The 72,089-nt window shown below is 38.9% G+C and overlaps 2 protein-coding genes across 3 annotated transcripts; both read left to right on the top strand.

Moving 5' to 3' along the window:
• Positions 1–18,056: 18,056 nt before the first annotated feature.
• LOC108601619 (Nlg1) lies at positions 18,057–61,036 on the top strand. 2 transcript variants are annotated; one of them, XM_033293930.1, is made up of 12 exons: positions 18,057–18,619; positions 25,466–26,486; positions 30,920–31,117; positions 31,181–31,336; positions 31,406–31,594; positions 31,649–31,811; positions 37,205–37,336; positions 39,186–39,353; positions 49,315–49,504; positions 54,557–54,708; positions 56,267–56,382; positions 56,472–61,036. In XM_033293930.1, exons 2-12 carry the CDS (start codon positions 25,817–25,819, stop codon positions 58,670–58,672), a joined length of 4,335 nt encoding a protein of 1,444 aa, XP_033149821.1. In that variant the 5' UTR covers positions 18,057–18,619; positions 25,466–25,816; the 3' UTR covers positions 58,673–61,036. The 2 variants fall into 2 exon arrangements, with proteins under 2 accessions (XP_033149821.1, XP_033149822.1); XM_033293931.1 differs by lacking the exon at positions 18,057–18,619 and having other exon boundaries at positions 25,411–26,486.
• A 6,317-nt stretch (positions 61,037–67,353) lies between these two features.
• On the top strand, positions 67,354–68,677 carry LOC108602274 (solute carrier family 25 member 40). Its single transcript, XM_017990331.2, has one exon. It carries the CDS (start codon positions 67,404–67,406, stop codon positions 68,610–68,612), a length of 1,209 nt encoding a protein of 402 aa, XP_017845820.1. The 5' UTR covers positions 67,354–67,403; the 3' UTR covers positions 68,613–68,677.
• Positions 68,678–72,089: the final 3,412 nt, after the last annotated feature.

The following is a 72,089-nucleotide window of genomic DNA, read 5'->3' as shown; positions in this document are numbered from 1 at the left end:
CATCTATTTCGCTTACTTCAAGTATACTAATTTCCTCAGGAAATGTTGATATGAATGGAATTTCGATATTACCTAACAGTTTAATTATTTTGTTTGTAATATCAATATATTTTACGTTTCTATGGATGAAGTCCATACCTAATAAAAAATCATATGATTTATCTAGGTACTTTTGGTGAATATTGAAATTCACTCGGTGCTTTAGTCATAACCAAATAATTATTGGTTACGAATTTTGTGTTTATAATATAAATCTGTGTCCATCAATTGTTAATTCTAATAATATTTTCTTTCATCCTACTGGGATACTGGGTAAAAAACTCTTGCGGATTTTCATCTATTACGCTTTTATTGTCTTCGTCTGTTATGTTATCTACACTCATTGGTTGTGGATGGGAATATTGTTGGGTGTTGTTATACTGTCGTGTATTTTTGTTTTGGATATACAAATTAGCTTTTTGGTTTTGTTGTTGATTGTAAGAATTATTTGTCTGTCTTGTATTTTGGCTTTTTTGTATTTGGTTCTTTTGTTCAGTATTTGGTATACCAGATTTGTTATAAAAATTGTTTCGGATTAGCAATTTTGTGTTTAAATTTCCAAAACTTAAACCAAAATATTTTGATACTTCTTCTCTTACTGCTGACATAGTAGTAAGAGGCATTAATGCAACTGCCATAGGCCCTGACGCTATTTCTTAAATTGTTTGGATAAATAATGAACTTAATATATTTGCGAGTTGTTCGTAATTTTCGAAAACCGCGAAATCTATAATTTCTTCTATAATATATCTTACTTTGGTATCTAGGTCTCTAATGCTGCTTACTTTGAGGTTGTTTATTTTCCTGGTGAGTCCCATCTGCTCTGTCCTGGGTCTGTAATTGTGTCGTAATTTTTCTATGCACTGCTGCCACGCTGTCAGGGTGTTCACATTTAGGACAGTTCTTGCATGTCCTTGAATCTTTGTGTTTAATATAACACTAAAGACTTGGTTCGAATCTTCTCCATATCCTTCCATAATTTGGTCCACCGCTGCTATAAATCCGTGTAACTTTCCATCTTCTCAAGAAAATATAGGCAAATATCGAGTTTCCTTCTTAATAATGGGTTGGCTTTGGCATTGTTAGCTTGTTGATAAACAAGTATTTCGGTCAGTGCTTGAATGCACCTTTGCATATCACTGTCTTTTGCCATTTTTTATTTTTTTTTTTTGTATATTGTTTTATTTTGTTGTTACTTTGTTCACACTTTTGCACTTTGTAAGTCTTTTTATGTCTTTAACCGCTTAGATATTCTCTATTTAGTGTGTGTAATTGTTAGGTTGTTACGTCCGGATCCGCCAATTTAGTAAGTTGAACCTACACTTGAGTTAAAACACTTTATCACTTCGAGAACTCTTGCCTTTATTTCGGAATGCTTAGTTTGAGTGTCGGATTAAGACTGAGAACTTAATTGTACATGGTTGATTCTTATATCGAGGTTCGTTTACAATATTGAATGTATAGAACCAATCTTCGTTGGTCCACCTATGATTATGTTTACGTTATTTGGATATTATATTATTAATGTTTACATTACTTTGGTCCAATCTTGAATATGTTTATGTTATCTGTGGATATCATTAAACAATGATATTTAAATGAAATTTAAACTAAGCTTAAGAAACTAATAATTGCTGATCAATGGATCTTTGCTTAATTATGTTTATGCTTACAGTTTCATTAATGTTTGCATTATAGAACTGTGGATTGAAGGCCAAGCTTCTTTGTTTTTGTTGCAGGTACTGGGGAAGGGGTAATTGTAAGTGGTGACAAATGTATAACTCGCGCACGCGTAGAGCAACGAACACCTTGCAGTGGCGGGTGTGTCGGGTTAAGGCGAAAGTTCCGGTGGGCCCCACGTGTTTGTCCGGCCGTTAGTTAAATAGTTTACAGAATCCCTCCAAAGAGGACAACCACTACCCGTTAGTCACTCAAAATAAAAGAAATATCCTGGACAGACTGTGAGTTGTACCTTGGCTAAAAAGCTTCCTTACAGAATTTTAATTAATTTTTATTAATAAATTACAACATTATTTCTATCTATATTATATCAAATATTTTATTTAAAATTTTTATTTTTATTTATTTTAGGGAAGAGAAAAAAGAAAAATATAAAAGATGAACGATGAACAAGTGGACAGGTTAAAGTTGGGCGCCACCAACATTATCCGTTTGACTGAGGGTATGCAGCAAAACACGATGCACTCACAAACAGCCAACGCGTCACAGATCGCAGAGCGTCGTTTTTCGCTGTTAGCGTCAGCAGCGACGTCGCCGCTGCGTCGCAGCGTCGTTTGTATGCGCGTCGAGCACGTGCACCCCGCTGTCTGTATTGAAAATTGAAATGTAATAATTCCTAGTAATTTATTCGATTCTTTTAAATTTCCAAATACGGTCGAAACATGACTAGGCAATTTTGTGATTTATTTCAGATTTTTAAAGGATTTTGTACTGCCCTATATATATCGTTTTTTTCGATTTGCGGGGGACGGGGGAGGAAATAAAAAATAAAAAAATAAAAGCGTTCGGATTTGGATATAGGAGCACCTATATACCAAATTTGGTTGTCTAGATTTATGTTGCTGGAGAAACAGTTGCTCAAAACATTCAGACGGACGACGGCAGACGGACAGACGACAGGCTATATCGACTCAGCTCGTCGAGTTGAAGAATATATATATACTTTATGGTGTCTGCCCGCCTCCTTCTCTCTGTTACATACATTTGAGCAACTTCATAATATCTTTTTTCCATTTTTTACAAAAATGTCAAAGTGTATAAAAATATTTTATTTAGCGAAAAAAAACATAATATACCTTATTGAAGTAAGTATAAATAAATAAGTATATAAAAGCTCACAAGTCAAAATAATTATTTATTTATTTATTATTTATTTTATGCATACATCATTAATATGTTTATTTATTTATTGTTCATATTTTGCACATATCTTCGCAACTTGTGCAATGCCCCAGACAAACATATGTGTACAGATGTACGTATGTTTGGGTAAGTTAAAATCAATAAAAAATGGAGTATGAATACATATGTATTTTGCAAATATTTATATTTTGAGGTATTATACTAAGTATATATTAAACATTCATCACTAATTATTGAAAAATTATATAAAACAAAAAGATTTCGGCGTTCAACGCATAATCGGACAGGACCTGTCTGGATCAAAAATATGAAAGAAATAGAAAAATGTATATATGGATTGAAATCGCATTGGTACCGATTTTACTACGGTATGGCAAGCTTGCGGCTGGATTGAGTTCCAGACTTCGACCAATCCTATTTTCGTTTGTTATATTTGTTCCTGTACACTATCCTGTCAAAATTTTTCCCAGAGACGTTCCATAACATTGGGGTCCATCCTCTGGAAGGTGTTTTAATAAGTCTTGGGCAGTTGCGGATCAACCAGAGGTTTTCTAAGCCTATAGTATGTTTGTGATCGCTATCTTGATAAGACGAAAAGTTGCAGCGATCCTTAATTTCTCGGCTCTTTGCTTAATATTCTGCTTTAAAGATCAAGGTAGTCAAATTTATATGTTTTGTCATGCATATGTATGAGTTTTTCGGAAGAGTAGCCAGAAACAAAGCCTTTATAGGCCCTATGAAAAAAAAATAACAGTGCGATTTGCAAAGAAATACTTGCTGAAAGTACCAGATTTTTTGAGTCATGTATTTAACTAAATACGTGTATACAATCAACTTTTATTAACATTATGCAATATTAATAAAAGTTGATTTTATAAACATATTCTTTAAATTATATTCTCTGCATTTGCCGCATCTGCAAATGAAAAATTAATAAAGTAATCTATAGGTATAATTTCAAAGTAAAGCTTTTTGTGCTTCATTAGTTTTACGTCGATAACATCAGCGCAATACCACGGATAAAATTTTTCGCGTTCCATAGACTCGTCTTCTTCATCCAGTTGCAAGCTGGATGGCGCAGTTACTTCGATTGCGTCTTCTTCATCCAGTTGCAAGATGAATGCCACAGCAGCCTGCATTGTGTTTTCTTTATCTAGTTGCAAGATGGATGCCTCAGCAGCTTCCCTTGCGTGATTTATTCGCAAGTTCGCCAACTCGCAACGATAGTCCGGCTGCACTAGTTCTAAAACATTTTGAATTGGCAATCTCCTCGAGCTTTTTGGCCATGGTCAGTTGCTGCTGTTGTAATTGTTGTTGTTGTTGTTCATCGATTATCTCTTACTTTTGCCGCTGGATTGCTTTTGAAAGGCGAAGAAGGTCCATTAATTTTATAATATCCTCTTGGAGATGCGCCACGTAGTCCTTACTGAAATAGTATTAATAATATATTTAAATAGTTTGTTTAATGCTATGTTCATATAATGGAAGCAAATCACTTACCCTACCTTGGGGGGTTGCCGTTTTGTATTTCCCTTTAGTGTTTACGCCTAAATCTTTAAAAATAAGGTGGTGTATGTGATTATAAAATAACTTAAAGAAAATCTAGAGTATTTTTTAAGCTTTTTTAAAACGATGTTTGAATTTTTGGCCTTTCTTGCTAATCTAGGGTTTTTGTGCAAATTATGGTCATTGTTTATCCAGACAGAAGCTGAATGATATATATTGCACGAAGCAGTTTTTTACACCCCTTGCTATAAGTGAGCTTTGTCCGCAGCAACCAGCTTGTATTTGATAGCTGAAAGAACTTTTTGCCTACTAATAGCTTTCCATTGTTTACAAAGTTTATTTATAAATCTCAATAGATGGCGTAAAATATAAAGATATTTGGCATATTCATATATGCGAAATATGACTGCTAACGAATAATGTTTATGTATATATAGAGACACATGAGTTGTATTTAAATTCGCAGAATCGAGAGAGAGAGAGAAGCTTTCTCGTGAAATTGGTTGTGATCAATTTTTTATTGTCTCTTGATTTTATTGGCAGGGCTGCCACAAGTTAAGTGAGCATGATAGCCTTTAAGGACTATATTCTCCATTCCAGCTGAGAGTAGGGAAGTAACTTGATAACTTACAACATTAGTACCTTTCTATAATTTATGAGCTCATAACTTTAAGGGTTCTTTAACAATATTTTGCTTTGCAGTTTTCTTAACGTTTGCCTGGGTATTAACAATAGTGTATCTATGCATTTAAGCTTCATAGGTTTTTGCTTACAACAAGGTGTTTTTAACAGAGATACTGAATACGATTGTAAGAAGGAGCATGCAGTTCACCTCCAGCTAAAAGCATAAAGTAATTCAATTCAATTTAAGATTTGTGCCAGCAATTTCTCTGCAGCTTCAATAGGGAGTAAAACGGAAAGGAGATTGTACCAGCCCGCCGGCAAAACGAGGTCAATGGCCAGAAACAATAAAAGAAATTGGCCAAACAGCATCCGCAGTACAAAAGCTGAAGGCGAGAGCAGAACTGATTTGATGCGTTGTGTCTGCCTGTGTGTGTGTGTGTGTGTGTGCCTCAGTGCGTGTAACTGTAAGTGCAACTGGCTGGTAACCTTATAAATCATAATTTCCAGCAAATAAATCCTTCACGGACAATTTAACCTCTGCAGTAGCCCTGGCAAAACCAAACTGCAACAGTCGCAACTTGGAGAATGCAATGATTTTGAATCTGATTTTAACTGCCTTACAATGATGATGCCTGGCCCAGATACTGGTATCTAGAGGCTGGCCTCTAGATTATTTTTTCTGTCTGCTGCCAAGGACACAAAGTCAGTAAATATGTATGTATGCAAAGAATTATATCGGATGTAGAGTATGGATGTTCGTTTCATTGTTTGCAGACTCGTAGGCGATGAATTTTATTCCAAATTACGTGTATGAGTGTGTGTGTGTGTGTGTATTTGTGTTTGTGTGGGATTGAGATAGGCCAGCCAAAATAGTAGAATGAAACTAGAATAAGAATTGAGTAGCTTTCATCTGCATTGGCTGCCTGCTGTTGTCCAATCAATAACTAATTTATGCACAAGCTTCTCATTCGTATACAAACCAAAAATATTTTGATTAATGCATTTCTATCAAGCTATCTCAAAAATTTCTCTGAATGCTGCTGCTTTTCATGCACAATTCAAACCCAAAAACCAATGAAATGCATTTTACTATTAAGCCTATCTAACCTGCTTGCCCTGCTACTTCTAAGCGTACTAACTTCTATATGTCCCATCTGTTTGCGGTAAGGCCTACAGCTGTAAATAGAAAATCAGCAGTTGTTAGACCAACTAACCAAAAGATTGTCTAACCCACGCACCTTAGTAATTTGCACAGATACGATATCAATATCCTATTCTATTCTATTGGATGCACTCAACGTGTTAATACACTTTATCTTACATACATACATACTAAGTCACAGTAAGTTTTTTTTTGTTCAGCGCCACCTAGTGCTAGCTATCGTGTACTCTTTAAAAAAAATTTAAGCTTAGATATATCCAAAGTAATTTATCCGACCATACAGAAATTTTCGGCGCCGGTGGGTGGGAGTGGTCGAATCAACTTTTGTGCTACAATTTGTACAGCTTCAAAAAATCGTATTAAATGATAATAAGATTAAAAAATTTGCATTAGCACTAGAGCTAGCATTTTGAGTAATTGTTTAATTTAGTTACGTTTCTTTGAGCTATTTAAATTATCGTTATTTAAAACAAATGTCATGCGTATTTAGATTAATGTTTGGCTTATTTGCAATGCTTGATGGTTTGGTAAATATGTTGTTGTTGACTGTGTGTGTAATTGTGAACTTGGCATTTGTGGAATTGTGTTTGATTTGTGGCACAGTTGCACTTGCAGCTGCGGCAATAGCAATTTCAAATAATCAACATTTGCGAACCCATTTCAACAAAGCAGCAACAATCTGCAAACGTCTAAACATAAATACAACTTGCCACTGTTGCACTAGGCGGACAACTTAAGTAAACACACCGTGTGTGCTTGGCACATTACTTGCTCACGAGATGCATTTGACATGTGCAACCAAACAAAATACACACGCCCCTTGCCTGTTTGCCCCTATACTTGTCCGCCGGTCCACCGATAATCGTGCGCTCCCTGCAGCCATCTCAGAGCTAATTAAAGAGCGCACGCGTGTGATATACCCAGCCAGATGTTGGCGTGTAAATGTCTCTTACAGCATGTAAGATGGGGTGTGTGTCTTCAGTTTTCAGTCCCCTTGTCGCTTAGTCGCAGTCACAGTCGCAGTCGCAGTCGCAGTCGCAGTTATAGCTCCGATATGAAACATACACGCGCTCACAACACACGCGCCCTGTCTTTATTCTAATCTCAGCCGCGACATGCTTTAAATTTAGCATAACATCGAGCAGGCAGGCAGGCAGGCGGGCTCTGGGGGAAGCCAGGCTATGCTATAAGGTCGCACCAGCAGCTCCTTTGGAGTGTTTGAACTAAGCGCACAGCTCGTGTTTTGATTTCATTTTGTCGCCGCCAATGCCGCGAAAGGTAAACAAATTTATTTTTTCTTTTAGCTTTTTGCCTGTCTTTGCGGCTTCATGCTATAGGCGCGTATCCCTATAAAAAATTATATTTGAATACTTTTTCCCATGCAAGTCTTAATATGAAGATACTTTCTTTATTTCCATAGCCTACAATAAAATCATTCTTATTTTAGGCAGAGCATACAAAGTGCGTTGCATAATTTCTTGATTGGTGCATATTTGTTGTTCACCCTTCTGTTTATGCGCAAATTTGCATTTTATATTTAGCCCCGGGGACTGCGCACTTATTTGTAATGATTTTTAATAATTTTTAATAAATGCAATCGCTACAAATTGCACGCTCTTCTGGCATGGATTCTAAATAAACTACTCGAGCACTCGAGAATTTTTACAGCGGTTTTTTACAAACTTATTTCAATGCGGAGCATGTTAAAAATGCTATAATTTTCAATCGTATCAATCGGGCTGTAAACATAACATTTTAATACTCAAGGAAATATTGAAAGAAAGAAATATAATAAAGCAAGATATAAGAACATATTTATTTCCATTAATAATATATGTACTTTTTACGAATCGAAAAGCAATTTCCAATGTAAACACTTTGGGTAACACATTAGAAATTCAAAAATAAATTCCTAATCCTTTTGTGCCCAACAGGGCATCATAGAGCCATGCTAATCCTGCACGTAAACAATTGCTGATGCTTCGCGCTTTTGTTAACAAAGTTTCAGCCTGCCCTTATTGTCGAACAATTTAAGGCTCACCAGCGGCATGCAATAACAAAGCATTTCACAATATAGTATATGAAAAAAGTTGTTACCATCAAATTGCATATAAAATGTGTGTATTTTTCGCAAGCATAACAAAATGCGTTGAATAAAAATTTAAAATTGTGTAGCATACATGCAATGGGGGCTTGGAACAGAGGAAATTCCGGCGTAGCAAGAGTTTGAAAGACAAAATTGATCGGACCAAAAAAATTTTTTAGAAGGGAGTGAGGAAACAATAATTCTTACTGTTTCAGTAATATGATTCGGAATTGCATTGTAAGCCTTTTAAATATTATTATCTAATAAGTTGCTTTAAAACTCCTTTTCTAGGTTCCAAAAAGGGTATAGTTAAAAATAAAGTAAATCAACACAAAAAGTGACGCAAAACGCTTATTTTATATAACTTTCTGTTGTTTTTTGTTTTAGTGCTTGCGCCTGCACAAATGTTTCATTTAAATCTCGATTATTCTTTGTTGTTGTTTTTTTTGTGGAAGCTGGTAAATAAATTGCAATTCAAAGTAGAGGAAAAATAGTTAAGTGATTGATTTAGAGCTGCCTGTTGACCCGTGGGGATCCACATTGTCCCAGCCTCGCTTTGCAGTGGCAACAGAAATTGATTTTAGCTCTGCAAGAGTTAAGCCAACAATTGTTGAATTTTACCTCAATGGGGCACGAATTTTGTGTGCATACATTTTTGGCAGAACAATTTATTATCCACGCGATGCACACTGAAATGCAACTGTTGCCATTGAGCATGAGCTGGAGTAAAAATTGAAGTAGCAAATACATACATATATGTACGAATGTTGCTTGAGGGTTGAAATGATTTTTGGTTGCAGCCCATTCGTGTCTGGATGAATTGCTGTGAAGGATGTTCTCGTGACTCGCAATCAACAACTGGCGGCAAATGTTGATTGCTGATAGCTGCAAGTGCAAATCAAAGACGCGCAGCTGCGCTTCATCAATTATTAATTCACCACAGGCAGATGCTGCCACTTCAAGCAACTACAAAATGCGTATCTCGTAAATTGCCAACTCAAATATATCGCATATATGCGCCGTCCACTACCTTTCTCCAAAGCCATTGACCAATATTTGCATCCACCGCGGCGACGACAAGAAGTGCATAAAATATTTTCAAGCTAACTGGCAGGAGCAAGAAGACCTCGCCCTCCCCAGCTGTCCCCACCTCCCGTATTACCAACCATACTTAAGCCGCAAAGCAGCCATTAGGCGACTACAACAACAACTACAGCAACAACAAATGCGATGGCTGTCACTTGACTAAATGGCGCTGATGCAAACACAACTACATAGACAGCTACACACACACACACACACACACACAGTGGCAAAAGGAAACGTAGAGCAGCATGAGACATTTGCGCGCAACAGTGAAAAGGCTGAGCTATCTAACTAACAGTATGCAAACTGTCTTGCCACTCAAGCGTGGCAGCATCTGAGGCAGCCACTTGAGTTATGCAGCGGTATTAAGATACCAGTGCGCTGTCTCACTGTCACAATGACATAAAGCCAGTGAGTTGCGAGTTTGTAATCGCTGAAAAGTAGGAAAGAGCTTTGGCGTTTGCGCATCATTTATATTTAGTTAACTCAGTCAACTTATAGTAGTAAAAAATATAAGCTCTGCATACTTCCGATAACTTGCTCATTTGCCAGCCTAATGAAATTATATGCAATTTGCTGGCAGTTGAGCAGCCCAGCGTGCAAGACTCAAAAGTCCCTGCCATGCTTGCTGGCACGCCATTTTTAATCACATGAAAATTGCGTTAAATCATTTTCTAATTGCCTCCTGCAGCTAAATGTCGCTACGACACGTACACACAAATTCTAACTCCCACACAACTCATGCACATACAAGCCGAGTCGACATGCACACACATGGGTGGTGCAAACTAAACACGTCGACATCTTTTACTCTTAAATAACTTCACACATTCATCCTAAGCCTGCTTCTGTCTGCCCGAGGACGTGTCACCAAATCTGTTTGCCAGTCAGTCTACTTTACGCTAAGCATATACATATACATATGTATATGTGTGTGTTATGAATGTGTGTGTACATACCTAGTCTGGCATCTGTTGAGCCACATACTCGTTAGATCCATTCACTAAGCGCATGAAGCGTATTCAAGATGCCAAGTTGATTGCGCCAACTACTTTTAAAATTTATTTTTCCAATTCTAATAAATATTATATCATTTCTCACAAATATAGTACCTTATTTATTTGTATTCGATTCTTTAGTTCATAATTGGCACTGCTAAAGTTTCATTTGTACGTATGTACATGTCTTGACGCCTGCAGCCTAACTGCTAATAATGGCAAAATATTGTCATATGAGGCTGCCTGTTATTGCCTGGCCTCGTATCCTCTTGTGCGTTGAGCCAAATATATTTGCTATAATAATGTTCTTGCCTGGCCCATAAATGTTTGGTAAGGCTTGTGGCTGTGGCAGCTTCTATTAGTCATTAGCATCAAATTAGTGGCTGTTAATTTGCCATTTATAGAAAGCCTACATGTATGTCCTGAACATATTTCAGAGATGACAAAGGATTTATTCGAAAATGTTATTATTACGGCTAGATTACAAGCACAATTGAAGATGGTCCAATAAATAAGCCACGTCGGCTGCTCTGCAAAATTATTTAGTTTCGGCTCAATAGGGATATGAGGAAAGCTTTTGGCGAATTTTCTTCAACCATCAACTTAAGAGCAAGAACGTCAGCCAGTCCTCTTACTTACCATACATCTAAATTGTTTCACATGCGGTTGTTCTGTCAGGTCCTTGCCACAGACTCCATCCCCGCTCTAGCCCAAGACGTAGCTCATCTGCGCGCACTTTGTTTGCTTATTGTGAGGGAGAGAATGCGCTCGTGGCAAGTGCAGCTAAAGCGCGTAAATGTGGCATGCTCGCTGAGGCACGTAGCCCCCCCTCGGGCTAAAGCCAAAGACAAGACACTCTATACTGAAGTGCTGAAGTCAGCGACGAGGCCAAAGGGTTGTGCACTTGTTGTCGTCATCATCATCTTCTGGCACACAACGCTTCACTGTAAAAATAACAACACAGTGTAGAGCAAGCCGCCATATGTAGCGACTTGGGGCAGGTTTAACGACAACATTGTTGCTGCTTGTTGCTTGCTTGACTGGCTGGCTGGCTGGCTGGCTGGCTGGCTGACTGACTGACTGACTGACTAGAAGAAGCAACAAATTTGCTATAAACGACCCAGCAACAGCTTGAGGCTAACTAAAATGCCCAGATTGACTGGCAAACACTTGATAGTTTTGGTAAAATGCCACTTCAAGGCATGATTTATGCAAGTCTTACCTGCATTTCCTGCATTGATTCTACTTTCGTTCTCCGTGCCAAACCTAGCAAATTATGTAAATGACCACACAATTTATTATTGCTGCCACAGCTCATGTATATTTTATGCAGAAGAGCTTTATGTATTTTAGACCCAACAACTTTCTATAGCTACACTCTCCTTTTCCCCAACAGTCTCTTTGGACTGTTGCTGGTGCTTGTTGAAAAATTGCGTTTTAATTAAAAACGCTCAAGTGCACTTAAATGTGCGTTTGCCAGTCACGTCAACAATCACAGGCAGCAAAGCGCACACCTACAAGTACAGCAGCAACAACAGCCAGAACAGCAACAACAATTGGAAGCAGACAGAGCCGAGCTACAACAAGAACAATTAGGAAAACAGTCCTCCAATGTATAAAAGGCACATCGGCTGCCATGAAAAACAAAATAAGAGTTTTAATCCTAAATGGTCGCCATCTATATACACTACAGTCTGTGTTTGATTAACCTTTATGTATGAATGAGTATTCTTTAGAATTCATAATCGTTTGCAAGCGTAGTTTGCGCTAGCAAATTACAGTTAATCGGGTAATTAAGTTTGCAGTAGACTTGCATGAATCCCAGGTGAGTGAATCTTTAGCATTCGCATTCGCCTTTTAATTATGTTTAACAATACACGTTCATTCGATCCTGTGGGCACATCCGACTCCAAAGGGGCACGATGCGGACTGTTGTCTTGCTTTCTTTATCCGACGTCACGAATATTGCATTCCATATATAACCAAAGAAGGTTGTTTGTTGTTTTACATAAAGAACAGGAGCACAAATAGACCATGGAGCGCATTTCCTCTGTTGTAGCGAAACGCTCTTGATAAGCCGAGAATATTTTCTCTTACCCTCTCTGTCTCGCCCCTCTGTGTGTGTGTTTGTATGTGAGTGCAGGAAGCAGGATATGACATATTTAATGTGGAACAGATGCCCGTATTTCTGATGCTACTTTTGCACTTACTGCTGCTGACTTTGCAATGTTTAACATTTTACTGTAGCTGCTGCAACTGGAATAGCTACTGTCTTATACAGCTGGCAAGGTCTTTATAATGCACACGCCTCACAAGTTAAAAGTAATTGGAATTTCAACATTATGAATAATCGCAAAGTGATTAATAAAATGCAAAGTTGCCAAGGATTTTGCGACAGTAATATGCTAATAGTGACAAAACTTCTTTGTTGTATTCACATCATATTAACCTGACTTTGCTTCGACTTATTTTATACAGCGGTGCTACCGAAATCTCTCTCTTAGTTGCTGCCATTCATAAAAATTGGTTTTTAATGTACCTATTGTCTTTATCTGCGCCGTTTCAAAGTAGCTTTGACTTGTCTTTAGGTTGATTCCAATTCTGTGGCACCGCAGATTTAACAAAGACATCCACCGTAACAAATATCACTTTCGTGAATAAAAATTACATTTAACGATCATTTTCGATTTTTATACACTTTGACATTTTTATAAAAAAATGGAAAAACGGTATTATGAAGTTGCATGTAACAGGGAGAAGGAGGCGTGGCAAACCCCATAAAGTATAATATTCTTGATCAAGCTCAACGAAGTTGAGTCGATATAACATCTCCGTCTGTCCACTTTCGTCCGTCGCTGCAATGAAGTGCGTGTTCTATCAGCAAAACTAGAGCAAACCAAATTTGGTATGTAGGTGCGGTACCCTATATCCAGCGACAATAACCCACTGTTTATTTTTCATATACACCCAGCCCTTAACCCATAATCTGAAATAAAACGATAAATAGAAAAAAAAGTCATATGAATAACACTTTACAAAATGTAGCCTATCATGCTTCTCGACCCGATTGTGAAAATTTCTAAACGATCGGATAAATAACTTAGGAATTATTCATATTTCAATACCCTAGTCAAAGTGTATTTAAATGTTGGTGGCGCCCAACTTTAACCTGTCCACTTGTTTGTTATTAAAGTGTGATATTAATGATTATTTTTAATTTATATTATAAAGGTTAAAATATTTGATTTTTTTGATCTTGTTAGTATAACCGCTAACTTATATATTAAAAGGTTTTCAAAAACATTTTTAATACAAATTATTATTATTAAAATCACTCACTTATTATAAAAATCTCCTAAACTATAATAGGTAGTCACAAAATTTGAAAGGTGCAAAGCTTCGATTATTTTTAGCGTAATTGATGGATATATGTGAGTATGGAAGAATTTGGCGAGGATATTATTAATCATGCAGTCATGTGAATCAAATTCAAAATCGGACTTAAATTACAATCTGTCGAAGTGCTAATACATTTTATTGCAAATCTGTAAGTATGAAGATAATCTAATATTTGATATTTTTTAGCTTTCTCTCCTTAACATTTTTAAACAGGAAACATCATAGGCAATGTTAAGGATATTTCCAGTTGAATTGCCTTTCATCATGAGAAATTAGGTACGTAATATTATCAGATTGCTTTGAATAGATAATTTTTTCTTATTTTATTTTTGACCAGCTGATAAAATTGGCATCATATCATTTTGCCCTTGCACATATGTTCATATGTGTTTAACCGGTTTGTCCTAAAAATGATAGCATCGATTATTTGGACCTCAGTTGAACTTCATTCAATACATTTGAGACTCTACTGAGGCACCCATTGAAATTTTAATCTGAAGCTTTTGACAATTTGAATGCAACACAGACTAAGTATTGCTCAGCATCCTTGCCCCATCACGTAGGTAGGCAAAAAGTGTAGAAAGTTTTGCTTTTTGCTGTGGCTTTTGCTTTTGTTGTGAGCTGCTCTCATTTTTTATGACCAGCCTTAATGCATAAAAGTGTGGGAGGTTAAAGGGAGGTGACGACATGCGTCTCTTTGGGACCAGTGACCAGCCACGTGCAATGTAAAATTTTTAGAAAGTTGGTTTATTTTCAGCTACGGAAAGAACTTTCAAGCTGAACGCAGCGGCTTTAACAACACTTAAAATGCCTGTGGCGTTTTTTCCTTTAAAACAAGTGGACAGTGGTCCCTCCATGCGTCTATGTGTGCGTATTATTTCTTTTTTTAAGCTTTGTATTTTTATTTTTAGCTGGTCGTGCTAACGCTTGAAGCTGTCACCCACTGTTCTCTCACCAACTGTTCTCAGCCTAAACTTTGTTAAGGGCTTGCCACACTCTAAACTCATTTTGATTTAGTCGTTATTTAGTTTTTATGTCGAGCTGAGTTTGTTTATTTAACAAGTATACGCCTCTTTTCGGCGGCACGGGGGCGAGAAGTGAAAATGAGTGTCGTTTATTTTCTGCTTTGTAACATCTTGTGTGACGTACTTTAGGCAAATTATTTATTTCTAGTTTAGCATTGTGTAAAGTTATCCCTAGAGCATATCCTTGAACTCTGTTTGTGGCATTGTAGTCGAGAGCTCTGCTTAATTTGAACTGCTTCAAATTGCACAGAAATCAATTTTACAGCTGCTTCAACTTTAATTGATTGGCAAACTTAAAAAGCCAAATTCCACTCCAGCTTTGCCTCATTTGTTGTAACTGTAATTCGTAGGCCAAAAAGGAAGCCATTGCTCTCAGGCATCAACAGTTTTCATATTTTCAAGCCTTTATATATTTAGGTAGTTGTTTGACCAACCCACACTGTCAATGTTAAAAATAAAAACCATTTTTATACGCAAACAAATTTGCTAAGTTTTTTCCAGATATTTTTCATCCTCTTTGCTTGCACTTCACTTTGCGTTGCTCTTCTTTAAATGCTCCAAACGGGCTCTGACTAACATCCACGTTCTAAGATGCAGCTTAAGTGCGACTTGGCTCATTCATTAGATTAGATTCAAAAGCCATAATAGTCGGACCAAGTGAAAGTCCTGACCCTGACTAATTAACGCCAGCATAAGTTGGTTTTATATAATGCACTTGACTCAAATTATTTTGTTGCTGCAGTAGTATGACCGCTGCGGTCCTTAAATGAGTAGATTGTAATGCCAAATTATCATTTTATTTATTTACTTAATTTCTTGTGCACAAATTTATTCCATTTTTACGCTGTTTTTAGAAAAAGTTCTCATTGCTTGTCTTAATTAGAGTCATAGTGGTACTTGTTGTCTAAAGAGTTTGCGTAAATTGAAGTTCTTAGAGGAACGTTTATTATCTAAAGAGGAAGAAGAAAATGTTTTGTATGGTAAATAAAATTTAAATTTAAACTTTAGCCAGCTAAACACATTAAAGATACGGTCAATAAACTTTAATTAAAATAACATTAATAAAAACATGCTCAAGAACAAAAAAGTTTTTAAACCAAACATTTTGTCTTACATTCGAGTATTTTTAGTTCGACCTCTGCAGTCACTACAGTCACTTCTTCTGGCATCACACGTTGCTGAATGCTTTTTATCTTTATGCTCGTTCTAACAAATCGAACCGTCAAAGTCGACTTCATCTCATTTAATAAGTACTGGAATTTTCAGAATGTTTTAGTTTTTTAAGCTGTTAACAATTTACTGACCACTGTGCGGAAACGTTGCAAGGCCTTGGCTGCCTTGCTCAGGGACATTTTGCTGTCCTTCGTGCCATATGGGCAGAATGGGCGCAGCCACTGCGAAACACAATTATACGTATTTTTTCAACTATTTTTGTTAATTTTGCTTTGTCTGCTAATTTTTTCTAGTTTTCTTTTACTCTGTGCAACTTTCACTTTTAACTTGATTTTAAACCCTTTCTGCTGTTCCTTATCTGGCCATACAGCAAGCGTTGCATGTAAAAAAATATGCACTGGGAAATGCAATTATGTAAATGCCAGCAGCGCTAAAATCGAAGTTAATTAGGTCGTAACTATGGTGCAAATTGTAACTGTAATCCCTTGGTATCTCAGCTCAGCTTGAGTTTGGCATGAATGAATGACACAAATGGCCGGCAAGGAATTAGTGAACCAAGAAATTGAAAGGGTCATAAAAATGTCAGCTCTTTATTAAACGAATCCTTCGATTGAACATGATAAATGCCAAGCGGCTTAGAATTAAGCTTCGGCAAGGCGCAACAAGAAACAAAAAACCTTTAAGAAGAAGGTCACAAAGTTGTCATTTGGATTTATTGATGTTTAGTATGGCTTTTAAACTCTGCCTTGTTAAAGCCCAAAATAAATGTTAGAGACATTGTGAGTAAAAAAAATCACATTATATTAAACAAATTACTCGATGCATTTTCAGTTATATGTTTTAGCTCTTAGCAAACGGAAAAAACTAAGATTTTAATTTTACAAATGTATCCACATGTAAAAGTGTCTTGTCAATAAATACACAATAAATTTTGAAATAAAATTGAATTTTTCGAGTGCACTTAATCAAAATAATGCTTAAGTTTTTTATTCTTCTCAATTTGATTAACAGTTTAAGTATGCAATATACATATATTTAAACCAATTTAAAGAAGAGTTCAAATTCAATGCAATGTTTTAAGTGTACCCTTTTTTAGATTACCTATTTTAAGCCGTCGATTTGGAATGGGACTTTGTTTTTAATTATGGTGCCATTAAAGAAAATTTAGAGTCGCACTTTGATGGTCGTAAATTACCTTTGAAATGTCAGAGAGCAAATCAATTAAGAATGCCGCTGCGAAAGGGATTTCGCAAAAAGTGAATGCCCTGAATATGTCAGCTACAGTCGCTCAGTTCGTTATACGTGGCGTATGGACAATACCTAGCACACATACCCAGACTTGCACACACAATCGCTCAAATTCACAGCGAAGAAAAAGGGTTAAAAGGCTTTATTTAGCAGCTGGCAATCACCTTTAAACGTTTTTGCCCACGAAAAAAGCAAGAGGCGATGAAGTGGCAGCCAGACACAATGAAAAAGTCAAACAAGTCACTTAGCAGTTACTTCGAAGGATGCAAAATTGGTTACGAAAAGCAAAAAAGCTTGCGTCAATGTTGTTTCTGTTGCCGCCGTTAGTGCAAAGGGCAACTTCGGGTAAGCACTCGTTGAAGGTGAAATTCTTGGACAAAAGCCAAGCTGATTTAATGCTTTAAGTCAGATTGTTAACACATATTGCACTCGAAGTGCACTTAGACTAAGTGAAAGATTTGTGGCAGGAAGTGTCCGATAAGCAGCTACAAAGACTATATCCAGTGAGCATTGCTCTGGGATATATTCTGGGACCCCAGAACTAAGTGGCTGGATATTCAACTGAATGAGTTATTAAAAGGCAAAGGCAATTTGCTCCAGTCTCTGAATATCGCTTTATACTCACGGACACATTTTGTTTGTTGCCATCACTAAGCTGAAAAAATGAACATCTATTTCTGTTGAAACTGTTTTCCAACACACAAAACTGAATGATTTTAAGAGAAGCGAAAAGAGAGAGAGAGAGAGAGAGAGAGAGAGAGAGAGAGAGGAGAGAGAGAGCGAAGATGAGAGAGAGAGAGAGGAGAGAGAAGATAGATAGAGCGCGCATTTTGCTATGAGGGAGGACCAGGCAGCATACGAGTTGAAATAGTCGCAAATTGAACGTCGATCGTGAAGCTTGTGTGGACTTCTCAGCGGGAAAAATAGAATCTTGAGAAATACTTACGCCGCGCCAAGAATCTGCAAGATAAATCTTTTCGCTTCTGTGCGTGGCTATAAATAAACTACATGCTCGTCAAAAGGGGGACAAAAACAAACTTCGAGTGAAACTTGCGCTCGCGAGCCAAGTGCAAAACGAAGGGTCAGAGCCCAAAAATAAAGAAAAATATGGAATGGAAAATGTGAAAAATACAAAAGTGAAATTGCCCGTATCGTATCGTGGGGACATAAAAAAGCGGAAGTTTCTTTATGCAACCAAATTTTGTTTACAAGACAAATATAGCGTTACCATTTTAAGTAATATATATATATATGTCCTTATGTACTTAATATCAAAAATTTAAAAACATTGCCAAATGCTCGATCAAAGCATTTGTGAAAACTCAAACAGATCAAAGTGCTCGGCATAAAATAACAAGCAAATCAAGCGGCAAATTCGTTGCGCAAATTGGTAAATGTGAATTTCGCAAAATTGATAATGCGTATTATTTTTGCAAAAGCAAAGCGCGATATGAAACAATAATCATAACAATCATTAAAATCGGAAATGAAAAATCTGCGGCCATTGCAAATATTTACCACTCACAGATTCACCTGCAATTTGCATTAATTAATGCAAAGTTCTGCAGCAAACTGGACGGTCAAAAAGAAAAAAAATATGAAAAAAAAAACAGAAAAAAAAGGAAACAAATTTATAAAAAGTTGCAAATAAAAATCAGAACGTGGAACTGATGTGAAAATTGGTTACATATTTTTGTGTTGTGTATTTTTAACACACCCGTAAATCAGCGGAATTTTTTCACTTAATTTTAATAATGGTATTCATTAACATGAATCCTGCATATAGGTATCACATGCCAATATTCGAATTCATATCAACAAACGACAAAGATGCGAGTAAATTTCATCAATTAAGTGACGTCAAAGCTTGAAAATGTCGCAACGCCAGCAAATAAATATGTCAAGTACTATATAGGAAAAAGATGCATTCCAAAAATAACTTGAGGCAATTTGAGACTTATAAACATGCGTCCAATTTAAAAATTGGATAAATGTATGGCCGTATAGTAAATATTTGAGCATTAAATAGTTGTCAGCGTGCATTTAAAAATATAATTCCGACGCGTATACTTAATTTGCATGATAATGCGCCAGATTTATGCATTTGTTGTTACTTGCCCATTTTTCGCCAGCTCGCCCCACTTTGTTGCACTTGCTGCTGTACGCCAGCAGCATTAAACTGAAAATAATTCGTATAATGCAAAATAATTTGTGGCGCATCTTTGGGGATTTTTTGGGTTTGTTGAACTTGTTTGCTTTTTGTTTGTACTGCGCCTTGCTTTATTTCGAATTCTAGTGCCCCTCATAAATAAATTTGCGGTACAGCTAAAATTGGCTTGAGATAATTTGTTGTTATTATGCTGTTTGCTTAGGTTTGCTTTGGGGCACATTCTCAACTGTTAGCGCTTCAATTGTGACAGCTTCTATGCTAATTATGCAAATTTCTTTTCATTTCTGTTGCATGTTTAACTAAAATGGAGCAACGGCATTCTCACTCTTAAGCTGTGTTTGCAATGCAAATGCAAGCGACACTATCGCTTCTGTGGTCAACATCTCTACATGACTAGCAACTGATTTATGACATTCTGACAGAATGCTCATCAAATGCATTATCGATCTTTTCTGGGTAACGTGTACGATATATAGCTGTAAACACACACACATTCATATTGTAGCGCAAATTAGCAGTTTTGTGGGCCCACATTATCGATGGCGAGGCGTTCAAATGGGGCACCCACGGAGCTTGGCATCAACTGTCCTACAGTCCTGCGCGGCGGTCCTTTGCGAGCAAAGCACACTCGGCATCGTGCACACCACAGTGACACGTCGCCGCTCTGCCCAATCCAATAGTAACGCGCCTTGGCTTTCTCAAACGTTTTCTTTACACCGACGTGGCCACCGGTAGTCGAGTTGTTAATGTGCTGTAGTGTGTCGTCTCGTAGCGAGTGAGGCACTAAGGTGACGGGCTTCCCCCCTTTATTGACTACCATCAGCACCCCTTCGTTGAGTCGTAGGCGGTCGAGCAAGTGCCAGTAAGCCCTAAGCTCTGGGTTTGAGCCCCAGATGGCGCACTTGAGTGTCCTCTCGCCGTCGTTTACCCTAGAGAAGAGTACGGCCAGGGTCGGATCCGCCTGCTGCGCTTTTGGATAGTCGTGCGACTGAACCTGTAGAAAAAATAAAGGTCGGTTGTCGGTCTCTTCGTCCTTAGCACTCGTGCGACAGTCCCCGCAAGGTCGACGAGATAAAGCATCTGCGTTGGCATGCTTGGTCCCCTTCCAGTGTTGGATACGCATGTCGTATTGTTGCAGACGCTCTATCCAGCGGGCGATTTGGCCTTCGGGCTCTTTAAAGTTGTATTGCCAAGTCAACGACGCATGAATTTACGGCCATACAGATAGTGATGGAAGTGCTTAGTGGCCCGGACGACAGCCAACAGCTCCCTGCGGGTGACGCAATAGTTGCGCTCGGATGAGCTAAATGTTTTACTGTAATACTCCAGGACTCGTTCGTCGCCATTTTGCATCTGGCTAAGCACGGCTCCTGCGCCATGGCTAGAAGCGTCAGTGTCCAGAATAAATAGTCCATCCGGGTCCGGAAAGGTTAAAATAGGCGCCGTGGTCAGCTTCTCTTTCAATAAGTCAAAAGCAACTTGTGCCTCCGGGGTCCACGTGAACGGTCGACGAGCTTCAGTAAGCTCGTAAAGCGGCCTGGCTACGGTTGCAAAGCCAGCAGTAAACTTGCGATAGTAGGAACAGAGTCCAACGAAGGATCGCACGTCGCTTTGACATCACCTTCTGAATCTGAAGTCCTTGGCGGCTCACTCTATGGCCCAGGTAGCTGACTTCGGTGCAGAAGAAATGGCACTCACGAGGGCTAAGCTTCAGCCCGCGAATTTAGAATGCACTATAATGTCGTCCAATTAGACCAGGGTAGATTTCCAGGTGTCGTCGGAAAATAGGCCATCCATTAATCGTTCAAACGTTGCAGGTGCGTTTGTCAATCCAAAAGGCATCACGTTGAGCTCGTACAAGCCAAACGCTGTCTTTTGTTGCGATCCGGCATCCATTTCCACTTGCCAGTAGCCACTTTGTAAGTCCATGGTGGTAAACCTGCGGGATCCGTGTAGTGTGGTCAAAATGTCCGTTATTCGTGGCAGTGGGTATGAATTTCTAACAGTGACATCGCTCAGCCGTCGATAGTCAACGCAGAAGCGTGTGGAGCCATCCTTCTTTTTGACCAACACGAGAGGTGATTCCGGCCGGATGATGCCTTGTCGTCGCATATCTGCTACCAGGTCGTGTTGTACCCGTGTCGATTATGTGAAGAGTCAACTGAGTACGGCCGGTGTCATCGTCGCTATGAGCGAACACGTTGCGAAATTTTTCTATCAACGCAACGAATGTCGATCGCTCCTTAGTCGTCAGATCCGGAGTGGGCAACACCGTCAAATCAACCGCCGTTGATGCTCCGGATAGGTCGGCTTCTACGGGCGTTAGCTGGGCTACACTGTTACAGGGCGGCGGCCCTTTGCGCAACTGTTGCGAGACTGCCTGGCCTGTGACAGCAGGAGGACTTAGTCCGCAAGAGGGTTGCGCGGGCGGCGATGTGCTCCCGTGGGTGCGCTGAGCAGCGTTAGGATGCCGGTAGGCATGATTACCAGGCGCTTCGTAATCGGTAGTGGCCGTTGCTGGAGGTGACTTCTTCTTGGGCGTTGATGTTCGTTGATTTTTCGTATTATCGTCAAAAGCTCGTGCTTCGAGTGGCGTGCGGACTCCGGAAACTCGGGCTTGTTAGGGGGTGCACAGCCAATCCCAGCCCCGTGGGACTGACGTTTTAGTTTTCCAAAAGCGACTGTTGCACCGTCCATGTGCCCAACGACGGATGAGTTGCTCGAACCAGGTGCGACAGTAAGCACGGATGAAGCAGGGCGGCGGCCCGGAAGGAAAGAGAGAGAGCCAGGGACGAAGAAGAACCAGGGCTAGGTCCTCTAAGTGCTCGATCTATTCGGTGGAATCAGCCTACCACCACCGAAAGCTCAGCTTATCGGCCCCGCTGATCTGTGGGTCCTGCTGATTTCGTTACAATATATTCACAGTCAGTATCGAAAACAAGCACGCAGCTTAGGCTCGACTCATCAAACACTGACTGAAACCCTCACCATGCTCCCATTATTTAGCCTGGGAAACAACCAACCAATGCAACTCTAGTAAATTGCCTTGAATTTTGGGATGTCCACGAGTCCATAGTCTGATTAGACCCAAATCAACTTTCCAACTATTTTCTATACTTCTATACATTGCCTTCGGCTAATCCAAGGGCTAGCCCCCGTTGTACATTTCTTAAAGATAAAAAAATTTAGGAAGCTACTAGTGCTAACATTAAGTGGTAGTGTCGGCATCCATGGTTTCCTGCTTAGAGTGCAGTAAATTTAATGTCTTGGGCCAGGCTTAAGTTTTATCATGAGTTGAGTTGAGAGCTTACCTATTAAATTTCAATAACCATTAATAACCAAAATTATTTTTGTAATATAATCATAATGAATTCATAATGCCAGTTGAATGTCAATTACTAATTATTACAAAAAAACGTTTTGAGACAATATAATGAGAATAACATTTGCAAATGTTTGGTTATCATAATCATTGAATGACAGTCTGTGCATCTCTAAATGTACATAATATACCCTTTTAAAAATGGTTATATAAATTATAAGTGCAAGAAAAATTGACTTGTCGCTATAGTAACAGCCATAAACAACATCCAATTCTTAAATTGCTCGACCTCCACTTGCAGGTGCTCATATTAGTAAAGGACTTGGGACAACTTAACAATTAGCTTTCAAACAGCTTTGTGCTTAATATCGCCATTAGGTCTTTTCACCAAATGGGTGAAGACAAAGCATTTTTCAAATTGTTTTTGCCTGCAGGGGCTGGTAAGTGGCCGCAGTGACAACAAAGTAATCCAAATCAAATCACTTTACTTAGCTTTAATTCCAATTGCAATACCATAGTTCTTTTGTCTTCGCCTGCTGCCAGCTGCCAGTCTCTGACAGTTTTCCTCTTGAATGCGCTTACTTTTTTCTTTCGGTTTTTTGTTTTCACTTTTTGCTGGTGACGACATTTTGTGGAGCGTAAAATGCAACGAAATTCCGTAAATATATTTTTTTCACTCTGTTGTTTGTTATTTTTATGCACTCGCCGCTTATTTTCGCACTGTACATTTTGTTTAAATTTAAAATCATGCTGCTAGTGCTGTGTGTCGTCTATTTATTATTTATTTGAGTTATTTTTAGCGACATGCATATAATTTAGTTGCGCTCCTACGTTTTGTTGACTTAATACACTTTCACTTGAGTGAAATCAATTTGTACCCAGCGCCACAGAAATAGCAATGATTTTCCATTTCATTTCAAGCTATAAATAATTGCCCCCAAATGAACAAACAAGATACCAAAACCAAACATCGCCGGCCAGCGTTGACTCAATTAGCCGCTGCGCGTTCAACAAATTTATGAGCTCGACGCGACAAACGCACATCCATACTATATATATATTTGGATAATATATATATATATATAATATATTATTATAATATCTGCGGCTTTCTTAAGTGCCTTAGGAGCTTTATCGGCAGCAGGACTTGCTTTTATTTTCATCAGAAGAGGTCAATTTAATGCGCTCAGCTGATGTACCTTGACATTAGAGTGCTCCGCACTCACAACTCACAACCTAAAAAAAGACCACATAAAACTCAACTTATATACATTTAAAACATTTTATGTGCTTTTCGCCTCTCACATTTGCTATTCTCTATTCTATACTCTTGCGTTTGGGCTTTTAACATTTGCAGCATGAAGACAAACACAGTAATTCCATTTCCTGTTTAAGTACACAAATAAAAGTTTTCAAAAGAATTTTATTTAATGACGATCCAATAACGATAGCGGTTTTATAATATATTCATGTAGTGTGTCCAGAGTTAGGGACTCTTGCTTGGGCTAATTCTTATCTTCGTATTATTTTTTTTTGCGTTCAAGGCTTTGCGCTCTATTTTTCTTAAATTTACTTGTTCTATTTGGCTGTTGCGAAAAATGCTTTTAGTGTGGCGTAGCGTTGTGTATATATTTTGATATATAGTAAAAAAAAACACATTCACACAATAAGCAAACTTATGTGTATTTCTATATACATATATACTTGGTACACATACCAAGGCATTACCCCACATGTTGGTCGCATGTTCAATCTGCATTGGCTTGTGCTCGTAAGAGAAAAAAACATAATTAAATGCCTTCAATGTTTGCGTTTTTCCATTTACAGTGAGTTTCGGATTTACTTTTTATGAACTTAACGCACTTCGCCTATATGCGAATATATGTGAGGGTGTCTAAATAGATTCCATACATATTTCAGACTAATTAAATTTTCATTGGTATTTTTATGATTAATCGTCATGGGAATTTTTCGCCCAGTTTTGGCGTTTGTTCGTAGTAACGAACTATATACTACTGACACTAAAGTTTTAAATAACATACAGGCTTTATCTTGCATGAATGATGGACGTTTGTTTTGTGTCTCTCTATTTATTTACAAAAGTACTTAATGGCATCGCTTTATTGAATCGAAACTGTTTTCCATCGAGTGTCGGAAAATCATTAAAGTGAATCGATTTGACAAACAACGTGTCTATAAGTAATTGATGTGTGAATGGGTCATGGCAGCCTTGCCTTGCACCATAATTGGCTCTTGGCTGAAATTGTTTCCAAAATAAATTGAATATGTATGCGCATGAGAGGTCGAGTTAATTTTAAAATGCAAGTCAGACTGAATGATGGGTCCATCAAATTTTACGTAAAATGAAGAGGTGGCATTCAATGAGTTCATTAATTTTAAAGTTATCAAATTGTGGGCAAATAAAGAGTTGTACTTTAGAAAGAAATGTATTTTTAAACTCGATTATAAATAAACAAAAAGTGTCCCCTTATTTTGTTAATTTTGTGTAAAAAAGTAAAAATTTACTTAGCACAAGCGACGAGGCGTAAATATTTGCAATGATAAAAAATAAGGAAATAAGTAACAAAGAAAAATACCCGAAAGCATCTGGCCGGAATAAAACCAACACTAAAATGCTTACTACATTGTGATTTACTCCGTTGCTGCTGCTTTTCTTTCTTGAATTTTCTTTTGCGAAAAATGAATGAAACTTTTCTTGCAACTTGTGCATGTATATCCTATAGCTGAGAAAGAACAGGGCTGTGTCGTAAGCATGCTAAATATTTCAAGCAAGTCTACTAAAACTAAACAGAGAGCTGAAAAAATACTGAGTAAAACTATGCAGGACTGAGAAAAATCCGTGTACGTAAAGTACAAGAAAATGTGAGAGATTTGGGCGCAGCATAAAACGCAATTAACAACAAAGCAAAAGCCCCACTAAAGACAAATATAAAAGACAAACGTAATGTGAAAGCTGGTGCTCAACGCAAATTATAATTAAAATTGAAAATTCGAAAATACTACCGAACTACTTACGTGGTGAGCAGCACATAACCAAGAGCCGAGGGAGACACGACAACATAACAGCAGGCGCCATGAAGTTTCGCTTGGAAACATTTTGGTTATTTCTGCTGACAGTTGGCGGCAATCACAAGCAATTAAGCAGTGATTGTTGCAACCGCCCAGGCCTCTTGGGTATACCAGCAGCTGCAGCTACCACTGACACAGCGACAACCAGGCAAATATCAATCGGGTTGCCGGACAGCGACGCAGAGGCACACAACGGAAATGAGCTGGAAAATGCATGGAAAATGTGGGAGACCGCAAGGCAAACGGCGGCCGAGTCGCCACCGGTTATTGGGGACATAACTACAACGGTAAGCAGCGCAGCCTGGACAAGAGCACAACCGGATGCTAAATCAATTGCCCAACAAGTGTTCAAGCAGGCCAGGGCCTCGGTGCAAAGCTTAGAGCTAAACCTAAAGAGGAGAGTCGCCATGCTTTTCGAAAGCGAAGACAGCGAGGCTGAGCCAACCACAACCACAATCGTAGCAGAGAACGATTCCGGCAGCACACATCATCCGGAGCGACGGCATTTAGTGCCCGATAAGCTGCAGTACACCAAGGAGTTGCAAATCAAGCAGGGTCGCCTGATGGGAATCACACGTCGCTTTCAAGTGACTAGCGGACTGCGTGCGGTGGATCAATATCTGGGATTGCCCTATGCCGAGGCGCCCACAGGCAGTCGACGTTTCATGCCACCAGGTGAGTAAAATTGAGCTTATAGTTTGAAATCCGGCAGATAATAATCGTAGTCTTCTGACTACTATTATCAAAGTACTTCTGCTTTTGACCATATTGACTTTTCTTTTCAATTGTAAGTTCAAATATATGACACGCTTGAATATCATTTTGATTTATATCCCTATTCTACAATTTTGAACCGCTTTTGAAAATAAATGAAGTTGACTTTACTATCGAGAATTTATTCTGCCATATTTTCTCTTAAATACTAGAGAATATTTTAAAGCATTCCCCATTGCATTACTTCTTTACGGAAAACTGCCAACCTTCGCACATGGCAAGCAGCATGGCTCTGCGTCATTGCCATATAGGAATGTGGCTTCAGTTTGACCACAGTTATGACAATTTGCTGCAGAAGAGCCAGAGGAAAATTAAACCAAAATTGCCCAGCAGAGGCAATTCCTAAGCACACTGTTTGGCAATTCAAATTACGCCAAGCAATTTAAGCAATTACCTCAGGGGTGCAACCAGTATTGGGCTTTCAGAACTTGACACATGCACCAGACATTCAGGATTGTAACAATTTGGAATTTTCATCATCAGTGCTTAGGTGTTGCCTGCATCTGGCAGGTGCCTAATTGGCCAAAGTGCTCGTTCAGACAATTTTAGTGCGCTCGTATTAAGTTGCAAATATTTTCGATTTTATTAAACAATGCTGGATTACTATATTTGCATATGTGTTGAGTAGTGTATGCTGGTATGCGAATAAAGTATATTATTTCTGCAATTTGTAGTTGTTTGAAATGCGCTTGATGTGGCAGTGGCCAACGCGAGCCATCGCTAGAGCCTGGCACGTGCAGTTTGTCTTTTGCCAGGACACAGAAAATACTTAGCCACATATTTGCATGTTAAGAGCCTACACTTTCACTCTACCGGGCTGACACTAACGGTATGCAATACACAATGTAGCGACAGGACACTCTCAGCGCTGCATTGTAAGGACAATAAATTCTCGAACGCGCTTGCAATTGCAACAATTGTTGCCAGTTAGCGACAGACCGCCAGCAGCCACTGCCGCAGGACACACTAAAGTGCTTGTCACGATTTGTATTTGCGTCTGTGTCTCTGTTTTGTGTCTATGTCTGTGTCATTGCGTTGCGTTTATTGAGCACTTGAGCGTCGCGCACTCAATTCGCCGGCACTGTAAAGACTTTGAGCTACCAACTCTCTGGCCCATGGACAGGCGCAGCGCTGACGCCATATTTGTCAGCGGAAGTTGTATGCTGTTGCTAACATGGCGACACACACACTCAGTCGCCGCGACGTTGCGTTGCAGTTTCAGTTCCCGTTGACGTTGGCATTGTCATTGTTGTTGTTGTTATCGTTATGCGCATTGAAATTTGCCAGGCAAATATGTATGTACCAAAGGCAAATACAAGATTTGCACGAGCTTGCGTATGCGTATGCGTAATGTGTGTGTAGAAAGCCACACATCGACAAGCACACCCTATGCATAGTAGCAGGTTCTATTATATATGTATTGACATAGAGGGAAACTCATACAGAAACTCCAGGAGATGAGCAACATGTTCGCTTACGAAAATGAAACTCAATATAAAACTTATATTTAACACTATAAAGTTGTATATACTCTTTCATCACGCATTTAATTATTTTTTTTTTTTTATTTATTTATAAGGATTAATTTAACTAGTATAGGCTAAAATTTTATTTTATAGACTAAAATTTATACTTTTGTCTAGCATACTATTATCTGGCATACTATTAATATTAAACTTGACGAAAATTGCTCTGCGGTTTGTGCTTCATATTCGGGTTTGTGTAAGCGCTTAGAGGGCCAAACTTTTATTTCCCATATATGTATGCATAAAATTCACATTGTACGTGTATATTTGTACTAAAAGCGTGTCCTTTTGGCTGTTGCGAAATTTATTAATAACAAAATGCAAATAACGACGCTGCCTGACGCGCTTTTGTGTGCCGGCATCCGCTGTCGGATACGCATCCGCGTACTGACAAATGTCAGTAGTCCCTTCGTCCTGTTTGCTATGGGTTATTGTGCGGCTCCGAAACTAAGCTTCAGTTGGTGGCCATGCGTGCGCACTAGTCATTTTTATGGGCACAATAACAGAGAACTCTTGCGAGCACGTTATGAAATTTGTTTGTCTTATTGTTAGTAGTGTCAAAGTGTAAATGTTGCATATGTGGTTGCACAATGGAGTACGTACATATGCATATGCCTATTGGAATAATAATTGACATTGACACATATTTTCACTGATTTTTAAAAGCATATCAATCGAATCCTAAAATTTTTCAACCAAGAGCAAAACTTAAAAGTTGCCCAAAGTTTTTGCTAATGCAAACTTAGGAGGCATATTCAAGTTTAATTATATATTCAACTAGTGGGCTTCGCCCTTAAAATATAACTAAATTATAAGTTAATTGTAGACAATTTTTTGAAATCAAAACGTAGGAATATAAAAATAAGAAAATCGATATAAACCTATATTGGCCAACTCTTGAAATTGTCGATAGTTTTTAAGCTCTGCGACAACTTTTGGTAAATTTGATAGTTGGTTTGATAGATTGCTTTTGGATTTTTCTAAATAATTAACATGAATGATGCTGAATGAATGCTTCGGCAGCGACGTTTTTATGGCGCCTCAGCAAAGTCGCACTCCGCTGTCTATATTGAAAATTAGAATGTGAATAACTCGTAAGTTTCTGAAAATTTCGGCATCGGTCAAAACCAAGCCCAAGCGATTTCGTGATTTATTTCAGATTTTTAAATAATTTTTTATTGCTATGTGTAATTTTTTTTTCAATTTGGCGGTAAGGGGGAGGAAATAAAAAAAATAAAATAAAACCGTTCGGGTTTGGATATAGGAGCACCTATGTACAAAATTTGGTTGCCCTAGCTCTTATAGTTGCTGAGAAACAGTTGCTCAAACATTCAGACGGACAGACGGGCAGACGGACGGACATAGCTATATCGACCCAGTTTGTCTTGCTGATAAAAAATATACTTAATAGGGTCTGCCAAGCGTCCTTTTCCCTGTTACATACATTTGCACAACTTCATAATACGCTTCTCTATTTTTTTCAAAAATGTCAAAAAGTGGTTTCAATATTTTTTTTTTTCAATTTTTTACAATTGGTACAAAGAATCATTTTCGTGAGATATCTAATAAAATAAAATAAAAGCAATTTGGTTTGGGTTTAGGAGCACCTACATACAAAATTTGGTTGCTCTAGCTCTTATTCATAGTTGCTGAGAAACAGTTGCTCATACTTTCAGACGGACAGATGGACATGACTATATAAATTCTGGTAGTCTTGCTGATCAAGAATTCTTTATGGGGTCTGCCACGCCTCGTTTCTGTTATATACATTGTACAACTTCAAAGTACCCTTTTCCGTTGGTTATTAAAATGTTAAAGTGTATAAAATTAGATTTTTTACAGAATTACTATCATACATTTTCTTTTTCAAACTAGGTTTATAAACAGTTTTTATGCACTTTAATCTGAAACAATGTATTCCTTTATTAAAATTGGCAAACCATGTCACATACGTAACAGCATAATTTAAAAAATTTATTTAAGTACAATATTATGAGTTTGGAGAAGGTGCTTCTTATAAATTGTTGTTAGAAGATACTATGTTTATGTAAAATAAATCATAAATAAGTACTATATCGATAGTTCCGTTGATAGTTTGACACGCCTGTACGCATACAAAGTCTGTTAATTTAAAATGTTTTAAATAACTTATGAAAAAATAGGGCCAAGTATGTATACCTATTGACCCTCGAATGTCCCACTTATTCAATATATTTCCAGTAGTGCAGCACCGTTCTAATTTCACCAAATCGTAACTGCAACAGCGCCACGTATCTGGTGTTCGGCAGACGCCGCAAAAACCCTAAACCACACACAACTTGGCCACAACGTGTCCCAAGTGTCCTTTGACTGCAGTGCAAAGCACTCATGAGCAGGAAGTGCCATTGTTGCCGTGAATGTGGATGCAGCTGTCTACTTGTTTACGATGCCACCAAGTGACCGTAGCCGTTGTTGCATAAATACGAAATTGACTTTGTGAGCTCTCCCCACAAAACAACCCATTACTCCCCACGATATGCAAACCAATCGAATGCCGGTTACCCGCGCTGATCCAGTGTGATATAGGAGGAACGAAAGGGACACAAGCCAAGAGTGGAAGCGTTGGTTTAACAACGTAAATTGGTAATTCCACAAACGTGGAAGCAAGCCAATGTATTGTACATTTGTAAACAAATATTTGTTTTATTTTCCACCTTAATTTAGTTCATCCCATGGTGAATCCACTTAAATGAACTGTTAGCATTATGACAGCTTGTTTTAACTTATCTAATATTGTCTCTTTTATCTGTTCTTTGAATGCAATTTCAGGTGCCCCCCTACCCTGGCAGGGACTGAAGATTGCGCGTCATTTGCCGCCAGTGTGTCCACAGAAGCTACCGGACGTATCCCCGAACAGTGGTGTGAATATGTCACGTGGTCGTTACAAGCATTTGCTGCGATTGCTGCCGTACCTGAGGACGGAAAGTGAAGACTGTTTGTATTTGAACTTGTATGTGCCGCACGAGGGTACGTCAATTAGCAAATCAGCTTGTTGCAACCTCAAATAACGAGTTGAAAAATGTTTTACAGAGCCACAGACGGCGGGAAAACAACAGCTGGCCGTGCTAGTTTATTTGCACGGCGAGTCCTTTGAATGGAATAGCGGCAATGCCTATGACGGCTCTGTACTCGCCAGTTATGGCGACGTTATTATTGCCACTGTCAACTACAGATTAGGAGTACTGGGTAAGTGCGGAGTGGCATAACATTTTGTTTTTGAGCACGCATATTGATTATTTATATGCAACACTTCAGGCTTCATGCGACCAAGTATAGATGCACACAATCTGGCTAATTATGCTCTGTTAGATCAAATCGCAGCGCTCCACTGGATCAAGGAGAACATTGCATCCTTCGGCGGCGACAGCTCGCGTGTCACATTGATGGGCCACAGTACGGGCGCCGCTTGCGTCAATTATCTAATGGTATCGCCTGTGTCTTCAGGTGAGTGCCGTGCCAACAATCAGAGTGTGTCATTATAATTGCATTTGCCAATAGGTCTCTTCCATCGCGCCATACTCATGTCCGGCTCGGCCATGTCAGATTGGGCCGCCAGCAACCAGTCTCTGCAATTGACCATGCAAATCGCACACGCACTCAATTGTCCTGTCAGCGAGCATGAGGAGGATGACACTTTGCTGGATTGCTTGCGACAGCATCGGTGAGTCACAAACACACACAGTAGCTGAACAAATTTATTGAATTATTTAGTGCCAGCCGATTGTTCATGGGTGCGTTTATGTGCACTTTGTGTGGATTTGGCAGGAAGCCTCAACATAATTTGTGTTGGCTTCTTCAGCAGGAGGGCCAGGATGAGCTGGGCTGGGCCGAGCCATCCTGTGCTTTGACTCATTTTGCTAATCTCCAGCTATTGTGGCACGCTGCTTTTGTGCGCTGGCTGCCTAATGATTCGATAAATGTGCGAGTTTGTCGCGCCACATTGTCAATGAGCCGTAGACATTTCTCATACCCCCTCAAGGCTTTTGCTACTTGGCTACTTGCCACTGCCTTTGACCATAACTAATCATGCATGGCTCCTTCGGGCGTCAGCGTAAGCGTAGGCGTGAGTGCTTTGCATGCAGATTAGTTATAAATCCCTTGTATCCAAAACATCCTGCAGTAGCAGAACAGTAGCCTACAGTCCAAATCAAAGAGTGAAGCTCACGGGTCAAGCAAGTTAATTGCTTTTCCATTAATCATGTTCGCCCAACAATTCTTTGAAACATTAACGCAGCCAGGCTAACGAAGCTTTCCCCCACATGTTAATAGACAAGCTTTATAAGATGTTACGCCTCGTTTGCCTATACTGATTTTAGATCCTAAAATTAATTTTTTGGCTTTGACCATCGCCATCGAAAGCTCTGGCTCAATGACGTTAACTTTTTAAAGTCAAGGGAGCTTACATTTTGTACAAGGATTTTTTTTGCTATTCCTTCAACATTTCACCATTTTTGTAAAACATTTTTTCTTGTACAAAAAATTTGGGTACGCTTTTATAATATTTGAAATCCACTTAATGAAAACATAACTGAGATCAGTCCAAAAATTAAAAATTTTATTGCTCATGTGTGTAGCTCGAGAGTAGTCAATTCATAAAAACATTTATTCAGGAAAAATGTAAAATAAATGTAAATTCATAGAAATTTATTTGCATACATTCAATTTAATTATTTAAAATTATTTATTGCTTTGCAATTTGAAATGCAATTTTCAAAACATTTAGCAGTCACTTGAAAATAAAAAAAGAAACATTAAAATAACCAATGTCTAGTTATAATTGTTAACCGAATTAATTCAAAACGAAAAAATTACGCAAAACAAGTGCGCAGTAAAGTTGGGAGCAGACAACAATTTAATACACTTTGACAAGGACCACTAATACACGTACTCATATAGAAGATAAAGAAGCTTGTTTCCAAAATTATCTATGTTTCCGCTTAAATATTTAGGAGCAGTAGAGAATCAAAGCGAAGATAGTGAGCGTCAATGCGAGAAGCAAAGAAGGCAGTTTAAGATTTCGCTTCGGATACTTTATGGGATCCACTACTGCTCCTTCCCTTGTTACATACATTGGCACAGCCTGGCACATACCCTCTTTCCTTTTTTGTAAATATGTCAAAGTGTATAATGAGGAGAGAAGATAATATGTAAAAACTAAATCAACAACGACAGAATAATAGTAATTATGTTAATTATGCCAAGCTGCTGCCTACACACACATGCACATACAAACTCATTAACACACTCACACTTTGGCACTGTGAACAGGCAAATATGGCGACAGCCAGCAGTCCTCACATTGCGTAGCACGGATGTGTGCGCTCGAGCTTGTGTGCAGTTGTGGGTGTAAATGAATGTTTGTGTACTTTGCAACTTGGTTTCTTTTGCCAGTTACAAATTGACACAGTACTCTAATCGTAAGTTGGCAAACTCTTTGTTTGCGCTTCTCCCATCTGACACCCAACTACAGTGACTGCTCAATAGGAAAAAAGTTAAATTGAATTTTAATGACAGCCAAACTGTTTAAAGTAATCTTGCGTGAAACGAGGGCTTGGATTAAAAACCTAATTGAAACGCAGTCTCATTGGGAAATATAAATCCAATTAAATATTTGCGTCGTTTATTAAATTTAAATTCTCACAAAAATTTAAAAACGAAATATATTCAAACATTTAATCTAGAATATTTTTTTAATCATATCCAATCTCACCAGACTGTTCAAGACTACAGACTTGTGCTCAAGTGTATGTGTGTATGTGTAGGCCTGAGCAAGTAAAGAGTGACTAGCCAGGCGCAGTGCACATGAACGCGCAAGTGTTAAATGAATGCAATGAATTATGTATGAATTACTGTGGAAGTGGGAGCTTCGCTTTGCCCGCAAAGCCACACCTACACTCACTCTCACACTCACACTCACACTTACACTCAGACTCACACTCGCAGTGACAAAGTGCCAGGTTACAACTTCTTGTGCAAACATTTGGTTAGGGGCACACAGCTCACACAATAACTCAGATAAATGCATACATGTTTGGATAGGTGTATACTACACGCAAAGCCTACGCTTTGTCTTTTGGACTTGCACATTTTAAATATTTAATTGTACTTTTGTTGCACTTGCTTATTTCTAGTTATGCAAATCACTTGCTCATTTGTTTTGCTTAATGTATTTACCCTAAAAACACAACTTTGATATGTATTTGCCATTGTTAGACAAATATTTGATTTAATTATTGACATATTCTATTGCGATTGCCACGGCTAATGCTTTTCTGCCTTGAAGTGAGCATAACAAACACTATTCAACTTACAATTCAGAATACGATTTGCACTTTTTGATAATTTATTCATGCGCTTGCATTTGAGTTAGTTGTAACTGTGTGTTTTAATATTTCATTTGGCTGATTGCAGTGCAAAATGATTGCATAATTTATGCAAATTGCATTACCTAAAATTAAAAGATATAAATTCTATAAAATTAAAGCAATTTAAATTCCATTTATGTGATAAATAAATTCTAGCTAGTCGTATTTTTATTCTACTAGTAGTAGCTGTTTAAAGAGAATTAGAAAAATGCGAATAAATCCAACTTTAACAACTGTTTGCGTACATACAAGAACACAAGCATATTAAAAATTCATTAAAAGCGAAGCTTAAACAAAGAGTAAAACTTAATACAATAAACTAAAACAATAACAAGGAGAATTGAGCCAATTGCTGGACTAGTTGCGCTCGACGGGCTCTGCTAAAGAAAACTGTTGCAAGTTGCATGGCACACATACAAGTCTATCCATCCATCTTCGTAACTGTCGCATACAGACTAACACTAGCTGACTGCCCAGACAAATTTGCGCAAGTTGCTTGTGTGCAAACTGTCACAGGGTTTATAACAGTTTCTTGAGTTAAATGTTGCATTCCAGCCCGATATCTCGCATATCTAACGAGTTAATCGTACTTTTGCATCTCAACTTGGGACAGCACTGTGGCAGAGTAGCTAATAAGACAATAAGACTATCAACTCTTCCTATATGAATATCATAAATCACATGCGCTATGGCACAAAACTTTGCACGAGCTGTCGAGTTTTAAGTAAACGGCAACCCTGACTTTATTAAAGTCATTGGACTTTTAGTTTTCCCGCCAAACTTTCGTTTCCAGCGCAAGGCAAAGTGAAAGCAAAAGCAAAAGCAGCAAGGTATAACTATTTACAGGCATACATACATATGTACATATGTATGTATCTGTGTATTGTAAATATATGGTCTGTCCTCATATACCAGTAGTAGGTACGTAGGGTAGGCGATAAACTTACTCCATGTGTCGATGGCCACAAGCCGGCAATCTGTGTTGACCACAGCAGCCGTTGCTGGTGAAACGTGTCCTGCAATTGACAACGCCACCAGCATTGGCATAGACACATGTGGTTGATGGAGTCTTAAAGTGTTTGCGGTCCGTATAAATGGGCGTAAAGCGAGCGTAAAGAGTATTGTACGTGTGTGTGATCAGTTGAGCTTAAATAGATTACAATAATGTCGTTGGCGGATTTATACATAACGCCAATTACATGCATACATGAAATAAGCTAATTCACCTGGTTTTATTATTTGCAAAAATTTAATTTCAGAAGCTCATAAAAATTCATACGCGTGCATGTAAGTCAAACTTACATTTGCTAAACATTTACATTTACTCAAGCTAAACATTTTACCGCAATTTTTCTAGGTGCCTGCACTTGGGAGATAAATATTTTCTGTGCGCCATTCTATATTTCCTGCAGCTTTATTTTTTCTTCTTCTTAATTTGCCAGTCAGCTCAATATGTATTTGACACTACACACAATTCTCTGACCAGGTGAATAGTTTTGTATGCAAAACTGCAACAAAAATTGCACCCCATAGCACAATTTGCCAATGAACAGTATTCGCCACCCACACACGCATTCACACACTGGCCAGAAGTTGTTGCCAATGAATATCCAACTAAAAAAGTGGAGAGGAGTTTTAAATGAAATTCACTTCAAGGTACAACTTGGCAATACAAAAATGCAATATATTTTTTTGTAGTTCACAAGAAACTTGAGTTTTTGAATGCTCCAGTGTAGGAGTAAACTTTTTTGCATAAAAATACATGGAGCATTCACCTGTGTAAAGATTATTGTGTTAAAAAATATATGTACATGCATAATTTTATTTTATTTGTAAACTAAATACCAGCGCTTGCAACTGAAAACTGTTTCGAAGTCTCTGAATAGCACAGATATTCAGGACTAATGCTATGAGTTAACATTATCTGAATCATGGGCCATGTGCTATGGATCTTCGCATATACTTAATGATGTGTAATCAAAGTCAATCAAAGTGAAAAGAGCATTTTGTGGTAATGTGCAGAAACATAATCTGTATTTTAATAGTCAAACCAAACTCAGATTAAATTATGTAGACATTTTTTATTGACACTGACTGTTGGGGAACCGATTCGTTCGGTTTGTTGAGCTGAAAAATTCGGAGCGAAAGGCAAAGCAATGGGAAGTAATTGTTCAGGTCAGTGAAAGTTTGAGTCTATTCTGCTTAGTATGTGAGCCAAATACATTGGAAAAAGCATTAATATTTATTTTCTAGTTCTGGTAATTACATTTATATACTCAAAAAGAAGTACGCGTTTCATTTTTGCATAACATGTTTTGGGTGCTTTTGGAAGGACTTTGGCCAGAGCATCAGCAGCTGGCTAAGGCAGCTAACAAAAAACTGATTTAGCAACATATGTGTATCTTGCGTATTGTATCTTAATGTTGCGCACGTTGTGCACGCTGTGCGTGTCCAGCAACAAATCACACATAAAATTTATTAGAAATTTCGAATCGATGTGAAAAGTAGCCGCTGTCAAATAGGCAGTGAAGTGGCCCGTTCGCAGCTGCCTCCCCAGACCCACATTCCGTTGCACAATCCCCAATTTCGAGTTTCAATCACTTCGTCACTCCGTTACACATACATTCGTCAGTTATATGACCTTTTTACGCCTGTTTTCTGATGCCATGATTTCTATTACTCTTTGCAGCTACAAGGATATCGTGCACATACCAACCTCGTTTCAACAATTTTCAACATCATTGGGCCCAATTGTCGATGGACACGTAATACCAAATCAACCGTACAAGGTCATGGGGCATTATACGGAGTATTTCAGCCGGTTTGTTAAGCAATTGCTATCACACTTTTTGCCCTCAGCGCTTTACTTTTTTAGATGAATTTCTTTGGCTTTGCCTTTGCCATCGCCATTGCCATTGCTATTTTCCCTTCTAGAGCTGCGAAATATTCGTGAAGACTATTTATTTATTGTGCGTTACTTGATTACACATTTGGCATTTGGCGTTTACCGGTAGACTACCATAGACGCTGACGTTGACCTCAGGTAGAATTAAATCGCTCGTGAAAGCCATGCATTTAGTTTGTTCACGTTCTTGGTTTAGTTATCATGAAACGAATGGCATGTCAAGTGCCACTTGTTGTACCCAATGGCCATGTTAACACTCCACTTAATATAATCAATTTATGCGGCACTGATTTGAGGGCTTTTGAGGCCATTTTGGGACAAGTTCAAATGCGTTCATGCTGAAGGTTAGACAAAAGGTGACAAACAATGTTGAATTAAAATCGAACTGTTTGCTAGACAAAGCAACAAATTAGCCCCGCCCCCCCCCCCTCCAATGCAAAGCAGCATAAATATGTTTGTTTAACTTGATAATAATTCTCGAATATTTGTTGATTGACCTTAAATTGTAAATCGCAAGGCACACAGTATTTTCCGTAAGTATTTAAGCTACAACGTTGCTTCATCTCTATGTGCTGGTGCCAAGATAATACTGAACTTGGGATAATATCGAGCTCTGTTGTGTAATGTATGCACATCAATCAATCAGGCAACAAGTAATAACTCAAGTCCTCGTAAGAAGGGTTCATTGCAGGATATGGCGAGCGCCACAGCTACAGACTTTGTATTCAATTCTCCTTGGGTTGGCCTTACTCTGGCTATGGCGCGTTCTGGGGTGCAGTAAGCATGTCACGGCATAATCTAATAAAATGCGTGATTAATTGGATTTTAATTGTTATCCTTTGGCCAAGTCAAACGTGTTTTAGCAGGCGTTAGAAGGGTGAGAGTAGCCGTGCAAAAAATTAAATAATAGCACACTGAAAGTGTCATTAATTAAGCCAAACGGAGGTAAGGCACGCCGCACTTCCGCAAAGAGGTGGCTGGTAAGTTTGGAAGGAAGCACGTTTCTCATGTTGCGCATTTCTGCCAAGTTTTCGAGTTTGTATGGTATGCTACTTCGTAATCATCGTAGTTTGGCTTGATTTTCACTTTTAATCACCTTAATGAAGCGGCCATAGATCAAAGCCTGCTTAACGCCTGATACAGCTTAGACAACAATTATCCGGTGAGTTTCACGCCGTAAGCTCTTTTTCATTTGCAAAACTTTTGCATTCAATGCCATCGACTGCGCGCACAGGCAACCCATACACAAAGAATTTCCCCAGCAGGCGTTTGCTGCGATTCACATTGGCAACTGCTTCATGGACGAGCATTTGCATTTAAAGGGGCCAGCTTAGCTTTCCCAGCAGCAGCAGCAGCAGCAGTAGGACCCGGAGCACGACTCTCGCCATTTATCAGGCTGCGTAACAAGTGACACCACAGGACACGGTTTTATTTTACTGCTCCTAACTGCCATTCGTGGCGATTTCTATTCAGAATATATGTATTGCAGTAAGCGAATAATGCACTTGAAGAAAATTTAATACGAGTACTTAGATACACTATGCTCACTAATTTGTCAAGCGGTATTTGCTTGAATATGACGACCATTTTATTAGTCCAGAGAGCCAGTTACATAAATATGATTTTTACAGTGCAGAGAATTGCATTGCATTAGTTTACACCCAAAGACAGGCGGGAAAGAGAGACTCTGCATGCCTAGCTATTCACTCAGGCCCTCATTCTATATGCCCTCTCACTCTACTCTACTGTTTGCTGTCTCTTGCAGTTATGATTTATTATTCGGCATCACGGAGTCAGAGTCCTATCATACATTGGCTGCATTAGCACTCGAGGAAGGATTACGTGAAAATGAACGTGATAATTTACTGCGTTTCTATATGCAGAGTCGCTTTGATGTGCGTCCCGATTTGGCATTGGCTGCCACACTAAGAAAGTAAGTAAAATTTATGCGCTACTTTATGATACTGTCTATTTATATGTACATATATTTGAACGCAAGTTAAAATCGCGGCTTTCATCGATACGGCTGCGGATCGCATAAAGTTACAGCCTGATTGCATTGAACACTTTTCCAACACTTTGCCGACACTTTGCGAAGCGTAGTATAATGCACTAATGGCTGTTGCCTTATCGTTTATCTCAATTAGAATTGTTTATGTGGCAATTTGTTTGCTAAGTGGCAAGGATTAGCGTCACCGGTGCCTACACGGCGATGCGGCGATGCTGAGCTATGTATGTGTTGACGTCACTCGCATCACTAAGCAATGCGCATTACGCTTGCTTTAAATTGAAATTTATTTGCATTCTGAATAGTCAAACTTAGCTTAGGCAAGCGCGTAATAAATAAGCACGCAGAATGTATAAAGCAAAGCAAAGCGAATCAAATCGATGGCAAGAGCTTAGGTATCAAAAAAAAAAGAAAAACTTAGTAGCCATAATTACATGTGCATAATAAGTTACAATTTATCACAAATCTGACGTTCATAGACCGCAAATGAAAAGTGTTACTAAGCGCACATAAATAATAATAAACGACTATCAAAAGACTTGAACAAGCATTACTCTTGTGCTGTGCTCGTATGCCAAGAGTTAGTTAGTTATGATAGCGGCCTTCGAGCCTCTCAGCTGCAGTGGGCAGACATTCATTATACCGTTCATTTCGTTTTGTCCAAAACAATGCGAGGGACTATCTCATTTCCAGCAGCCAAGGAGCGGCACACCAGGCCCAGGCCCAGGCCCCAGACAGTAGACAGCAGACAGCAGACCAAGCCATTAAAGTTCTGTGTCCTGGTCGAGCTTGGCTTGTAATAAATAAATAGCACAATGCACAAAATAGGAAAGCTCTTCATCTGCTGCACCCCCACAATGTCAACAACTTTTTTTTCAAGCAAACATTTTGTGACAAGCATGTGTGTGTGTGTGTGTGAATATTGCATTCCGCTGAGATGAGTTTATATAGTATTATGTTATTTGCACAAAAGAGCGCAATTGTTTCCAAAGATGCTTGCCAAGGATTCTTTCTACACAAAATGCCAATGACCAAGCGGCAACGCATAAGCGCAAGTGCACAATAATAAGAAAAATACGACAAGTCGGCCTTTGCCGTCCTTATGAGACCCTGTACATGATGAGGAGCACAGTTCCGGTTACACATTTAACATATTAAGTAAAAAAAATTTAAAAATCAATTACGCCAATTGAACACTTGTCATTTGTTGCCGAATGTGGCTGTTCACTCAATAGGGTATGAATTAGTTGTTAGGGATTGATCGGATCATGGTTATAGATGACGATAGCAAAAAATAAAAGACATTTACTTCATTTTCACTTCAATTTTATACCGCTGTTTAACAGTTCAAGCCGCGTAATAATTTTGCTCGAAATAAAACAGCGCCGAATGCGTTGGCGTCCGATGTTGCTATGCATTAAATCAATTAAAAATTTCCGCGTTGAACAGCGTTCAGCGAAACTTATTTTCCCAAAAAAATACCGCTGTGCCTGCTACGAACTGTAAAACCATCTACCAAGTTTGGTGTCTCAAGTTGCTGGAGTTTAGGTACGCGTAGACAGATCAGATCAAATCACATACGTACCTATAAGGAGCAATAAGAGCACCAATTTAACTTTTTTTATAAATGTACAATTTTAACGCTTTATATCCACGTGCCTATTGAGAACCTAATAAAAAGTTTACACGAATAAGATTAGGAAAATTCATGTTGTAGTAACTGAATTTTCAAAATATTTTGTTACTTTTTTCAGTGCTATTCATAGGATTAAAATAATTATGAGCATACATAATTTTCACGGCTACCATTGCATTACCAAAGAGGCTGCAATCGAAATTGCAAACCAACTAAGCTATTCATTTTGCCAGATGGACATATAGATAGATAAAACAGATCAAGATTAGATATTTCCCATATGTTAAGGAACTGTGATTGATGTTTTTGACTGTTACGCACAAATTACATGTAACTAAATTATAAGACCCTTTTGTAAGCTTTTATGTACAGGGTCTATGAAACTGAGGGTTAACTTTTGTAAGTAAGGCTGGCTTGATATACAGATGCTCTCACATGCACTTTTTATACCCTAAACAATTTGTGAACGAGTCAAGCAAACTCTGCACAGTTTTTATTGGTCATTAATTGCAATTATTTTAAGAATATGAATATGTATTTTATTTTATTGTGGCTTTCACCTTTGGCTATCATTTGAAACATAACTGGCTTGAGTTTCATTGGTTTTAGTCTAATTAAAGCTACAGGGTAGTTAAATGCCCTTGTACAAAGCTTGGGATGAGAATAGTCTAAGCTGCGGGCTGTCGCCAATAGCAGTGGCAAAGGCAATGCCAGGATAACAGCAATAACACTCACAACAGCAACTCAAAAGCAAAAACAAAACAAAAAATGGGACAACAGCGACAAACAAACGATTGAAAGGAAGTTCACACAATCAACAACAGATGCGCTTTTTCACATCCACGAATAACTGAACATGGAAACTCTGCAGGGAAATTGTTTTGTGTGGTGTTGCCGCTGCTGCTTGCGTAGCCAGGCTTTGCCTAGCAGCCATACATGCACACACATACATAGAAAGATATTGAGACAGACAGCAGAATACACATACATTTGTATGGCAAACTTTAGCTGAACAGCTGCTGTTGCAGTGCATCCCAGTAGCGATGCTTTGTTGTCCGTCATTGAATTAAATGGCAGTCCAAATAACAACAACAACAAACAGAGCGAGCTGCTTCCTCCTTTTTTAACTTTTGTTGTGCAGCTCCATGTGACAAGCTGAGAGCTGAGAGCTCTGCAGCCAGCAGACTCGGCTGATCCTTCCGGCAAGATGCATTGGCGGTCCCCTGGCAGCGTTAAAAACATGCCCTTGTCTGTTTTACACGACACGTTTGAAAATCCCAGTGTCACGGTGAGGGGAGCTCTGAGAACACACACTCATAAATTTATTTAAGAGTGCACAGAATGTATGTATCAATAGAGTTTTTGTTTGCGGTGGATGCAATCTGCTAGTAAGCTCACATAAGAGCCGAATCAAGCTTTAGAAAATGTTTGCAGACTTCTTTTTTTTGCGTTTTGTGGCAAAGCCAATGTTTGCTTATATTTTGTTGTTGCAAATTTTGCTTTAATATCAATCTATGAAATTAAATTGTAATCCTTTTACATTTGCTGATGTGTTTACTTAAATTTTCTGAACACTGATTCTAAAATGAACGTGACAATTTAATAACGCATTTTTATTTGGTAGTCTGCCATGAAGTTTCGTAGCTGGCATCATGTATAACTTTGAATAATTAAATGGTGAGGCGCCACTTTAACTCGGGCTTAGTGCCTTTGTTCACCTTGGCTCACTTGTATTTCCTTTGAGCACATCCTTATCTCTAAGAGGCCGACTGTAGCATCCTCCACAGCGCTTTTAGTTGGCATTTTATCTGCTGTTGCAAGTTTAGGGCCAACATTTATCTTTTCGGCTCTGCGCCACTTTCAGCGCCTTGCTTTATGACCATTTTACTACTTTTACTTCAATTTTATTTCTCTTGTTTTTTGTTTGTTTTGTCTTTGGGGTTGACCCCGACTATCAACCCTTTTAGCAAGCACAGTTGCAATAGGCTTGCTGCATATAAAGGCTGCTCAGATACATGAAACGGTCACTTGTGGCCTATACGTGTGCATTGTGCATAGCTGTTAGGGCAGGTGGCCAATAATGTGCGGCTCAAGCATCAAAAATTTTACAACAGCACCAGCAGCAATACACAAGGATGACAAAGAGAGGGAGTGGGTGGACCAACCATGGGGCATGTTGCATGTTAATGAGTTGCAAAGCAATTGCCTCAAATTGTTTTGGATCCACGTGGCTAAATTGGTCTTAATGTGTGTTGTGGGCAAACGGGTAATCGGCTTGTAACGTAGGTATAGAAGCCAGGCCGGATCCTAATTGCAGGCGTGTTTGATTTACACTAGCCATGAAATTGGCCATTTTGGCATTACCGGGAGGGCATTTAGTCTTCTTTCAAACATGTTGCCTCGACATACATTCCTTCAGCCTTCAGAGATTAATGGGCCATTGAAATTGTCTACGAGTCCAAGCGGCAGCCAAAAGGCATTTATTTAGCGACGTTGCAAGCACTTGTAGTCCGCCTCTGCTCTCTTCCAACTGACCGCATGAATTAAAGTCCTAGTACAGCTCTCAGATCTTAAATAATGGCCATGTATTTGTCTGCACCCAAGACATAAGCTTAAAGAGTTATATATGTTGCCCCAAGAATAAGGAGCAGCTCTGAAGTTCAACGAATTATATATTATATTATTATTCAAAATTATCTTCAATAGCTTACTATAATAGTTTACTATTAAAGCTAACTTAGCGTATTTTACCTCTGGCTTTTATCGATTGCTGGGACTTACTGACCTATGCTAATGTCATCATGCGTTTTAATATTCCGAGATAATGAGAAAATGTTTTTTGAAAAGCTCAGCTGCTTTCCGTGCGGTTTGTTATTGTCTACCACTGTTCATTTATCAAAAATTGCATTGTAGCGAAAATACGTTTACTTATTTATTTTTGGGAGGTTATCTAACCCAACTCAAAGTGTCGCTGACAGCTCTATTGTGATTATAATTTTTGCCAATTTATTAACCGCAACGACATGGCCAAGCTATTTAATTACCAGCTAACCACAGCAGAGTTGCCAAAAACGAGCCGCCAGACACGTACACTTATAGATAAGCAAGGCAGTTATAAGGGTAATGGCTGATAGGTGCCAGGTCTCGGGGTCAGACGGCGACAAATGCTGCAGGCGTTTGCCGAGGGCAGACGTTTAATAGCATAAACTTATTTATTTTAATATTATTTATAAAAAAATATGCACAAAATGTGAAATGGCTGCCAACCATGTCTAGGGAGTCTACAGGATGATGGCGCTCTTGTTGCTTTTTGTTTTTATTGTTGGTGTTGTTGTCGGCTATGCTTGAGGTCTTCAGGCCACGAGATGATAGCGGGCGCTCGGGCCACAATATGCTGCTTAATTTATTGTCCTCGGGCTGGCACAGGAAGTTGCATGCATTATGGGTAACGCAACGTCTGGCCTTCAACAGTTCGGATAAAGGGTGGCCAATACAGAGGCCATAAACTTTTAAGCGCTACTGTATGTTGTCCTCTACGTTTTTTCAAGCTTTAATGTATACGCTTAATATGCAAAATGTTTGCAAACAACTAACAGGCCATGTTCCTAGTATCTCACACACACACCCTCATGGACGTTAACAATCTCTTATGAGCGAGGGCGCTGCAAAGGGTTTACGAAGCGTCAAATTTAACACTGAAGTATTTAAATATTAAATACTGCTTAGTGATTGCCACAGGGATTCAGTTAGAGTAAGTTGCAAGCGAAAGCAAATGTGCATTTTATTATTATGACAGTGCTATGATTAAAGATCTAAGAGAAGTAAATGTTCAAAACAAATCTACATTTAACATACATACATTAACAATTCTCTATTTTTTGCTGTGTATATTCTGTATACATATTTGTATATACATATATATATATATATATATATATATAATAAATATATAATAATGTATTAAAAGAGTAAAATAAGTTTTAAAACTGACAAAGGCACATATTTTCCATTATCTTGGTTACTATTGTTTCCAATAGCCGAGAATACAATTGCCATCATTAGTTTAGTAATTATTAATTATTTCATAATTGAGCTTTATGCAAAGGTTTGTTTGAGCTCTCGCTAAAATTGGCACAACTTTGTGTGCAGCCCTCTCAAGGCATTGACGCTTTGTATGCATTTCATCCCAGGAGCACAAGTGTTGCTGGTTGAACTGTTGCTCTACACACACACCCATGCATACATATATGCATTAGAGTATATGTATGCCTGTTTCATAAAGTTTTTGGACTCTTGCTGCTGTGCGGCTTCGGCCGTGTGTCAGTGCGGCTGTTCTACTGGGGCAACGTGTTGTTTGTTCGCTGAAACATCATAAATTACATGCGTGCTTTTTGCCACACGCCTCTTGTGTGTATGCTCTCAAACTCAATCTGCCTCGGTGTCGCTGCTGCACCCCTCTGCCCTGCGCCTATCCCTATCACAACAACAATGCCCGCATAACCACTTACGCCCACACAATTGCTTCTGATATACATATGTATGGTTGGTTTTTTCAGTGCAGCACTGCAAGCGCGAAAGGCTGTAAAACATGGTGCGTGCTGAGTATTATTATTATATGTTTGCTGGTTGGCCATATAAATCTGCGAATGGCAAAATTTTAATGTTGAAATTTTATTCATAAAGTGCGAACTCAGCATGTAGATTATGAAGCTCCGTATTTGTGATGTAACAACACTTGACGAATATTTATATACACTTGCGAACATGCAACTGCTACTTGAGTTCCGTATCTATGAGATCTACTTACACACATACCATACATGCATATGCATATTATTGTTATCTGACTATCTGGTATTTTCGATTTTAATAATTTCATTGCTTGCATGCATTGCCCGATCCACCATTGTTTGAGCGGCAGCAAAAGGTGAGCTCTTACGCCAATTTGCGTCATTTGAAACGACAGTTATTTATTATGGTGTGACAGTGTTATGTTGCAATAGTATTTGCTTTTGCAAGTTATATAATAATAGCATATAATAATAACAATGCCACACACAAAGCGGCCGCAGCATGTGGTAAATGAACGGGGACCACCCTGGCGTATGCGCAATATAAACTGTGGAATGACCTAATGGAATTACCACCGCCTTAAAATAATAGACTTCAATTCACTTTATTTATAGCTTTTACTTTAAAGTCACTTCTTTCCATTTACAGTTATTCAAAAAATATAGTTATACTTTGTATAAATTCATTTTTTTAAAAGCGACACGCTCTAATAACAGCAAAAACATTATGTACACACTTTTTGCAAAACACATTGGTAGACCCATGTGTACACACTTATTAGCACTTGAAGAGCCCCTAGTCTCTGGTAGCTAACCCCACTTAACACAACTCCGACGCTAAATGGTTGAAAATGGAAGCTATGTTAAGTGGGGTTCATAAGCCTTTTGGGCATCCCGACCAACCCCAGAGAATAGTTCAAATCAGTTAGTGAGAAGGCTATGGCCAACTTGTAATTTGTGCATCCGGCTTAACCTTTGTTTATGTGATAGGACGCTAATTTACTCCTGTACGTTAGTTTACTTTCGTACGCCTGTGGGTGAGCTGAGCAGTCCGTCAAGTCTCGAAAGTGTTGCGAACCTTTCATATTTATTACCTTGGCCAGGCCAAAACACTTAATGAAAGTCATTTGGCCACAATCGTAGTATAGCACTAAATGTTATTACCCATTTTGAGTAGCATAAGCAAGCGTGTGTGCGAGTGTGTGTGCGAGTGTGTGTGCGAGTGTGTGCTCAAAACAGTCTCATTTAATGCAATTTAAATAAAATTACTTTTTATTTGCACAACTTCATTAGCAAACTCTTCAGCAAATTCATTACAACTCTGCCAATGACTATCAAAATGTAGGGCACTACAAAATGACTGCAGCCAGCAAAAGCAAAAGCAAAAACACACATGCCACCACTCAGACACTCACACATGCACATACTCTCAATTCACCTACGAGCACTTGAAATGTCTTTTTGAGTGCGGAAATATTTAAAGTGTCACAGACGCTATGTTCGGAAATTAAATGTGAGTGTTGCCTATGCTCAGCGAGCAGAAGTGTCCAAAAGCTTCAGAGTTTACTCGGCTACAAGTGGCATATGGCACATTACACTAGTCAACGGCACCTTAGGCGCCTTCGTTTATAAATTTATTAAAATACATTATAAATTATATTAGGCTCTAACGTTTATTTTTTTGATACTTGGGATGAGAGAGTATCCGCCGATCGATCGTTAAGTACGTGCTCAACTATGATCTTAATACTTTTAGGTAAGTGTTAATTTGTTTTGCCAGTCAAGGTGTACAACACCCATACGTACACACCAACACACATTCCCGAATACCTGCAGATGTGCAAATATTTGTGGGCGTGACGCCGTTTGCCTTTGTTGTGCGCCTTTGGTGGCTGGCTCTGCGGCTTTCCCCTAAGTATTATATTGCAACCTTCTGTGTGTTTGTTGCGCATATTTTTGGTGGGCATGGCCAAAGTCAGAAGCGTTTTTGGTGTGTTTGTGTTGTGTTTCGAGGGTTTCTAGTTTTGTTTAGAGTGCTCTGCTCTGGCTGCTGGACTGGTCCACTTCTGTGGCTCTCTTTGCGGTGCACATAAGAAATAATATCGTATTTATTAAACTATATGACTGTGGGCAGCTTTGTTGGCAATTGTTGTGCATAGTTTTAGTTGAATGCAGTTTTGCGCACTCAAATCTATTTACCAGAATTTCCATGCTTGGTAAGTTTTAATTAAATTCGAGTGGCTCGCTGCAAATTATGTTTGAATTATCTCATTTTAATAATTTTCAATGCCGGAAATGTGAAGATTAGCCAAGCAGTGAGTGTTTCTAAATAAATATGTGTACACTTGATATGTACACATTATTTATTACACACGCACTAGTGGCAATGTATCCTGGTGGGCACGCTGCGTCAAGAATAAGAAGATGAAGAAGAGGAAAGCTTGCTCTAAGCGTTTACTCAAGTGTGTGAGATTACACAATAGAAACCGCAAATAAATAAATTGCGTACTAAAACCAGCAATAACAAGCTTGTGGCACACACACAAACACACATATATATATACAATCGTAGAGCAGTTGCAGCTCAAAGCAAAGCTTCTCGGGCATAAGTGTAAGAAAAAGGCAACGTCCTTTGAGATACCTTGGGCCATGCTCGTACTTGTGCTTATAGAACACTCTCAAACACACACACACACACACACACTCGTTCTCGCACACACTCACATATGTATATATAATACATTCTTGATGAGTGCCCTCCTGCAGTCGGTGTGAGCTGGCGGCGGGCGTGGCGGTTTGTATCTGTGTATTGAGGTCAAAGCGCATAACTTAAGTAGCCGACAATAAAATGCATAACATGACGCGCACAACCCCAAGAAGAAGCACACTCGTAAATACCAAAATAAAAAGACTGAGCGGCCAAAAATTCTTGAAAATATGACTCCATTTATTTGTACATTAGGCCAGGCCAGAGAAAGAGAGAGAGAGAGAGAGAGAGAGAGAGAGAGAGAGAGAGAGAGAGAGAGAACAGCACAAACACTACACACCTTGCTGCCAATTGGTGCAGCTTTCTACAAGTTGGAATACAAGGACAAGTATCCTTGTATCCGTGTGCCTTGTTGGCTTCTTATAGCGCCCGTGTCTTGTGGCAAGCTGAACAGCTGCTGGCAAAAGGACAAGTGTTGTGCTTGACATGTGCAAACACATTGAGAACACACCGTGAATTCCTTAGCCCGCCTCTGCTGTGAACTAGTTATAACCTGCTGTGGCCATAATAATTCCATGCTGTGCTTACTTTTAAATTGACAGCGTAGGATTTTATAAACTAAGTCGCAAGAAAATTGCCAGACGTTTATTAAATTGCACAAGAGACACTTTTTGGAAAATGTCAAATGTAACGTTGATGCTTAGATAATTGAGGTGCATTATTAGGGTTAGGGAAGTTTTGCCCAAATACAATGAAAATTCATTTAGCAATGCTTTGTTCGGGTATTGTATGGTCATTAGCTGTTCGTGTGGCTTGCTCTTGTGTGGTCTGTTGAAAGTTTAGCTAAACAAGACAAACCGCATAATTAAGCGTTGAAGTAACAACATCGTTCCGCACAGCAGCACTTTGGCCGAAATGTTAAGCAAGCAAATATTACGCATACGCAACGTTACACTTGTTTTTCGTTCGCAGATACCAGGACATGTACAACAATCCGATTAAGGCCACGAATTTTGAGCATCGTGACGTTGTGCTGGACATACTCTCCGATGCGCGTGTGGTCGGTCCACTACTGCAGACTGGCATGTTCCACGCCGATGTGAACCGGCGCAATTATATGTACGTTTTCGGCCATAATAGCGCGACAGGGCCATATGCAAATGTAAGTACGCCAAACTAAGCTCCAATAGTGCATGTATTCATAGTTATGGTATCTATGCTCATTGTGTGGTATGTGGGGTAATGGCCGAATTGTAAGCACGTCAAATTGTGATTCCAATTACGCCGGGCATTTAATTTAAATGCTGTGGTCTAAGGACTCTACTGAATATTTTTCTAAATACCCAGCATGAGCTGGCATTTAATGAGTTTTCATGTACTGTGCCCAGGACCAAAGCCAACGCCAACGCCAACGCGAACAAAAACAAAACAAAAATATGTAAGGAAAAGAGCAAAACAAAATATAGACAAAGTTTGACTACGCCTGTGGCTTTGTCAGTGGCATGCTGTCTGGGTCATTTCATCATTGGCCGACGGTTTTCTGGCTTTTCAGCAAAACAATTCACAAGTTTGCAGCCGAGCAGACCGCACGACCCATTCCGATCATAATAAAGACAATGAACTGCTCTCGAAAGTCCCAAAAAAAAAACGGAAAGCGCAAAATTAAAAGGGGCAAGAAAAGAGGAAACCAGCGCACATCGAATGCTAAGATAAACAAGATAAACACAATTAAAGTTATGGAAACATTTAAATATCATTTGCTACGGTAGAGCAACATACGCAGACAGCCCTAACCTTAAAATGCACGCTAAGTAGACGGCGAGCACTTCACTTTTCGCTTTGCCTTTGGCTCTAATGTTATGGCTCGATTTGGTTGGGGACCTCTGTTTATTTGTGTGTCTTAGCGTCTACCATAAATACGTCTGTTTGTGCGCGTGTCTGTGTGTCCTCTTGGCTTGTGTTATGGATGTTGGCAGCAGTTTTTATAGCCTTGTCATGCTTATGGATTTGTTGCCTGATTGCCTTCTGCAGATAGCTCTAGGCAGCCTGCTCGTAATACTCTGCGCCATGATTAAACGAGCTTATCGATTTGTAATTAAGATGAAAGGCCATACTACTTATAAAATCGATCGCTGATTACAGCATACTTTTCGTAAAAAATGTTAATTGAATATGCGGGTAATATAAATCGAAATTTTTGTATAAAATACGTATACTAGCTAATAATTTAAACTGATACTTTAAAGCAAATACTACTATGAACACTTGCTGAATACACTGACGATATTTCGACAGAAACTTTTTCAAGCGCATCACAAACAAAAACTGGAGGGAAAAGACGCGCTAAAAATAAAAATGTAAATATAAATAAGAGCGACATTTCATGAACAAAACAAAGTTATAATTTCGCGTGATTTATATATGTATGTACATATAATTTTTATTTGCTTTGTGAGTTAAGCGCAGTTTTATGGCTGCCAACAAAGTTTGACTTGGTGATAAACCATCATCTACTATGGTCAACTGAAGCCAAAATTCAAACTAAATGACTAACTAGCGTCTATAGTGCCTCATAGTTCAGCCAGCTTACATTTTGTTTTAGTTTCATTTTCCTGTCTCTTTTTATTTGTGTCCTGAATGCGACAACAGTTTGTGGCAAATGCTTGATGGTAAGAAAGTGCAACAACTTTTTAATAGCTGGCAATTAGAAGTTAAGTCGAGCATAAGCAACGCAGACTGTTTAAATACTACTGCAGTCAGTACATGGCTAAATAATAGATGAGCCCTACGCAACATAGCTTAAAGAGCATTTATATTTATGTGCTTGATATGAGGAAAAATGCGAGGACGATCAGCGCAAAGCGCCAAGCGCATTAGTTGCAAATAAATAATGAAAAAAGAACGGAGCAGCAAACAAATAAAATTCACTTAAATATTTCATGCTGCTCTAGCATAAGGAAAAGCTAAGGCGAAACCCAAACAGCAGTCAGGACAAACATGAAAAGCATCCTGAGGCATAAGCTGAGCACAGTCGCTGAGCTTGCCTACAAATTATTATCGCAGGCAGTTGACAGTACTACTGCCTGCCTTCCACTGAAGTGCCTTGGGGGTGTTGCAGACAAACAAACAGACGCATGAACGCACAGGCAAGCAAACAAACACAACCAGCAAACGAAACAACACTGTACATATTCGTACACAAACATAAGTAGACTTCTAACAAAGCCGCAACATTTTTCTTCCAAGTCTGGCATTTTATTTTTATTTATTTGGCCATTTTTGCGGCCCTTGCTTTTCTCTTTGTCAGAGTCGAATCGTGTCGAGTCGAGGCCAGATCTCAGCTAAATGCGAACATTTCTGCATAAGCTGCACTCACTGCACGTTACATATATTTTAAAGCCAGGCGGCTGCTCAAGTAGCTCCAAGTATACCGCATTCTGACTGACGCGCTGCTGGATGAGCTAACACTACGCCCACCACGTGCCTCCGCCCATTAACTGCACCAGGCTGCGGGCATATTGTAAAACTTTTTGGCACATGTCTTGCATGCATGCAGCTCAAAAGCTGAGAAAGCTGAGCAGCTATGACGCTGAGAAGCTCACTTACTAAATGTCAGCTGTAGGAGGCCACTTACATTGTTTGAAGTGTCCACAATTGTGCAAAATGCTGAAAATGATGTGAGTTGAAGCCGAACTTGAGCGGAAGTTGAGCAACAGCTCGTTATCAAGAGCTGCCTGCAGTAAATGGAATTAGAAAGTCCTTGAGGCTTCAGCTCATTAACTATTGTTTGCTACATTTTTATATGTTTCCAATAACCAATAAAGTTAAATAAACTATGCCGAATTTCTATAGTAATACCGATAAGTTCGCCTAAAACAACGGAACACAACAGAAAAGAACAGAAAAGAATCTTCGTTCGTCACGCTTGGCTACAGTTTAATAAGTTTAGCATATTAAATTCAACATTTTTTACACACGCCATCATCATCATCATTCTAGCTACATGAAGTATGTCCTGTGGGCTCCTTGCTTGCCTTTTTTTTTGTTTTGGGTGAAACTTTACGGTTGCGCCCCTTACAGTTTGCCCTTGATAAGAATGCGATATAAATTGTAAAAGGAAGGAACTGAAATTTATGAAAATAAAACAAATAGAAAAAAATGAAACTTAAATTTTATTTTTGTCGCACTGGCGAAGGCAAAGAAACTTTTTGACCACATTCATAAGAAGCTGTGATTCAAGAGCTTGGTAAATAATAGAAAACTTTATACATAGCATTAAGTATCGTAGTCTACTTTATGGGGCAGTCGTCCCAGCAAACATCTTGGCAAGTGCTACAGATGGAAGTACGTGGGCACTTGTCCAAATTACTAATTATAATATAGAATCTAAGAAATTATAAAACTCTTACCCCAATAAAAGCAAACTGTCTTATCCAAGAGCGAGATTTATAAATTTAGCTGGAAGCTTGCTTTCAACTCCCACCTTTGCCCTTGGGGCATGCCAAGTAAGCTACCGTTTGTATTTGTATTGAGCGTTGCTGCCAAACAATTTCTGGTAATTTTACACTCAGAGTCAACTCAATTAGGTTTATTAGGACAAATAGCGCTTACTCAAATTGTTGCTTCCGACGGAAGAGAGGAGCGTTCACAACGTAAACAGCAGAATAAATTACAAAATTAACGAATTTATTTCAAATTGAATATCCGACTTTTCGCTTGCACATAAAACTTTAATTATAATTTCAGGCAGGAAACGCAAAATAGCCGAAAATAAAATTTCTTTTGTCACAATTATTTTTATAATTAAAATTTATATGCTCGCAAAACAATTAATATGCAGCCAAATAAACAACGATTGTATAACAAAAACAATTTATGAAGCGCCTGACTTTTAAAAACTATTTAATTTATGAGCATTAAAAAATTAATCAGTGCTCTTATGGAATATATTCCGACAATTAACAAAATTGATTTGTTTTCTCTTTGTCTAGTAGCAATTGAAAATACAGATAGAAATTTAATGCACTAGCATTTGGTCAGTTTGCAGAGTCCCCTACGCAAAGTTAAATAAATAAACAAAGTTTACCAGAATAAACATGTGTATGTGTTTTGTTAACTCAATAAAACCATTTTCAGGCATTAAATTGTATTTTTGGTTGACACAATTCGGTTTGCAGCGTATGTGCGACAAGTCGAAACACAAATGTAAAATATTTTACGGACTAAATAATAATCAAAATTTTGCAATAAAAATAGCTCTTAGCTTAATATTCTTCCCATTTTATCGTCACAATAGGAAAAAATACACAAAGCGAAAAGAAAGCAAAATATTACAATTGCAAAATCAAAGCTGACATTTATCATTCATAATCGCCGAAAAGCTGGCGACAGCAATGAAAATAGACGAATTCTCAGAATCCATAGGACAGCAACCCCCACAAAGGACGATAGCCATTTTATGAGCACGCTGACAGAAATGCTTTGTGACTTTGTTACATTTTCATGGCAACAGTAAAAACTCGGCTACTTGCATCGCTTGTGTGTGTTAGTGTATGCGTTAACGCCCGTCTGCTTAACGGACTAAATATGTATGCAGCGCCCATAAGAAGATTGATGCTGACTCGCCAGACTCTGATATTTCCACCAAACTTCTTCGCACATCAAACCTTTCACTGCCTTAGAGTACATACAATTTTTAAGTTATTAAGGCAATATTTTATTTAGGCTAATTAATTTCTTATTCATTTATAGTAATTTTAAGCTTTGAGTGATTTTATAAATGGCTAAGATAAAGAAAATAATTAAAACAGAATTAGATTATCTAATCTAATCTTAGATTATAAAACATTGTCTATTAATTTTCACGCAGATAAAACTCATTGCCAGCAGTAAATTACTAAGGTGTACTAAGGGATCAAAGAGCTAATGTTTTTTCTTAATTATCTTAATTTTCTCCTTTAAAATTATTTAATTAAGAGGAACATTTTAAAAATAATACAATATTAAATACAGTTTCAAAACTTATTTTATATATATAAACATATATTGAAGAGAAGCAATCTTATCAGAGATAATTTAAAAATTCTTGTGAAATGGATCTTCCATGAGCTAAGGCTTACTAAGATTTAAATTTTTTTTTTTGTATTTTAGCATGGTTAGAGTATAAATTTGTTGCTAAAGCTCACTAAAATAATATTTTACTTTTCACTTGCAGCTACCACACAGCATAATGGGTGAAGAGTTGGCGTTCGTATTCGGTGCGCCGCTGGCGCCGGCCGGCCCTTTTCCCAGCCACAACTACTCCGTGCAGGAAAAGCTGCTTTCCGAGGCGGTAATGGCATATTGGACGAACTTCGTAAAGACTGGGTGAGTAGTAGCTGCGCCAAAGCGAATTCAAAAGTGCTTTTGCGGAAACTTTGCGATGGCGATTGGAAATAGTATAGTATAAATGGGCGCGACCTGGCTTGGGCGTGGGACTGTTACTGTTGGGGTGCCTTGCGGGGTGAAAAGCTATCAACACGACGAGGCTCTACTCTGCATGCAAATGCAGATGCAGTGTGCTATATCCATGGAAATGGCTTCGGCACGTTTGGCAATCTGCAACGCTCGGACAGTGAAATGAATAGAATTTTTACTGCCGCATTTTATTATTATTTCGTTTACAAAAACAACTGCACAAAAATGGCCGAAAGCTGTGCACAAATGCAAATATTATTAGTGGAAATGCAGCGTTGTGACGCGCCACTGCAATGGTAATCAAAACTCAAATCAGAGATCGTTAGCAGACATTTTGGCTTACCAACCAGACGACAGCCAACTGGTTATTAGCTTTATGGCCATGACATTTAATAAGCAAATGTGGCAATAGCGCAAAAAAGGACACACCAAAAATAAACGGAAAAGAGCAGCAAATGCAGGATGTGTAAGTACTCGCTCAAACGACTTAAACATGCTAAATGGGATTGAGCGTAGAAATGGCTCAATAATGGCGCTTTTATGTAAATGGATATTATCGGAGGGATTTATTTTAATTAAGATTTCAGCAGCTCAAACTCATGTTTCCCTTGAGCGTTAATTTATTGTTTAACTCTGCATTAGCTTTGCTAAAACCTGAAAAAATTACTACTTAATTTGAATTTGGAAGTTAACGAGAGCATATTCTAAGCTATCTCAGGGAACTTAGTAGCGCTCCAATTTAACGCCTTCAGATAAGCTCCAGTACTCTGTGAACTTATACAAGCCGACATGCAGACGTGGCAAATTGAAATGTGGCTAACTTCAACTTTGGAAATATTTGGTATCCGTTCAGAACATGATAAAGCTGTGTGTGATTTATTTACAATTTTTGCATTAAATATTGTGGGAGTCAATAAATTGTATCTCTATTTACAAACTGGTTATTTCCGAATTGAAAGCAAATATATATTTATGTCTTTGGATTGAAGTTTGATTACCAGAGTTGCAAAGTAATCAATTAGTCAAGTAGAGAAGTCGCTAAACGATCGCCTTGACGTAACCAGAACTTGTTAGTGCAAGTCCAAGTTTAGTACATCTTAAAGTAATTGTTATTAAAGTGAAGTTCTCTGATTCTCTGAGTTTTCAGAGCTTGACTTGGTTTTGTCTTGCTGATCAAGAATAAGGTCTGGGACGCATCCTTCTGCCTGTCGCATACATTTGCACATCTTAATTATACCATTTTTAATTTTTTATAAAAACGATTATGTGTATAATAAGATAGACTGCCGGATGGAATAAATATTTGTAGTGATACATTTAGCTCTTAGCTAATACCAATAATCTAAAAGAGGTTGGCCACTTGGCGGAATACTGCTCCAGACCAGGCCAGACTGTCACAAATAATATTTATTTTCCTCGTTAAATGTTTTATCATGTTCTAAATGCGTTTATTTATTTGACTTCTTAGCAATCCAAAGGCTCCTTGGAAAGGTTCATTTCTTAACTCGCATGTGCTCGAATGGGATCGATATGATTTGGATTGGCCAGAGTTTAACAAACGTACGCAAGCCTATCTAAATATTGGTAAGTGGACTACCATGTGCATACAATGCAAATAAATGAAGCAATTTAATTGAAAATAAAACACACACACATTTTGTATTCTGTTGCAGGCATACCACCAACAGTGGGGTACAAGTACAGACACATCTACATGAATTTCTGGAACAAAGAGCTGCCGGACGAGCTGAATCAGATTGCGGCTATACAGGAGCAGGGGCAACAACAGATGCGTGGCACATCGACATCGCACATGGCCGGAAACGAGGTGATTACGGGTCATATGAGCAAATTCGGGGCTCGCGACAATGTCGCCGAGGATCCGGTGCGTACGCTCAAATTGCTGCTACAGGATCCGCTGGCAACAGCCGGCGAACAGACAGACACAGCCGCCGAGAACATGTACAATGCCCCGCCCACTTTTGGACATGTCCATAGACAGCAAGGCATTGGCACGGTCACGGCCGCGGGCACTGGCTCTGTGGCAGGCAGTGGGACTGGCGACGAGGTAACAGCATTTGCCACCATTCAAAGCACAGATTATGGTGAATTTGGAGCATCAGCAGCTCCCAGCTTGCCCTCGGAGCCGATTGCAAAATCAGAGACGACGCTGCAGCTACTCATAGCGCTGATTGCCATCTTCATTGTGCTTAACGTGGTCATCTATGCTACCTTTCTGTTTCGCCAGCGTCGCAAGCGTGCCAGCTCTCTGCAACGCAAGCTGGGTGGCAACATACTCAGCTACGACGGCGCCAACGATGATGAGCTTAAGCGCTGCAGCAAGTCACGCGACGGCGACGACAGCTACGTACTGGACGTGGTGCGTAAGTCCAACACCTACGAGGCCATCAAAACCAGCCAGCGGTCCCCTATTAACGGCTACGCCATACACCGCCAGCTCAGCAGCTCCACAGTGGACACGCACACTAAGGTGTGCGAGTGGATGTCCGCTCAGCATCATGGCCACACGCTGCCAAAGTCCGGCAGCTTTGCCACGCCCAATGCGCCTTCGCCGCCAAGCGCACTGCATACTGATGGGCGCATCATCATCTGCCAAGACATTGAGGTGACCGATGCCAACCTCCTGACGCCACAACACATGCACGACCCCCACGAAACGCTGCACTACGAGCTGCTGCTGCAGCGCCAGCACTCGGCGCTGACCGAGCCCAGTGAGGCGACGCTTTTGCCTCTGATGGACAGACACTCCCACACGCACTCGCACTCGGATCCAGTGGATATGATTCTAGCGGCGGATGAGCAAGTGACAAGCTTTGTGCACGCGGACGACGTTGACATCAATGTGACCAGTCGCGATGAAACTTCGCTCATCCTGCAACCACTGAGCGCCGCTGAGCAGCTGGAACTGTTAAGGCAGCGCAACTATCCAAAGGTGTTGCCAACAGCACAAGATTTGCGAGCAGGGAACAGCTACAAGCGCAACTCGCTGCCGCCGCAGAACTTTGCGGCACCGTTGCCACCGCCGCGCACCATGAGCAACACGCTCGGCAGGCCTCGGCGAGATAGCAGCAACATTACCACATCGCCTCTAATGCTGGCGCAGGATTGCGGCGAGGACGAGACGCGTGAACCGCAAATTACACAAAATACGCTCATTGTGGGCCCTATTGTGCCCAAATCTCCAGCGGCTTCGCTTAAGCGCAGCAAACAATTAAAGCCGCAATTAATAAACGAGCCAACTTTTGCTGCCGCCATTGGCTCTGCTTCAGCCTGCGCTACTTTAAGCGGCTCATTTCAATCGTTTGAATCCGTGCCACCGGCTCATGAGGCGACGCCGCCTCAAGGTGAACGCACCGAGTGCGTCTATGCAATTGAGGCAAGTGCCAGTGCCACATCGCTTCCCAGCTCCCCCGCCAGCTGGTCGGCGCCCAATGGCGACTTGTATGCGCAACCGGCAAAGTCGCCCTCAAGAAACTCACTCATACCGCGCCTGCTGCAGACGGCGTCGACACCATCCGAGACGCAACGCGTTGGACAGCAGTTGTCAAATTCAGCAGCAGCAGCAACGACTACAACACCGACATCTACACAAAGCCGCATACCGCAGTTGCAGCGACAGTCCTCTGGCAAGGATGTTCAACTTTCAGCAGCAGCAGCAGCAGCAACAACAACAACAACAGCAACAGGAACAGCCACAAGTGAGCGAATTGAGTCGACAATCTCGAACGATTCGTCGGCATCGGGTGCCTCCTGGTGCTCCACGGAGTCATCGTCGTCCTCCTCGACAGGCACTGTTCGCACGGAACTGCAGCAATGTCAACAGCTCGGCAAAAGTATTACGACAAATATATGAAGGGTAGTCGTGGCACTTGCGGCAGGCACTGCTGCAATTGAATTTAACATCCTCGGAGAGTTATCTGCCAAATTCTGGCCCATGTCTCAGATATTTGGCACGTCGCCTTTCTCCAATTCTTTTTGGGCTAGCGTCAATTTAATAATACACATCGGTCCACGGTTTGTATTTGTTATTTCTTAGCTGCTGTGGTCGCTTTGACAACTCAGACGCAGACTTCAATTAAAACGCGACAATTTATTGTTAATAGGAAATTCGATAAAGTGCAGCAACATAACTAATTAAGCAGAGTAATGCTAAATACAATTGTACAGTATTATGCGAGGTGTAGGAGCAGTTGTAAATTCTTTAATTAATAGACTAATTTGTTAAGGCTATGTAATTAATATACTTTTGCAACTAACTTATAAGTAAAGCGAATGTTAATATACGAGCTGAGCAGTTTTATTGAAGTTTATCCACAGCCTCAATTCTTCTTTCGCTCACAATAAGCATAACAATGCCGAATTTCGCAAGTGAAACTTGTTTAACTATTGTGTCAGCAATTTCCCCAACTTACTTGAGGACAGTAGACAAAAGTATTTGTCGATACACAAATGCAGATGCTAAAGTCAAAACCAATTTTGCGGTGCTACCAACTTAATTTGCAACAAGACAGCTTCAAATGTATTACGTATACGTAATACGTATGAGCAATAAGCCAACGTGAAATACACTCTATGAATTCACATTTTAGCAATAATTTCAAAGCTGAGTGCCATTTAAGATAAAAGTTCGAGTACAAGCTGTCTATCTCTATGCCATACAAGCTGATTGCATAAATCAGCAATAGACTCGAAATCAAAGTATTAAATCCGTCGCAAATAATGCAACATTTGTGAAACAAAATTTGTCAAATATTTTGGCTTTTGGTGTGCAGTTGTCGGAGATGTGACCGCAGGGAGGTTACATCCAAACTTGTCACCACAAAATAGTTGCATGTCATATACTGTTGAAATTTGAATTTAGTGCCAGTGCTTCGGGAAAGTTTAGCTTAGCATTTATGCCTTTGACTCTGTGTGTTGTAGCTGAAGCGTTCCTTGGTTTTCCAAGCGGATTGAGTTATTGTGTGCAGCTATTTGAGTTTTTTTCTTGGTTCTATATGCAAATTGCTGTCATGCTGTTTGGAGTTTTATATTTGCTGCCACGCTGATTGCTCTGGGCGCAAAAAGTGTAAAAGTTTTGAAGCGCAAGACGTGCGCTAAGATTACAATTCTTGCCATGAAACGAAACAAACGAAAACATTTTCACTACGCCAACAAAGTTGTAATTAAATTCCGTCTCCAATTCAATTGGCCAGAAGTAAGGTATCTGCAAAGTCCTTTTCCGCACATTTTGTGCACGTTTTGCATAAATATAATTATTTGTTTGCGGTAATTTTGCTGTGCGTACTTAACAGTCATAATAAAGCAATGAATCGCCGCACTTCATTAAAAAGGTTTCACTGTAGACGCAACTAATTGGGGTATACGAACAATTCAAGTCCAGTCCGCATAAATTACCACCGAGACCATCGGCGCTCCTGCGGTTGTCGGCTTCATTGACATTTATTTGCACTTCAAAGGAGTGCACATATCCATGTGTTAAGTCATCACGTAGCTGTCCATATGCCATATGCTTTGATCCACTCATAACATATCTCCATCTGTTTCTCTTTCTCCTTTTGTTTCAGTACCTGCATCTGCATCATACTATGATACATTGTTGCCTCGAGCTCAGCACTCAATTAAAACGAGTATTTCTTTCACTGTTTTCGACATTCTTGCCACTTGGGTATTTGCCTTTGTGTTGCTTTTTTTCTGCTGCATGAGGTTAGCAAGTTCAAAGTGTTTGATATGTTCGGTTAATTGAATAGGTTCTGACACAAGCTTTGTGGCCAAAGCAAACAAGTTATGAAATTCCAGTCCAAATATTTTTTTAAGAAACAATGTAGAGTACTACACAAATGGTTAGATTTAAATTTTATTACTTTCACAGAAATTAGATTCGATTATTTGAGGAGAAGCAAACCAAGCGAATAATAAAAGCTGTAAATGTCATTAAACAACATTTTGTACAGAGTTGGCTGTAACCACAAATTAGTAGCTCAAGTAACTAGGCATCCAATTTGAAAATGTTAAACAAAGCGTTTGTTTCTGCTCAGCTCATATATCGAATTATGTGGTAGGTTGTTGGAGAAAAGTTGAATAATTGTTTTGCAGTTTTGCTGACATTGTGGTTAACCCATAAAAGCAATACATTTTTTAGAGCTTCAAAGCAAACATTTTATTCTTAATCGCATTAGGTTATATTATATATTTAATGGCAGAAGTATGGCATATTTGCGTTAATTAAAATCGGCCATGAAAATTTAATATTAATAACATTCAACTCTCTTGTTAAGCGCAGATATTTTGCACACATTTCATTTCAACTAGTAATGAATGTCATACGATTATAGTAATTAAGCTATAGGACGAATATATTTTTATATAAGTTCTCTAATAATACTATCAACAGCTTTATTTCAATAGCATTCAGCAATAAACTAGTTTAACATTCCACAAAATAACGAAAGCCTATTACTTACACATGCGCTTACAACAACAACAAACCAAGTAAAGGACAAAAAAATCAACGTAAAGCAAATATCCATTATTTATTGACAGTAAACAGAGCCAAATATGTAAATTATGTTTCACATTATGACAAACACATTTATTTAATTTCCCTTTCTTTTTTTTGTGTTTAGCTCTTTACGGTTTCAGATGCGCGGCGCAATGTTTGATTTTCAAATGAAAATTTTAATAATTTAGTAGCTGCCATGCAAAAGTCAACATTACATTTGTATTTGAAATAAGTTTAAAGTCAAGCCATTTTTACACTCCCAACTCATTTCATTTATAATAAAGAGAACATTTTTCGCTCAGACAATGAAGTTTTATTAACATCGTATGAGGTTATTGTTAAGTACACTTGAATCAATCTTGTGCATATTTATCATACTCTACCACAACTTGTGTGAACATAATTTTTAAATCTCATATTATGCAGCTGGTGTTGTATGTAAAACTCAAATACGTATTAAATTGCAATAATTAGCGTGTCCAAGTAAATACCAAAAGTTGTTGTTTTTGTGGCTAAATTTAATTTGGAACTTAAATAGAAAATGCTTTAATAATTTGCATATAAAACAAGTGGACAAATTAAAGTTCGACGTAACCAACTTTTATATACACTTTGACTGAAGCCTCGCAGCAAACACACGCACGAACTCACTAAAACATAAAACAAAACGGAATTTTCGGCATCGGTCAAGAATGTTATTTTTTTGTTATTTTGTCGCTTAGTATTGGGGATTTTCAAACCGGTTTTATCCGGATTTCGGAAGAAAGAAAGGGAAATAAAAGTAGAAAATAAAAGCGATTTGGCTTGGGTATATACTAGCTGAGAAACAGTTGCTCATATATCCAGACGGACGGAAGGACAGATGGACATGGCTATATCGCCTTAGTTTGTGTTGCTGATCAAGAATATATGAACCATGCTTCAGGGGAACTGCTACGTCTGCCGTGTTACATATATTTTGCACAATTTCATAATACCCTTTTCTATTGTCAAGGTGTATAAAAAACAGGAGCGCTATAAACGTTGGCGCGACTTACTAATTGATACACTTTGACTAACAGACTATGCTATATATTGTTGGTGTAAATCGGCTTTTTTCGATTTGCGGAAGAATAAAGGCGAAGAAATAAAATGTTCAACAATAAAAGCGCACTGTTTTGAAAATAATAGTATATACTACCCCTCCACTCCAGCTCTTAAAGCTCAATTTATGCAGTTCGTATTGTACAACTTCATGTTGCATTTTGTATGAAAATGTCAAAGTGTATAAAAATACAAAAACTAGCATTTATGTAAATTTGTTGATAGCAATGAGTTTGCTTTTTTTTTTTGGCTGCCTATTTTGCACTGTTGAAATTAATTGTAATTTTGTGGTTGAGTTCATGTTTGAGTAATTTGCATCGCATTGGAAAAAAACGGCTGCATGAAAAATAAATTCGACAACATAATACAATAAATATTTAATTAAATATAATTAGTTGTTGTTATGCCGAAAGAAGAAAATTTTATTTTTATATCGCTCGCACAATGGGTTGGCTGTGGCTAAAGCTCAATTGGCTGTTAAATTGAACATTTAACGCTTTGTAATAACTGTTTTTAATATGAACTGTTTCTAACAACTTTTCAAGAATAAAGTGTAATTTCCCAGAGAATCTATTTAAAAACTCAACTGAAATTAAAAGTGGTTCAACTAGTTTTATGTACTCAGATGAGACGTCATAATTCACATATATTTTATACTTTTATCATGTACATACATTCACTTTGTTAGAGCAACTTAACTCCCTTTCATGCATGCAATTTTTATTTGCTGCCCAAGAAAGCAGGAAAAACTGCAGCCCGAGGACAATTGCTTGAGTAAAATATGTCTTGCTGAAGTAAATAGAGCAGCTGAAAATCGCAGGAAACTTTATAAAACGTGACTTGAACTAGAAGTGAGGTGGCATCATCATCATCATCGCCGTCATCCGCAGCAGCGTCAGCGTCAAGCCTTAGTTTTATTTTGAGCAGACGCGTTGATGCCAGTGGTGGCAAGACCGTCTCCATAACTATAACTGGCTTCGAGTAGCAATTAACGCCATGATATTGCGGTTCACTGGCACGTGGCATGCGCCATTTGTTCGAAACGAACTGAGAGAGGCATGCCACGGCGTTAATGTGGCAAATGAGACAGCATTGTCAGCAGCACTTGTGCAAGAGCGCTAGTGGCAACCAATTTCTCATACAATATACATACATTCAGTTTGCTTTTTCGCAGCGGCTTTTCAGGCTTTTCAGCCGTTTTCCATTCAATTTGCTTATTGCAAAAACGTAAACTTGCGCAGACGATGACAAAGATGTCGCCAGCCATAGTTGCCCCACTTCCACTTGTAGCCAACTTTGTTGCAATTTGCAGTTTGCCTCGTTCTCGTTCTCGTTTACGTCATTGCCATACACGCTCTACGCACATTTCTCGCTAATTTGCCGCGCGTAACGTCTTTGCCGCCCGCTCCCGTTCGTACCACTTGAGGGTAACCAGTTAGGGCTCCAGCGTCTGCCAGCTCTATCGCAGTCTCACTTGGTAATTGCTTGGCACCAATTGTTTTAAATGCTCGGCGCGCATACACAAATTGCGTTGCCTGCCGCCGCCAGCATAACGTGCAAGGCACAGAGCGATGTGCATTGGACAGGAGCAGTGCAGAGTTGGAGTGCAGCCTTGTAGCCCAGGCCCAGTCGAGTGCACTTACACTATGCAACAAAAGAGTAATGAACAATAGCCATTAATAAAAATTAACCTATTATAGAAAACACTCAAAACTTTAATTGTAATTTTTTTGTATAGTGGGCCAACATTCAGTATTTTGCTGGTTGGTGTTCATGTCAATGGGGTTGTGTTGCAATAAGAAATTGCAAATGTTTTTATTATAAACAATGTGCTTGCATGTGCTCGCGTATGCGTGTGCGTGTGCGTGTGTGTGAGTGAGTGAGCTTTTCGCCGTTTCAAGTCGAAATCCATTCGCATCAATATTCAATATGTTGCTTTTACTGGCATCAGCCCTGCCAAACCTCACACTTCACTTATGCCCGCCTCGCAGCAATCCTTCGAAGCCCCGACCATTTTATATGCCAAACACCAGCTGATGTTTGCTTTACGTAATGGAATTGTGCGGTGTGCTGCCTTCGCCTCTGTTTCCGCTCTTTGCCGCTGATTCGATTTCTGGCTTGGGACTTTTGCTGCTCTGACTTTTTGTCTGCAAATTTTCTTTGGATTGGCGGTTCCAGAGGCTTTCGATTGGCTTGTCAAAAGGCACGCGGTCGCGGCATGCAGGCAGGCAGGCAAGCAGCGTTTACAGTGCACATTTTCGATGCCACTTCGTTCAATTTATTTTCGACTTTAATTAAATAAAAATACGCATACGTTAAACTTAAATATTCTTTCATTGACATAAGCTGATTATACATACATTTACATGAATGCCAAATGCATTCAACAGCTGTTCCAACATTTTTCTCAACCTTGCCATCAATTGTGTTAATCCCACGTCAATTATTTAGTTGCAGCTGAATTGCATTTGCATAGCTCTGGTTAAAGAAAATTTATTTTCTGCACAACGACTGACAAAATGAAAGTGAAATAGTTAGAGATATATTCCATATGCCCATACATGTATACATATTTGTCGTCTATTAGGCATTCGCAACTTGCGCGCGTTTCGGGGCTTGTTTTGGCGGTGTAACAAGGCAAACACGTGCACATGTTAACTACGAACTAAGTGCTGTTATTCTACAGTTTTACAGCAATTACAAGCGCACATGTGCTGTACTGATCCTGTCGATGCTCCCCATCCAATCCGGAGCTACGTGCCGCATAGCAGCAACAACAGCTACGTGTCGAATTCCAAATAACCACATTACTCATAAATCTTAGACAATGTCTGTGCAGCATGAACGCGGGTTGCTAAGTACGTCATGTGCATAGTGGCATCTTCCACTCAAGCCCCCTGCTTATCAAAATATGCACATCCTATCACTAACTACTGATGATTACGGATAAACAAAGGTTTTAAATGGGTGCTCACAATCCAAGCATTAGTTTGCTACAACTATGAGTTTCATATTTTGTTATTCTTTTCTCCACGGTTTTTTAGTTGGGCTATTTTTAACCTATATTGCATGTGTATATGTAAATATTAATAATAATTTGTTTTACCTGTGGTAAATTCAATGTTTAAGATTATAGATCGTCAATTAGGCACATGAATTATTAGTTCTTACTAGATTAGAAGATATACATAAGTGATTTAGTTCAATCTGTTGCGCTCTGATCCTTTAACTGATGGTTTTAAGTATTGAGTTCCTCATTTTTCAAACCATGTAATGTATACCTCTAATCTAAAACCACTATCATTCTTTGCCTTGCATGAGCCGCTCCGGGTACCTTTTGCGGATTATAACAGCCTGCTCCATTGTTATAGTACTTACTTAATGAGCACCAGCATAATACCCGAAATGATTGCGTTTTTTGTTTGCTTCCCAATCTACGCAACAAACGCTGGTTCAAAGTCAGGGTATACAGGTGTCTGTTGTTGTTACTACAAATATTATTGGTTATTTCTTGGACCAATGTTCAAATTTAAACTTGCATTAAAAATTAAGGTGCGCTTGAAATAATTATTATTACTTCAGTTCTCATAAAAGTAAAGTGTGTATTTGAATCTGCACTCATATGATTTATCCTCATTTGTTCCTAACTCTCGACTCTCTGTCTATTCCATCCCATATTTTCTTCTATTACCTTCTGCACTTATTTTAATATACGCCAACCATATACGCTCTAACGTGCTGTTGACTGACTACGAATTGTATGTGAGTGAATGCGTATGTCCGCCTAACTTCAATACAGTCTACATTGTGCTTGTGAAATCTGAGTTATATTTATTACACTTCGTAACAAGCGATTGGAAAATGAGGGTTATTCGAATTTTCCGGCGGAGCATTAAACACTGAAAGCTGATAAGATTAATTAAATAGAATTTCAGTAAAAATTGCAGCATCCAGGACCAATTCTTTTATACATGTAGATCTATAGGACTGCTGATTATAACTGCGAAATCAAACCTAACCAATTGAAAATTGGAAATGATTGTATGCATCAGTGAGTTTATTTTCACATCGATTTTATCTACAACCTTTTTCGCCCCCGTTTATATGCAGCACATATCATAAACCTTAACTGCATTCCGACTCATGTAAATAAATTGATGAAATACGCGCGAATTTCACCACATTCGCCAGCGCAGCAGTCCCCAGCTCACATCACTTGGATGTCAATTATTTTGCTTTTGCCACCAAACAGTCAACACGTTGTGAGTACACGTCATTCACTCAGTTAGTGAGTCAGTCACCTATAAATGGGAGCAAAAAAGAATTTCCCTTTTACTTCGTTACAGGACCGGAATCGACAAGAGTGCAAGGTGAGGGCACCCCTAACCACACCCAAATCTGTCATGGCGAGCATTCAGAAAGGGCACACATACTTGTGTATATGAGTAGAGTTGGTTTATTCTCCGTATTCGTACATCTCAGCACTATCAACTAGATCCAAGTGGCTGCCTCGTTAAGACTCTTGGCATAATATTTGAAAGCAACCATAATCTGTTGCTTCCCTTAGACCCATCTGCATTATACATAAGTATGTTGAGCAGTGCATCTTGATTTGTTTTTTATTCATTTGGCATTTTGGAAGAGGCTATCATGGAGTTGAGCCGGTCAGACCGTATAAAGTATAATGAGTTATTGTTAATTGGGAAACATCCAAAGAAAATTGATGTGTTGTTAAAAGTCTTCGGGAAGTCGAACTCTCTGTGCTAAAATATATCTTTTGTGAACAATTAAATCGAAACGGATAAAGTCTTAATGTATATACGTATGTAATCATCAAGTCATGATTCATGACTCATCATCACCTGTGCTGTCAATGCAACGGAAAATATTGTTATCGATACTTCGATGATGTGTACTTTTTATTCTTACAAAAATTTAAGATCAGACTTTCTTTGGAAATTACTGTCAAATCGTTATAGAATTCAGGGAAGTATCAGCCGCCATGCCGAGGGACGATGCACCGACGTCAAGCCGAAGCAGCAACACTGGTAACACCACAACCATCAACATCAGCAGCGAGAAGGGTCCACAGAAACCAAGGAAAATGCTGAATGACCCACGATTCCGAATAAAGCCGCTGCAGCAGGTGGCCTCGGCATGCGCGGGAGCCATGATTACGGCTTGCTTTATGACACCGCTGGATGTGATCAAGACGCGTATGCAGTCACAGCAGTCGCAGTCAAATAAGTGCTTCCTCTACTGCAACGGCTTAATGGACCATCTATTCTCCTGTGGCGCGCACTCCCGCTCAACTGTGGTGGGCACTGCGTCTCCGCATTTCAACAGCACACTCGATGCACTGCTCAAGATTGGTCGCAACGAAGGCATTGGTGCACTGTGGTCCGGACTGGGTCCTACTCTCGTCTCGGCGCTGCCTTCAACCATTGTCTACTTTGTGGCCTACGAGCAGTTCAAATCGCAATATATAGCATTGTACAAAAAACACATCGAACCATCATCTTCTAGCTCTCAGCGGAAGCAGAACCAGGAGCATCTACCACTGATGATTCCAATTCTGTCTGGCGTCACGGCGCGCATTTGCGCTGTTACCTTTGTCAGTCCCATAGAGCTAGTGCGTACAAAGATGCAGTCAAAGCGGATGAGCTACGCACAGGTTTTGAGCTTTGTGCGCAACGTGATTGCGCTCCAAGGAGTGTGGGGACTGTGGCGTGGTCTACCGCCCACTATACTACGCGATGTGCCCTTCTCGGGCATCTATTGGCCCATTTACGAATACCTCAAGATATATTTCAACCAAAGCAGCGAATCCTCGTTTGGCTACAATTTCATATCCGGCGTTATTGCTGGCGCCGTGGCTGCTCTCGTCACTTGTCCGTTTGATGTGGTGAAGACACACGAGCAGATTGAGTTTGGGGAGCGCGTCATCTTTAACGATTCGCCCGCCAAGGAGACGCACAAAACATCTACATATAGAAGACTGAAGGCTATCTATCGTGCCTACGGCCTGCGCGGACTTTTCGCCGGCTACGGACCCCGACTATTCAAGGTGGCTCCCGCCTGCGCCATTATGATATCAACATTCGAATACAGCAAACAATATTTTTTCTACTACAATATTAATCAGCACAATGAGGCGTTGCTGCTCAGCAACCCGAATGCCATCCTAATCAATGAGGACGATATCGATTAGCGCCAAGCGCTGGAATTAAATTCTTTATTTGTAAATAAAACGTTTCGTGTACTACATAGTATATGCAAATATTTTATTGAGCTTAAGTCAAGCAAAATTTCATTTGAATGCCGCCTTGCGTGGGCTCAAGTTAAGCTTAATGCGGCGAAAATAAATCAATTTACATTTTAACAGCTCGCATCGCCCATGGCCTGTTGCAGTAGCTTGTGTTGACTTTTGTTGATTTCATTTAACATTTGCACAAGTCGACACTTTAAAGGATGTCGAGGAAATTGAATCGACACGAAATGATTGCAGTGTCACGTGACACCATTCCAAACTCCATTCTGAGCTTGAATCGCTTTAAGCTCAAGCTATGATAAGTACGAATAAGATGTTTACATTCATTTATTTATTTAGCTAATGAACTTGATTATTATGATTTATTACATAATCTTATAGCCATTAAGTTGGTTGATCAACGTTAATAGTATATATGTTAAGTAAAAAAAAAAAAAAAAAAAAAAAAAAAATTACATAATCTAAAGATTTTACGTGTCTCTTCAATGGTTATTAATAATTTTGATTAATAATAAGTATAAATAATAAGTATAAAAACAAGAACTGATTAAAGTGCAGCCGCAGGTAACTCTTTGTTTCACTTGGACACTTTTAGAATATATAGTTTACTTGATTGTTTTCTTTATATAATAAATGATGGTCATGATGTAAACATAAAAGCAATGCACCCATATGAAAAATTACTTCTTATTGTCCTAAGCTCTTGTGGCTTACAGGACAGGGATCAATCGAGTCGTCGACTGCGGCCTACTTGGCAGTGTGTTGATCGATAGGTCGAGGATTCGAAACTGAGTAGCGTTACCTTCTCGTTGATTTTTATACACTTTGACATTTTTGTAAAAATGGAAAAGGGTATTATGAAGTTGCTCAATGTATGTAACAGGGAGAAGGAGCCGTGGCAGACCCCATAAAGTACTATATATATACTCTTGATCAGCTCGAAGCTGAGTCGATATAGCCATGTCCGACTGTCCGTCTGTCCGTCTGAATGGTTGAGCAACTGTTTTTCAGCAACTGTAAGCGCTAGAGCAACCAAATTTTGTATATAGGTGCTCCTATACCCAGGACATACCGCTTTTATTTTATTTTTTGTTATTCCTCCCCCTCCCCCGCAAATCGAAAAAAAAAACAATATATATAAGGCAGTAGAAAAATCTTTTAAAATCTGAAATAAAGCACAAAATTGCCTAGTCATGTTTTTAACCGATTGTGCAAGTTTCAAACGATCGGAGAAATAACTTTGGAATTATTCACATTTCAATTTTCAATATAGCCAGCGGGGTGCACGTGCTACGCGCCATTTACAACGGTCGCTGCCGACGCAGCGGCGCCGTCGCTGCTGACGCTACAGCGAAAACGGGCTGTGACGCGTTAGCTGTTTTGGGTGTACATGTTTTTGTGAGTGCATGCGTGTGTTTTGCTGCGATGCCCTATTCAAAGTGTATTTAAATGTTGGTTGGCCCAACTTTAACCTGTCCACTTGTTTATTTTTTTTTTCGTAATTGTTTACGTATTTATTTGTATAAATACAATCTGTTGTATCTAAAATAATAAAAAAAAATTATTCTATGAAATATATGCAATCATACACATATATGTATGCAAGAAAATATTTTAAGCTTGTTGCCAGCTATAATCTTCATATTTTTGAAAACAATAGGAACTACGCCTATAAAATTCGTTTTTTAGCGAATATATCCGAATGGCTTGTCATATACCTGAGCATGGTATATAGTGTACTCCTAGCTATGTTCTTGCTAGCTCGCCGGCTTGTGTCGGGGTTCTTTCTACTCTCTCTTTCTCTCTGCTTAGTTTTCCACTCTCCCTGACTCACATAAATAATAAGTGCACATTTGTTAGATTAATGAAAATAAAGTTAAATTTGAGAATTTTCTTTGCGTACTAGAAGAGCACCATAAAATCCGACCTTTAGCGCAGATCCTCACCAATGAACTCCCTTAAGCCATTAATGATGCCTTGTTGATGTTGTTTGTGGGGCTTAGGTGGCGTTGAGCCCCACGATTCTATACCCATTCTACCTTTGCGTGAAGACTTATCGAGCCGTTTTTATGGGGCTAGTGCTGAATCATGCTATTACCAGCCATACCCTACCAAGCTACGATCAAACGAAATTTAGAACATGTTAATGGATTTAAATATAGTGGCTTATTTAATAATTTCATTATTAGACAATTATAATTGTTAAACGGCTTAAATTTAAAAAAAAATATTGATTTTATGATTATTATGAAACAAATTATCAATTATTTGCATTTCAAAAAAAGGAAGGCAAAAAGTAATATCTAAAAAACATATAATTAAAAGGGTATGCGTACGTTGTGGTGTAAATATTTTCGAGTGGCCACACTCGCGCTCAATTATCAGTAGATATATATATATATATATATATATATATTATATATTATATATATATATATATTTATATATATATATATACTATATTAAATTATAAAGATATTTTACTAGCAGCAAAAAAATAATAACACAAAAGTTAAATTAGTTTACGCAGTACACTTTTATTCGGATAAATGTAGTTTAGTAAGGATACGTTTACAAATGTATGTTTGCACTTATTCACAACGAGCGATTATTTCACGACTTATTGATGTGAGGCTCCAAAACTAACTCCTCGAGTCAAGTCGCTTTTACACACAGCAAACCTCGGTTTGCTTTTGTTTATTTCGTGGTAATTTTCCATTGGATTGGACTTTGTACTTTTAAGTACATTTGCAATAGGATCCTTTGCTGTGTGTTTACAATTGGTTATTTATTTCTTAGGGGACACTTGTCTGGCTACAGACTTGTGTTTACAATTAGTTTCGGATCGTGGGAGTCATAAATGTCTCCGTTTGCATTTTTGGGTTTTTTATGAGTTTTTTCTAGTTGCTACGCACATGGTTACTGCATGGGATTCACTTTTTGTTTAGTGCTAATTTTTATGTTTCTGTATTATGTTCATATGATTTTATACATCATATTGAATATCGCGGAAATGGATATCTTACTCCCCCCACCTTAAAAAATTTGCCTGTCCTCAGGCATCAACTATTTTGGGATAGAGTGATGGTTGTTGTTGATCTTCTGATAGTTCAACATCATTGTTCGTTACATTTTCTTTAGGCTTTGCATATTTTACAATTAGGGTGTTTGGTATTGTTCTGAACTTATATACTAGGAAGATTGATATGCTTATAATTACCATGCTTAATATAGTTACTATTACAATTTGTAGTACATTATTTGATTCGATGTGTTTATTTAACAATTCTTTTGTATGAATTAATGCTAGTGGTTCTAATTTGGTTACATTATTGTTTACATAAATGTTTTGCGAATAGTCTAATTTTGAATTTGTTATCGATATATCTTGTATTTGAATTTCGCAATTGTGAATTT

Source organism: Drosophila busckii, chromosome 3R (genome assembly GCF_011750605.1).
Source record: "Drosophila busckii strain San Diego stock center, stock number 13000-0081.31 chromosome 3R, ASM1175060v1, whole genome shotgun sequence".
Classification (NCBI taxonomy): domain Eukaryota; kingdom Metazoa; phylum Arthropoda; class Insecta; order Diptera; family Drosophilidae; genus Drosophila; species Drosophila busckii.
The sequence above is the reverse complement of the archived record's forward strand: the minus strand, read 5'-3'. Positions and strand labels throughout refer to the sequence as shown.

Excerpts from the sequence above, each read along its gene's own strand:
- LOC108601619 (XM_033293930.1), top strand. The coding sequence starts at position 25,817 with ATGAAGTTTCGCTTGGAAACATTTTGGTTATTTCTGCTGACAGTTGGC. Across the intron at positions 31,118-31,180 it reads CTTGTATGTGCCGCACGAGG|AGCCACAGACGGCGGGAAAA; the intron begins GTACGTCAATTA and ends AATGTTTTACAG. Across the intron at positions 31,337-31,405 it reads CTACAGATTAGGAGTACTGG|GCTTCATGCGACCAAGTATA; the intron begins GTAAGTGCGGAG and ends GCAACACTTCAG.
- LOC108602274 (XM_017990331.2), top strand. The coding sequence starts at position 67,404 with ATGCCGAGGGACGATGCACCGACGTCAAGCCGAAGCAGCAACACTGGT.